The 59,856-nt window shown below is 44.6% G+C and overlaps 1 protein-coding gene across 1 annotated transcript; it reads right to left on the reverse strand.

The window, feature by feature from the left end:
• Positions 1–874: 874 nt before the first annotated feature.
• On the reverse strand, positions 875–53,477 carry CAPN13 (calpain 13). Its single transcript, XM_074820517.1, is given in 24 exon segments — positions 875–923; positions 2,806–2,858; positions 3,882–3,937; positions 6,914–7,030; positions 9,909–9,987; positions 11,086–11,154; positions 12,843–12,910; positions 13,962–14,019; positions 15,064–15,126; positions 16,823–16,859; positions 18,404–18,561; positions 21,646–21,794; positions 23,216–23,379; positions 24,202–24,276; positions 26,075–26,160; positions 27,905–27,976; positions 28,832–29,006; positions 30,828–30,961; positions 35,103–35,221; positions 36,072–36,141; positions 47,310–47,558; positions 52,192–52,251; positions 53,204–53,260; positions 53,406–53,477. Coding segments are annotated over 23 exon segments (2,214 nt in total). The 3' UTR covers positions 875–923; positions 2,806–2,831.
• Positions 53,478–59,856: the final 6,379 nt, after the last annotated feature.

The raw sequence follows: 59,856 nt of genomic DNA on the forward strand, positions 1-59,856 counted from the left end.
ATAGATCACTAGATTTGCTTTTATCACCATGATAAAACAGTAGGAAAGCAGAGTTTGTGTGTGGGTTACAGAAAGGTTACAGTTATTTAGCAGATTCAAGTTTAACTTTTGAGCAGGAATTATATCTGAATAAGCCTTATATTTTTAAAGACATCAGGACAAAGAAAGAGAATGCAGTTCAGATAAACTTGTCTCTTCCCAGACAGTCCTGATATAGATGCTGGAAATCAGAAAAAACACTGAACAATCTGTTCTACATCTCTAATATGCCCCTTCATCGCAGCAGCAAATAAAATGGAATCCCTACAGCTGATTAACTCAAATATGCACAAGACTTTTTTTCTTTTTTTATTTTATTTATTTATTAATAAGAGGTTTTTAAAAATATCACAAAGCTTCTGGTGTTATTTATGAATTATTACTAATTTCTTCAACCTTTTCCTGGCATTTAGAAATGGCACATAAGCAAATTAAGAAATAATTCAAATAAAACTGTGTCTTAAATTTTTTTGTTACCTACATGATAGACACTCTTTCCACACAAAAGGCCTGATTCTATTGTTATATGCAGTGAAGTTAATGGAACTGTTCCTGACTTCTGTGCATTAACCAGGAGAACCAGCCGTATTATTTACAGGAAGATGAGAGGAGATTACAGTCAGCACTTCCAGCTTGCCCAGACCATTAAGTACTACCGGCTTGCTCATGGATATCTCTCATTATCTCCTCTTCTCTCTCCAAAGCAACTCCAGTTGGCCTGAAAAGGACTCTTCATCCCAATATCTGAGTACCATCAAGCATAATCAAAAGTCCATAGGAAATCTGGCTTCGCTCCTGCACAGTGGTTTTTCAAGAACCCCATGGATGGCTCTTGTGTGGGATGGCCTTGGGCTGTGTGGCCTACTGAGGAGCAGAAAAGCCACCTAAAACAGAGATAAAGAGACTCACACGGACAGCTGGAGGTCAGTCTTTAGAAATCACTAATGATATTTTTCCAACAGAATTTTTTCAACAAACATCATGTGTGTTTTCCCACATGGCTCATGGATTGTTAGGCTCTAGTTTAAAGAGTTTCAGTCCTCTGAGGGGCCGTGCTATGACTACCCAGTCTCTGGCTGCAAGTGGCTGCTAAATTGTTCAAGCGAACTGCTTACGAACACCCTACAGGCAGAATTTCATCCAAAACTGGTAAGTGAAAATTATGATTAATTATATATTTGCAGAAGTTATGATCAGTTTATGAATGATTCATGAAAGGAAAAAAGAAGACTAAACAGACTATGAATATAATTTGCAAGCAGTAATTCAAGCAACTTTATCCCCCAAAGTGAGGTCCTCCTAGTCTCATATTTACCTAACGATAGTCTGCAGTGCATGGGGTGGGTGCTGTGCTGTGAATAATCTGCTTCAACACATCAACACATCAAAAAACAGCTGTGCTGTGACAAAAGGAAGGTGCATTGTCCAAAGGACTCTGAATGCAAAGGGCAGACTTTCAAACAAATAACTGTATGCAAACAGAGCTCAGAGGGGTGAAGGCCTCACAGTGTTGAGTGATGAAACCCAGCTCCTGATGCAGATGGACTCACTGGATGCAATTAGGAGCCAAGATGGAGGAGCATCTGGGCATGACCACTGTCCTGGAGCCAAGGGTGAAAGACATGGAGCCGTCCCTGCCTTCGGTCTGAGTCTCCCTGGGAGAGTGTAATTTACACCCTGATTATATATTTCCCTTTTCAACTTCTCACCAAAGCTGCCATCCAGTGTCAATTGCCTTAAGAAACAGGATGAGAGACACCAGAGATGCTGTTCATGTATTATTTACTATTGTAATTCCTGTCTATAGGAAGGCTCATCTGGATGCAGTCCCAGGTTTTCAATGAAGGTCTTGCTTTTTGTTTTTTCACTCCATTTTTGAACTGGGCTGATAACGAAAATGTGTGACTTTGCCCAAGGGTGCTCTGTGAGGTCCTGTGGTCAACCACAATACAAAGGCAGGAATGTGCTGGCTCTCCACTGCACATTTTCTCTAAGGATTGTGCTTCCTCCCTGTTTTCTCCTCAGTGCCAAATGTCTGGGACCAGCACTAACGCTTTACCATTGCAACTGGGAACAGCCGTGTCCCAGTGTGTTAGTAGAAGCACAATGGCCAACACAGTTTATGGATGTATAAACAGGACAAATTCTGCAGGAAAAAGTCCTTCATGAGGACCAAGTAGCAAAATTGGAAAGTCCAGGTAAACTTCAGGGCAAAAAAGCCCTGCTCCAGGCCTGCCATGGAGGGAGCAAACATCAGATGAAGCACAAAGCAGGAACTGTTGTTCAAAAATAAACTAAATCATACAATTCAGTTAAAAATGTGAAATCAGACTGACCAACAAATCTAAATGACCACTTATCCCCACCCTCTACTTGGCTTTACATCTGCTGCACCTATGTAAGATATACAGGAGTAACTGCATCCCTCAGAAGAAGACAAAAAAGACAAGTTCTGCTAGTTGATCTATTGAAAATGTATTACCTCAGGTGGGACCAGGGGGCAAGTGGCTAACTGAGCCACTGGGGATCTGAGCAACTGGTAAGACTATCAGCAATTCCTCAGAAAAACAGCCCAAAGTCCAATTCCCTTTGCAGCCCCTCTCCAGCCTCCCTCATGCTGCAGCTTTCACTTTTCTCTCTCTCTCAAAACCCACCATAACCCCAGGGTGAGCTTTCTATAAGGTCCCCACTCATATTCACTGTGGCCACTGTAAGGGCACCCAACCCTTTCTTCTCAGTTTGTATAATATTAAGGAGATTTCTTACCAGACGCATTGAGCTCTGACATCTCTTTAGGTGTACATGACAAGAGTCAGCCACTGGAAAAAGGAGAAGAAAAGGTGCATTTAGATAGTGATGTTACACTAAGTCTTCAGACATGTGTCTTCGTACCTTGAGGCTGTGACCCAATGTCCTGCACAGGATAGTTAAGGCCTTTTTCCCTTATTACAATTCAGACCCAGAAACACTTTCCATCTGTTGCTTTCCATGATAAATTATTGCAGCAGCTGCAGCAGGGAAAGGGCAGCACCTGCATGATTGCAAGTGGAAGGGATAGCAGGCTCTGGGAATGTGGTTGTCCTACAGACTACCCCAAAAAGAGGTTCAGGGCCTCTGCTTGGAAACTCTGCTCAGCTCTTAGTGCAAAACAGATTTAATGAACTGTTAGCCACTGAACTAACCACAGAGTGTAAACAGGAGCCAGCAAGATTGTAAAAGGTTTTTTAAAAAAATCTTTTTAACACTGTGTTGTCAAATAACAGTCCCCAGACTGATAAAATGCAGCACTCAGGCATATCACTATGGAGCACAGCAGGATTTTTGCTTCAGACTAGCTGATAAAAAGCTTGATGTATCCCTGTTCAGCTAGCTATCCTTCAGGCTGTGCTTTTAAGACGAACAGCAGCAGCAAGCATTTGTCTGCTATTTCTTTCTTAAAACCAAGATGTTTTGCAATTCAGAATTAACAGATGGGGCAATAAGAAATGAGGGCATGCTTTTTTATTTTTTTTTTGTCACTTCCTCAAAGTCACTTTGAGCAATGTTTCCAGCAACGGCAGGCTGGCATCAGTAAGGGAAGACTCCGTGCTTTGGATGTGGTTGGCCACCACTGAGCTGTGCTCACCCTAGTGAGGCTGAGTGACTGGGGCCAGGGAACCCCAGGGAAATACCTCCCACCCATGACATACATCCAGCCAGGACAAACCCTCACCACTGTTGGGGTCAGAGGCAAAACCTCAAGCAATATACATCACACATCATCTTCAACTGCACCCTCCTGCTAACATATGCACTGGTCCCACTTCAGACCTGTACAGAAGAGAAGGAAGGAGCATTCTTACCTCCACTGCTGTCATCAAAACTTGTGATCCGCCCTCTGCTAAGTTTTGAAAGGCATCTAGGGGTAGAACAAAGAAAATCTTATTTGATGAGGATGAAGCAAGAATGCAACGCAGACATAAGGCTGTGGCAGCTGAGGAGCAGAGCTGCAATCCTTGTGCCGGGATGCTCTGTCTGGCTCAGGTGTCCGCCCGCACTGTCCTGCCCAGCCACATCCCATTCCTGTGCTGGGCACCCCCTCTGCCTTGGCCCTTGGATCGAAGCCTGGGAAGGCATTCCAATTTCAGGGCCAGAATTTGGCAAAAGTGTAGGGACAGGGAGTGCTCGTTGTGACTGCTTTCATGTCCTCTCATAATTTGTTTCAGTTGTACCTCCCACCTGAAGACTGGCAGGAGAACAGTGAACTAATGAAACACATCTTCCCACAGGGAAACTTTCTGTTGGTCCTTTTCCACCCTCCCTGGCAGTGAGTGATCACAACATGCCCTAAAGAAAGTGGTTCTCTTGAAGTCATTAGTATGCCTTGCAAGATTTTTCCAGGGAATATAAATGCAGATGCTGCTGTTATTCAGCTAGCGTTTGAAATTAACATTGCTGAAAGTTTTCTGACAGAACACTTTGCCATCAGAAAATTTAAATTCATTCAAATATTGCTATTCTATGTGCACATCTATAATGCAGTTTGACTAGGAGAAATGTTCAAATTCAAGTGTTTGGATAAAGTCAAAACACAGTATTTTGAGTTCTTTTTATTTATTTTGAAATTACTTTTCTCCTAGAAATGAGCTGTTATAAACAGTAATAAAAAGTTGAAACAAATTTAAGTCTGTCTATCCTTGAATGACACATTTCTCCAGGAGCATGTTTCCCACCCTGAATGGAAAAGGCATTGTAAGGTCATGAATGTTTTGAAACCTGCTGGGCTTTAGACAAAAGTGCAAGGCTGCTGGGATAGTGTAAGAACAGGGCACAAGGGTGCATTGCTCATCTATCCCTTGGGAGTCAACCAGAGCTACCCATATAATGCAGAGCAGAGAGAAAGCAGAGAGGAAAGCCAACATGATGAAGCACATCCAGCCTATGCTTCTCTGAAGAAAGGCATAGAATAAGGAAATCCCCATGTTGCACACAGCCCCTTGACAAGGTTGTCTTTGCAGGGCTGGGCTTGCGCCCAGCAGTCTTTTTAGGAGCAAATGGCAGCGCTGGAATTCCCTCCTCTGGGCAGAGGTAAGTGCCCCTTTACTACTTCGTTAACTCCGGTTAAACAGACTTTGCAAAGAAGCTACGGCTTTTGGTTTGGGTCTCATCTCTTGCTATCTTGAAAGGATGAGTAATGATTTAATGGGACAGATTTTATCTCCCCTGCTGCATTCATATCATCATAAAGGTGGACTGCCTTTTATTCCCACTTGACACCCTTATCCTCTTCTGTAACAATCTTATTCACAATGATTTGAAAAGTTTGAGAAATGTATTCCACATTAAACCCTCTCTAAAGTGATAACTGAAAGAGTTGAGAGCATTTTAATATACTCATTACAGACAGCAATGAAACTTTTAGAGATTCCTTTCCCCATGGTTGTAAAGGAGTTGTCTTTACATTGGCACTTAAAATGTACGAGGATCTTTCTTAAGATGAAAGAAAATGCCATGGTACTGATTTAGGCATAAGAATTTTCATCTACAGCAAGTGACATGTATAATCACAAAAAGTGGGTGTTTACAAGTTATCTGGTTTTTAATGAAAGCATTAAGATCAGGACACGCTCTGACTTTCTGAGCTGCTTCTGCTGTGCTCCCTTGAAATGGGATTCTAGGCAGTGGCATCCAGGCAGATCTGCTGACCACTACTGGCCCATAAAACGTCAGTGATAACAACACATGAGAAAAAATGAACATTCATTTCCATGTGCTGTTGAAACACAGCTCATTCTAAAGATGAACTAAATTGCTGTAGCACTGTTCTAGCACACGGGTCACAATTGCTGGGTTTGTTTAACTACCAGTATTTCCAGTCAAAATACTTATTATTAGAGTAGAAAAAATGATGCTTTTGTAAAACAGAATTCCATTTACTTTCAGGCAAAGGCTTATTTACAGACACTCCCTCCTTGCAACTGCCAGACAATAGCTGGGTGCAACACAGGGTGTGGGTTTGTTTATCCACTGAGAAGGAGCTCAGACCTCCTTACCAAAAAAATGAGAGAACTTTACTGAAGTTGGTGGGAAAAAAAATCTCTCCAGGTCAAAAAAAAAAAAAAAAAAAAGAGGCAGCAGCAAAAGCACCTCCCTTGCTGTGATTCAGACTTTTCTGACTTTCAAGCAAAAGAGAAAGCCTTCGACTTCAGATGTGTTGCCTCATTCCTCTTCACTGGGCATGAATGCATGCAGTCTCTCCTCAGTGGTACGGGCAATGCTCCACACCACCCTGGAGGAAGCTCTGCTGTGGACCAGGATGCTCAAGTTTGTGTGGAAGGGCACCAGCACAAGGACACATCTTGTTTTTTAGAAAATGAGTCTTAGTGCATAGGGGCTCTAAGGACAAGCCTGCAGAGGCCAGCCTAAATCCATGCAGCAAAAAAGGATTGGCAGCTGAAGAAGCTCTGGATATAAATTACCACCGTTCCTCAGGAGGGAAAAACACAGGTCAGCGTGGTGCCGCTGCAGCCCACTGGCACTCTGATGAGCTCTGATGGGAAACGGGGGACTGACCTTCCTTATGGTCCCTTTCAGCAAGGACATCACCGTATTCCCAGCTGCTGCTTTCTCTCAGCACTAAACCGCTCTCTACCAGCCAGTTGCTCCTGTGGACATGAGATAAATCTGGTTTCTGGCAAACAGGCTGCCAGAAGCAATGCCTGGACCATGCCTGGACTTTGGGTAGGTTTGTTATTTCCAAGCTACGCTGTTAGACGTGTATTATCATGTCTAGCATTGTGTCCCTTGCCTCCTGACACTGCCCTCAGTCTGGCTTTGCAAGCTCCCCTGCTGCTACATCCCCTGCCTGACAACAGGTCCCGGCGCTGAGACTCACTGGTCATGGTTTCAAGGCGCAGCATGCAGCACACAAAGTCAGAGAAGCCAATTCTCCTGGCAGCATCGCCATATCGCAAGGCCATCAGGCACAGGAGCTGCTCGTTAGCGGCCAGACCTGCGGAGGGAAGAGGAACGTCAACACTGGGGACACACTGTGGGATGATGGACCAGCTCTGATGACCCTGTGCACGCTGAAGAGAAGCAGGGGCCCTCCCTCAGCCCCCCACCCTGTCATGATGGGTCTCTGCATCCCTGGACAGCAACCTGCCTTGCCCCAGGTTTGTGCATAAGAGTTGGGGTAGAGTGATGGAAAATCAAAGTCCTTCTAGTCACTTACTTGAATTATGGCTTGGGTCAGCAAGCAGGAAACACTGAGCTAACTAATCTAGTGTTATATTGCTTTGCCTTTTTAGCTTTTATTTTCTATAAGAAAGGGGTGATTTTCTTTGGCTCATAACTGTTAAAGTCTGAGCATAGCATTTACAATACCACTGGCGCTTTCTGCTAAACAGGGAGATACCACACACTCATGCTATTACGCAGTATAGCATGCCTAGGATTCTTAATTTTTACATTTTCTCTTTTATTAGAAAATGGTGGAGGGTGCATTTCTGTTTTATTAGGTGATTATTCAGTATTTGTGTCACAGTCTGTTTGGATGGAAATTGGTATTCAATTGAATGAACAAAAATTGCCTTTTAGAATGATTCTTTTATTAGTTAAATAAAACTACCCTAAATGTGCTGGCTATATAAGAGGAATGATTTAAATATATTTTGCACTAAAAGCTGATTTGCTAAACAAAAGAGAATTTTTCTGCAGAGAGCTGGACTGATAGCTTCGGTTTAATGCATTCTTTGAGACTTCAGAAAAGTCTCATTTGCTCACCCCTAGTTTTCAGTCTCAGCTGGAAGAGAAGTAACGTTCCTGCTTTTTCAAACAGCTCTATACTTTTCAGTTTTAAATAAACTCATCATGGAGCTAAATTAGTTGAACAAGCGGAAAAGAAGGAAACGGTTTCTCTACACCTGTGTAGGGGAAAATACAGCCAATGGAGGTGGGTACATCAACAAACTCTGGTTGCATAAGCCTAGTTGGAGAAGGTCTCCAGCAGGAAGCAGACACACAATGCTGAATATTTAAATAATGGAAATACATTTGGGCTTAAGATACATTTCAAATGAAGATAATCCTGATTTTAGATTTTTTTCCTAGGAGGAAAAGTTAGTAATTAAAAAAATCCAATTAATGAAATTTGTTCTTTGATTCTGGTTTTAAACCACTGCCAAGAACCATTGTAGTAGTGAGCAATGAATTCTATCTCATTTTTAACCTTTTGAAGGCAATGGGAATTTAATCCAGCTCTCTCTGGAGAGCAGATTCCAGCAAGCATTGCAGTGCTGCTTACAAAACGCTACAAGCATGTCTTACACTAGTAAAACACTGACAATTTGGCATGGTCTGTCTGGGATATACTTGTTCTGAAATCTGCTCACCTGGCAATGTCTCCCAATTAACCTCATCAACAAGACTGAAATGTCAGTCCTCGCTCTTCCCAAGACATTTCAGTTATATGCTGATGCTTATTTGTAAGGTTACTCCCCACACCTTTTGTCTGCTGGATTCCTCACTCTGGTTTTAGTTGAGTTTTAAAACACAGACTTTATATTTACCTACTTTTTTTTTATTTATTTTGATGCATTTAATACGGTCAGTGAGGAGTTTGCAAATACTCCAGACCAATGCTCCTCCATTTCGGGGCAGCACTGCTGTTAATGCTTTACTCTGGCAGAAAATTTGACCCATAATTATTACGCTTTGAAGCATTAGGACAACAGTGAAAATTAAGCACACACTTCTGTGTTTTGCTGGGGAAAGCACTGAACACTTTGGGGAACAGCTGGCTAGGAGCTGTGTCTAGATACCTTAGTGTCATTCCCAGAGGTAGTGCCAACCTCCCAAAGCTTTCTGGGGCTACCTGCTTCTTCCTGCTTAAAAGCCAGGGCAGGGATCATCCTAATGCAAAGACGGACTCAAACGCAGCTGTCTGGCTCAGAAGGCAGCAAGAATGAGCTTATAATTTTCTTCCCCCACCCCCCTCAGAACTTCTTCTAGCCTAACATATATTAAATTTGCCATGTAACAGTGCCTTTTTATCCCTTCAAATAGCTGCACTGTTTTGGCTGTCAGGACTTCTCAATGTACAATTTTCCTCCCAGTTTTACACTTTAGCGCCTCTCTTATAGAATGGACCTGGCAGCTTCTCCTGCCCACCTCTCAGCCACAAAAAGATTACATATACATCACCTGAGCTGATGGCTTCCACAGAGAGCAATTCTGCACCGGGTTCCTCCTGGGCACAACACCCTCCAAGCTCCAGGCAGCCAAATGGGAGCTTCTCTACTGTACCATTATAAGAGGATTGCTGTCTCAGAGCTGTATTTCATGCACAAAGTCTCCAGAGAGATGACCCAGCTAAAATGCTCCACTCAACATGAAGGGGTCCCATGCACTCACTGCAAGTTTCAGCATTCGTGTAGCCAACAGAGGTCAGTGCAAACTCAATAAACGTCTGTCACTGTGGCTTACAGTCCCTTACAGACTTGTCACTGCCCTGGAGAGAAACTGCAGGAATCGGGGCAAGTGCAAGCATCGACTGTTCCTTACTCCTTTCCTCTGCTGGATGTTTTGTCCATGACCTGGAGACACTATGGATAAGCTAGTCTGCAGGCTCTGGTTAGTGCTGTGCTTCCCTGCATCTCCCTGCTGGCTCCCTAGCTGCAGTGCAAAGGGTTTCTCCCTGAAACGAGATTTCTGTCTCAATGCCCTAAAACAATGCAGACCTCTGAGCAGAGCTGTGATCTAACTGGCACCTCTGCACAATCCAAACTGCTTTCTCCCTGAAGCTCTTTTTTCTTTCCTCTCTCTTTTTCATCCTTTCCTTCACTGCCACAGGGACAAGAAAGGGAGCTGCTCAGCACCTATGGACGTACCTGCTGTCTGTATTGCACTCTTCAGTTCAGACACATCAAGAAATCCAGAATGATTTCTGTCTTCCTTGCAGAAGATATCCTAAAAACCAGTGTAAAGACAGATTTCAAGCCCATCTCAGCATTCCCCAAATTTACTGCTACATCTAATTATGTAGGATGCTTTGCCTCCTTAATAAATAGGCTGCAAGGAAGTTCAACAGATGAGATGGGGTGACCGTGACAAGGAAGACCCATTTCCAGAAGGCTCAGACAGTATGTTACTGTCTAAGAAATTCCACAGTTTTGGGTGGGTGGAAGCCTTTTTCTCACTCTCCCTGGTCTACGAGTGCAGGCAGCAATGGGAATACTCACACCTCCACTGACAAAAAGACATTGTCTAGACACGTGAAATAAGCCATGAGTCCCTGAGTCCCGGAACGGTGTTGGGGTCATCTTTCCCAATACACCGTTGAAACCTCACAAGACATACCTGCAGTGCTGTCAGTGGGAAGAGCACCATTGCCAGATGGGGAACTGGCACCCCATGTCCTAGGTGGCCTCAGACCATCTCAAGAGGGATGAAACAAAGTAGAGCCCACCCAACCCTGAAGTTTCAGGAAACCTTCCCACCCTGCAACAAGACTGAGGAGGAAGGACATGACACAGAAGCTGCCATGCATGCCCTGGCTCTGAATTCAGGTGGGACCCTAGCTACAAAGCTACTGTCCTCCCTGCTTCCAGATGTAACATTTATCCTGGAGCGGAGACATTTCCCCCAGATGAACTTTCATCTGATCCTACATGTTTCCACTACAAACTGCAGCAATGAGGAAGTGACATTTTTCAGACAACTGTTCAAGAATTCATTTCAGCTTAGAAAGCTTTTTAAAAAATTGCCAGTGGTGGCACACAAACAGAGACTTCCATCAAATTCTGAGCCTAATTGGCCTTCCTACCTTTTCCCTCAATATTCTCTGCTCTAGAAAAGCCTCGGCTCCTCATTTGGAGCACTTTACACACACCACTGCTTCCTGAGCTGTCAACCTTTGCATGAGAGGACAAAAATCTGACCCCCTAAGCAAGCAACCTTTGCAATGTTTTTCCCCCCAGTGCGTTGATATCACAGACATCTGCACTCTGCTGATGAAAAGCCCAAGAGTACAGCATCGACAGAGAAGAGAGAGCAGCCCCTGTGTACCATGTACTTAGTGAGGCTTCGCCAGAGGCGCCCAAACTCCTGCAGTGTGAGACGTCCATTCGAGTTGAGCTGTGCATTTAGTTAAGAATTGAACAGTTAATGAGAGCTAAACCTGGCTGTCTTAATCCCCAAGGATGTTGCCTTCACATACAGACAGACATAAGATTCAGTCTCTTCCGTTTGTTACTTTGTGTTGAAAAAGCCATGGTGCTCTCAATTATACTTAAATTCACCTTCTTTGGCACATTGTGCAGCTGCTCATATCTGTGCTCACAAACAACAAAAGATTACTATTTATATGGTGCCTTTAACCACAAGGGAACCTGCAGTGATCGCTTCAGCTGACATTTAGCCACGGAGCACAGAGGCCCCTGTGGATGAACGTGACCCCATGCTTCAGGCCACGCGTGCACATTGCCTTGCCTCTGAGCATGAGGCAGCACAGTATTAGCTCTGGCTGGATCCTCCTGGAGGAACAGGCACTGAAGGAGCCAAGAGCACGAGGAGCCGATCCTGATGCCTGCTGTCAGAAGGCAGCAGCAGCCTTTGAGCCATTCATATGGCACATGTGAGAAAACACTTCCCCACCCTGAGCTGCAGGAGCCCAGGGGTGTCAGTAGACATCCCCCAGGGATCCTCGAAGGACCAGGTCTGAAGGATCTGCTCCCCTCCATACATCATCTAGGAGTCCTGGGCAGACATGCAACACCTCACCTAATGCAGCTAGGATGGTGAAAACTCCCTGAAAACAAAACTCATTGCCAGTGAAACATAAGCAGACAAATGCCACTGCCATGAAACCTGAGTGAAAAAAGCTGATCCTGTCTTTGCAGGCCAGGATATGTCACGCTGCACATGGGTTGTATGCAGCCCAGAGAGTGAAAAATCCAACCTGAATTAGAGCAGAGCAGTGGCTTTGTCAATTCTTTGCATGTGCCATGCATTCACAGTGCCCACTTAGCCCAGGAGGGGCTTTGGAAAGGGGGAAAAGTCTCTTTCACTGTCTAGATGCAGAAAGCTGGAAGGAGAGAGGGACTTCTGGTCATCTTTATTCATTACCTGTGAGTTTGTAAAGGGCTGAAAATGTCTCAAAGTTGTTTCAAGGCATGGAAGAAAGAGACAGCAAGCAAGCCATGGGGAGAAAACACACAGGGGAGAATTTATGTTTTCATCAAGGAGCCTTCTTGTTCTACAATGGCCAGAAATGTATTTCCAGTGCTGTCTTGTTAACAGTAAAAAGACTGCGTGATCCATCTAAATATGGAAGGTACACTGGAAAGGATGAATGGCCTGCCAGGCAAGTGCCTGTGATTCAGCAGTGACAGTGCTTCTCCCACAAACACCAGCTTTGCTGGCAGTGCTAGCAGCCTGCTCGAGCTGCCATCACAGACCAGTGTGGTTGCAGCCGTGATGGAAGTGCCGAGCTATGCCTGAGCTCTGTGCTGCCTCCTCTCCTTGGCTTCTGCTTGGGACCTGCACCGAAGGGTGAAGCTTAGCCAAGCCCTGGGCCTTGCAGAGGGGAAAAATGAGAGCAAAGAGTTAGCTGGTAGCAGAAGGTTGACCCTCACCTTTCAGCAGGCACACCAGAGCCAGGGCATGCATGGCAAAGTCCTGCATAGACTCTGGGACAGTTATTTATTGAGGACTGTGGCTAATATTTACTTGCAGGTTCTCACACTGGGATGCTCAGCTCAGCCATAACTCAAAGCAAGGATGGGCAGAGCTGGGGAAGTTTATTGCTTCTGCTGAAAGGATACATCCATCAGAGCTAAAATGCCTCTGCATGAATCGAAGCTGAATCTTCCTCCCAGGCTGGTCATTTCATCTGCAAGGAATGACAAAACAGAAGGAATTAGCGAGAGCAAGGGGAGTGACAGAGGCATTAGGTCACCATTCAGAGGGAAGAAGGATACCACTCTGAAGGCTCACATAGCTAAAAACCCCCAGATCTGTCTCAGGTTCTCAAACATCAGCAAGGGCTACATGGCAGGCTGAGGTCCACTGAGGGAGTCTGACATGTCTCAGACATCTCTACCGCTCCCTTCCCCAAGGACACGTGCCCTGTTTGGGATCACAGTTTGCTGCTCTGCAGAGTATCTGCCCACCTACCTGCCCTGATGGAAATTCTTCCTTTCTGAAATAAGGATAAGGGAAATTACAGTGACAAGAAAGGCCATTTATGCTGAATTAGCGAATCCTAAGAGCACTCTGAGCCTCGTGCATGACTGAGTTGGTTTGAGCCCTCTGGCTGTGCCCCTGTCTCAGGCTCTTTTCTAGGTGGGCAAGTTAGGAAGTCTGCGAAATGCTGAAAGCCAGCTCAAGGCCTCTGCAGAGGAGTGATGCAGGCCAGGGCTGAACTGGGAGGAACTGGTTGACAGTGAGGAGAGTGAGAGGCACAGTTCCCAGGGGCACTCACTGGTGCAGCACAGCCAGGGACTGAATTCCTGCTGCAATTGGTGGGGTGCCAAGCAGGAAGGGGTGCTCATGGGGGCTGCAGGGACATCCAGGAGAAGGGCAGAGGCTGTCCCTTGGCAGAACTGGGAAGGGGAGAAGAGGGTGAAATTTGAATGTCAAGCAGATGCACAGCCTTGCTGAGGCCATGCATTAAAGAGTCTGTCAGCAGCTGGTCTGGATTGCATTGCCTTCTTCATGCGAATATTTCTTTGATTTTCTTTAAGAAAATAAAACCAAACTGTTGTGTATGTAAAAGAACCCTGGTGGAGGCACTTCTCATTCTTCCAAGATCCAACAGTGCAGTAAGCCACGCTGAGGATTTTTTGAGGACCATCAGGACACCACTAAATCCTCTGTCTAATTTACACTAGCCTAATGATAGGGAAGCACCAAAGACATTAGCTGGGTTGTAAAACCTTTACCTTGCAGGATCACATCATTAAGGAGTTGTTGCAGCTGCGAGGCATCAATAGCTGAGTCCTAATGCAGAATAAAATGCAGAGAGGTCTGTGAGCATAAAGTTTTCTTCTGTGTCACTTTTGCCTGAAACTTCTTTACTCACGCGCTGTGGCAACCAGGAAGGAGCTCTGCTTATTATCAGAGCAGCAGCAGCAGCATCCCCTCGAGAGCATAACAAAACCCTCCATGCTGCTGGGCCACTCTTTGTCCTTCCCTACAAGAGTCTTCAGGGGAGTTACAGGCAGTCCCATCACCATGGGGTACTCAGCAGTGACGGGAACACTTGCCGACTTCATCAGCCCCTAGCTGGGGAGCTGCCGATGGGCAGGCGCAGCAGGCAGTTGGGTGAGTGGACTGGGAGCAGAGGCACTGCTGCCCACTTCCCTCTGAGCCACCCATGGGTGAACCTGACTGCTCCCTCCCCCAGGGCATTCAGCGTGGCAGACAGTGTTCATTTTCACCTTCATGCACTGATATAACTATTAACTGCAAGAGGCCCATTGTGCGAAGACTTTTGGCAGTAATTTTTTTTTTCCTCTTGACTAAGTCGAGGAGTTCTTTGTAACAGTTTATTAAACCATTGAAAGCATCTCCTGTGAACACACAGAGTTTGGCTCTGAAAGAGCAGGAATCAATTACTCAAATGCTGACTGATGTTTGGTTTCCAAATGCCGTGAAGGCAAGTGGAAAATGATGCTGATGAGAGGAGGGAATACCCAAGGCTTTCTAATTGCTTTCAGTAAATAAACAAACTAAATCCAAAAACCCAGAAAAGTACACATGCAAGCCCACCACCAGCACAGCCACAAATCTCCAATCCTCTGCTGATATATGGGGGTAGCCAATCCATCCCAGCTGAACGTCCTATTTTTCTGGGGGTTTTGGCAGGTCGATCAATACTGTTTTCAAGGTATCCACTTGAGGATGGAGCTACATTTCCAAAAAACATTTTTCTAAATGGATTTGTATCAACATCATAGATCAGTTTTTCTTCTTGCAAGCCCACATGCCTTTTTTATTTTTTTTTTTTTTTTATTTTTCAGCAAGATGCTTTAGATAGGATACCTGCTTAGTGTATCTTAGGAAGACAGCCTTATAGGATCTGTCCTGGTTCTGTCTTGGTACATCCTGGATCAAAGACAAAGTATGCACATAAATAATTCTGTTACAAAACAGCTGGAGGCATAAGTCTGCAGATCCAAACAACACTTTAGAGAGGGCAGGGAATGTACAGTACAGGCTGCAGTTTTAACACCCCAAGAGTAAAGTGGACTAGGAATGAGGAACAGCTACTGCAATGAAGGAAGAAGCATAGTTTGGATGTTATCACTTAGTATAACCAGGAAGGAGCACCTCAGGGCCTGAGGAAGACAAAAGAACACATCCAGGGTGGAGTTCAGCATGTCAATACATGAGTATAGAGATACAAAGCCTGATCCTTATTGATGGCCCTCGGTGGAAACCACTGGCTTAGGGCATGTGAAGATTCATGTGAACCAAGAAAATAGAGCAGGAGTTGACTTTTCCTTTCTCTTGTACCTTCTCAACCCCAAAGCAGGCTTGACTGTACCTGAGCAATTGCAATTCAATGGTTAAGTGACTTTTTTCAACCCTTCAGTGAGGAGATCCACCAGGGACTAGGGGGAACTACCCTTACTATTATAAAGTTTCCCAAAGACTAAGCCTAAGCCCCAGTGCCTTCAGATCTGTGCAAGATAATTCACACCAGTGAAGCCCAAATACCTAAACAAGAATAGAAAGTGTGATGTGGGTACCATAATTCAAAGTCAAAACATTGGTTAACATGACAGCTGAGTAAACTGACAGCTTGTCAGTGGAAAGAGATAATAAGCCACCATTTACACTACCCCTCTAATGGGGCTTAATTGCAGGCTGGAAAGTGAATCACAAGGAAAGGACTCTGTTTTCTGTTCTCCTGAAGCAGCTTTACACCTTTGGCTTCAAAGACCTGCACTGAGTTTACACTGCTATAAATAACAGCCTCTCTCAGCAGCAGGGTTTTGCAAGCAACCGGTGAGACAGCAGCATGGACTGGAACAGCTCTGGCAACTTGCACAGTTCACGACGAGGAAGTCCAGCAACAGATGGTTGCTGAACAGGCTGAAATGTGGGTTGAACTAGAGGCACAGCCAGTTTTGAAGTGCAAATCCCCTTACGTCTCTGTAGATACTCTGATGATCAGAAGATATCTGCTTTGGGCCTCACTTTTATGGACTCCTGTGCTTTATAGGGTTCAGGTACTTAAATGAAACCATTCCCATGGGGAAGGCATGCATGACCTGCTCTCAGGTATGAGGTCTTTTAAAAAGAGGTCAAACTCAAGCCATGACATTTTCATCAAAGTTTCCCCCTCTCTCCTCCTTGGATACATACCCATTTTACAGACATTGCAAGAATTGAGTCTCTTTGAAATGCTCTCACCCCTGCTGTATTTGGTTGGTCAAAGTGTTAAAGGTGGCAAGGTGAAAAGGATAGATGGACAGGATGACAGAGGGACCATATAAGATTTGTTTCCTTCAAAAATCTGAAGAGACATGTGTGAAGAGGAAGCGCTTTGTTGTCACTCCTGTCTCTCCAGAGAGGTACCCCCAGCTGGTCACCTGCTCTCCCAGCAAGGTTTCAGGGTGCCAGAGTCAAACTCTGGAACAGGTGCTGGGCGGTGAAGGGAGGGAAGAGCAGAGTGGTGTCTGTCTGGTGTGTGGGAAGGAAGAAGAGGAGTCAGTATAGGTGGCTACTGAATGGTCAGCTCTCTAGGAAACATCCACCACCACCAGTATCTACATCAGTTTTCAGAGTTTCTTACCATTGGCAGCACTGGGCTGGGCGGGAAGTTTGAGTTCCTAGAAAAGAGTTACAAGAGTCAAACTGGGAGAGAAGCTGCCTTTCCAGAGCACTGATTTGCAGATGTGGCAGAAGGCAGGCACTAACAGGAGAACTCACCCAGCCCAGGGCCCCACAAGGTGCTCAGCACCCACACCGCCCAGCCTGTCCCAGTTCAGTCAAGCCTGTTGCACCAGTCCTGGGTTTCTCTGTGCTGGCAGACATGAGCAAGCCTGAGTCTCTGGCTGCTCTGGGGCCACTGCCTTCCTCGAGCTGACCCTGCTGGCACCAGCAGCAGAGAAAGGGTAACTTGTCTCACTCTGAGCATGCCAGGACTAACCTCACCACACAGAAGACAGGGCTGCCCTGCCTTGAGACACATGAAATTTTCACCTGCTTTCTCTTTGCCTAGTTTAATAGGAATAAAAAACAGCATCTGGGTTATTAAAAGGCAACATCTTTTAAATGTCTGCAGACTACCTGAAATTGAAATGGGGCCACCATTCCTTCTGAGACTCACTTAGCAACACTCAATACTTGAGTTTTGCTTTCGGTAGAGAAATTAGGTAAGCCAGATGCTATTTTTATAGCATCTGCGCTATTATACAGGTTAGTGCTGCACAGACCCACAGGAAGAGGATGCCCACGCTTGATCTAGCTCAGGAAGGTCTGTGAGGGTCAGAATCTCTCCTGGAAAGTGCTACCTTCCAAGGCTGAGCAGTCTTGTGCATGACTCATCATGCTGAAGGCAGTCCAGCCCAAAACACAGACTTCTCATATTTGTTTTCCATAACTAAGGAGTTGCCTTAGTTTGTTCTGGGCTATTTTTGTCAGGGGCCAAAGCCTAGAAAACAATCTCATTATTAAGATATGGGCCTGTGAGTTAAGATCTGCAATCACTTCTACTATAAAGTTTCCTGAAAGAAAGCCGCTGCACATCTGATGCTTGAAGGTCGTTTGGTAAGGCTGAATGCTGGGCCTTGCTCTTTACTTAAAGCACACCCAGATATTTATGTGAAAATGTGATAATAACTGCCTTTACATGAACTAAGATACCATTTTTCCACTAAACTTATCTTCAAGGCCCCTCTTGTACTCACAGGGAGCCCTACCAGCCTGTCTGTGAGATGGGCTTTTTGCTTCTCTAGGTCCCCCTCTGAATAGAATGGGACCCGATCTGTCTGGCATCTAGCTGGCATAACATAAGAAACTACATAGCAGCTGTTAAGAAAAACAAGCTCTCAGTCCTCCTTTCAGTAAAGAGAGATGTCCCCACAGTTGGGGCAGAGGGGGCATATCTCACAATTATTGTTCACTTTTGTGGCTCTTCGTACCAAAGCTGAGACTCTTGGTGGCTGCAGATGAGCTATTGCCCTGTTCAGCAGTGACCACCCCTATGCATCTGACTATACATCTGATCCCTGCTTAACTCTCGGCTGTGTCTTCCCAACATGCTTCTAGAGTATGTTAAAAGCAAATTGCCACATTAGTTATCTTGACATTAAATTGTTAAATCTTTGTACGCTGTGAGTCTGGGGCATTTAAGGAGTACTTGTCATCTTACTCATTGTAGTCTTGATTCTTCATGAAAATTCGTAAGAGAAATTCAAATTCGTGGTCCTCTGTAGTAGCAGGAACAACAGCATAAGTTCCTGGGCTCAAGGTAAAGTATCTGGTTACATCTCGAGTCCGGGAAAATTGTTCCAGAACTTTGGAGTTCTCCTGAAAGAAAAACGTAGCTGGTTATTTCTCCTCCATGTCAGGAATCAAAGTAAATCAGGAAGTGCATCCACTGCAGCCTTACATTCCCACAGTTCTCTAAATACACACTGCATCTAAAATGCCTTAACCTCCCCAGTGGCACGAAAAGCCCATCCAGGTGACAGACTTTGTTCAAGGACACATCAAAGATGCACACAAGTGGAAAAACTGAAAGAAACAGAAGGCAAAATGAATGTGAGTGGATTTGAAGAGAACTTCAATTAACATTAAGCAGACTGGAGTTCATGAAGGAATCAAGGATGAATACTCTTACTAAAACTTCCCTGACATCTAGCGTGACTCAGAATGGTCAGAGAGCTCACTAAGCATCCCACCCAGATGACAATGCTTCAAGAGTCACAACACAAACTTTCCAGCAAGTGTCAAAAGAAAACAAATATTCTGATCTTTCTTCTGTTATTCCAGTATTTTTGCTGAGATGAAACAAATATAATGCAACCGCTATTACTATGATGACATGTAAAGATAGCATAATAAAAAACCCTTACTAAACATATTCCCCAAAATACATCAGCATGTATAAATTCCATTTAGAATGGTTATACAGCGTGGCAGAGTTATTTATGAGCCATGCCTTTGGGAGAAAATAACATAAAACTGCTATTTTGGGAGAAAAAAAAAAAAAAGATGACTACTGTTACAGACGGCTGGGAGGTACGTAGACTGCCAAGTATTATGGGTCGGATCTTGAGCAGATAGAAATGGGCAGTGCTGCAAAGAAATAAATTGTGTAATCCTTCTTTTACTTTTGGGTCTCATTCCACATTCCTTCCGGTAAAAAGCAGAAGCAGATTAATATCTCAGTGGAGTCAAAACCAGTGTGAGATAAGAATCAGCCTCTATACCTTGCTCAGCTCTATCACACAACATTAAACTTCCCTCACAGCCATGTATTAGTGTTCGACATCTATATTTAATCAAAGGCTTCCTAGAGCTATCAGATATGTCCATTCTGGTTTGCATCCTTGCCTGCACTGTATTCCCCTCTCATCCTGCCAAGGTATAATACTCTTTTTACTTCACAGCAACAATTTGATTCATCTCAAAAGGTAGAGAACAATGAATGATGCTGCTAATGAATAATGGCAGTGAAAGCAGTTCAGGGAGGAAGAGTGAAGTCACACAAACCTTAACAATTGTACTCTGCTTGTGCAAAGAAAACCCCTTGTAAACTTGTGTGCAAAGATGCCACCTCTGACTGCCCTCAGGCACTGAGGCTAGACACTGGGAAATAAACCGAGGGAATAGCACTGCACCTACCCTGGTTTTAGCTCCTAGACTTAGCTTTTGCTGCTACCAGGCCAGCACACTGGGCTGGCTGTGAGGAGCTGGTAGACCAGCTCTCATGTTAAAATACTTAAGCTGTGTCCATGGAGGAATACTTTTTGTATAATCTGCTCTGTGGATTTGTACCGGTTTTGTTACATTACTAAAAACTATGGTGTGACAGAGCAGCATAACTGTCCCCTTTCCCTCACTGACCAGGTGCTCCACAGTAATCCTGGTGTCTCTAGTAATGGTCTGTTCTGACCTTGCCCTTCAACTCCTGCAGAGGAGATCATCTAGGATCAGAAGCCCAAACTGAGCCCAAGGTGAGCTATGGGCTGACAGCCCACAGAGGCCATGTCATACAGACTTGAGATACTCATCGAATTTCATACATCCTTGGGAAGATACCAAGAGAGAAAAACTAAATGAACACCCCTGAGCATCAGCTGGAGGAGAAGAAAGAAATTTTAACTATAAAGCAAGAATAGAGCAAATCTGTCCCCTGGTCTGCTTCCTAATTAAAGAACCTTTTTTCAAAGGACCCAAGACCTATGCCATCACCTCCCAGTGAGGGTCATTTCTGTTAAAATGAGTAACTAAGTAAGGCAGATACGCACCATGCAAGAGCATGTAGGGACCTCCACGTCTGGTAACTGTTGGGGGACAGCTGAGGAGGATGCTGGAAGGAGTGAGTTCCCCATTTACCACGAGCAGCAGATCTTTCTGAGTGGCACAGCTGGCCCCATGGAGTCCTGCAGGCCTGATATCTGCACAGGGCAGAGGATCTCCTTGCATAGGGATAGTGAGTTCCACTTGCTGGAGGGATGCTCTTTTTATGACACTTTTATTTCTCAGACACTGTTTTTTACGAGCTACAAAGCCATGCTCTTCATTTATGAGGAGCTGTTAGACTTATGGCATCAATTATTCAAAGTCTGAGACTAGGGCAAACCTCTCCAGTGATCAGGAGAATGTGAAGTTAGGGTCATAGCAGTCTCTACTTCCTTTTACTCTTCAGGTTAAGAACAACGCCCTCCCACCCTCCTCAGCCAACAACAAAAACACTTTGGAAAAGGCTAGCATCCATCTGCACTAGCAATTGCACTTTCAGTAAGTCTGGTAATGCTCTGACAACAACTGCCCTTGAAATGGCACCTCCCTGGTCAGTCACCAAGAAAAAAAACCAGGGAAATTGTAGTGGAGGTCCCAGATATCTGAGTGGATTACCTCCACACCAGTCTTGAGCAAAGCCTTGCATGTATTTTTTAAATGGGTTTTGCATGGCATTTCTGTCATACAAAAGAGGGGATGAGCAAGACAGACCCATTTTGGGGAACAAGAGGCCACTCACTTCCCTACTAGACCTGGAGTACTGCTTAAGTGCTGTGGTTAGTGCTGGCTATCATGCCTTGTGCCAGGCAAGCAAGGCAAGTCACCGGTACCACTGGGCACAGAGAATATTGCCCTGGCACATCTTGTAATCTGGGGACTCCCTGAGTTTCCCCGGGGCTATTTTGGGATGCTACAGAACTAAAAGTTCAACCTTTCCTCTCTTAAGACATAAATAAAGGAAACTGAGCCTGCCTAACTCTACTTTTCCTATGATGTTCTACAGTAGAAGGCATCCAGAAATTTACTCCAAATACTGACTGCTCTCTTTTTACAGCCCAAAAGGAAATTCAGTCTTTCACTTCCATGTACAGGTATACCCACACAGAAGACAACAGTGCCTACGTGATACCTGAGTGTGCTTACCATGGTGATCAAAAAGCCAATCTTCAGGGTTTTTGCATTGTGCATATCCTCAGCATGTTTTTGCATAAGTGAAACGACTACATTATAGGGTTTTGGGTCATAATCTGGCACTTTGAAAAAATACTGAGGGTTCGTTGAAACTGCACCTGCTGAGAAAGTGTTAATAGATTAATAGTAGCCACATAGATGTCCCTGCAGTAGCCTATTGTGTAAGATCTTGCTTATAATAGACCCAGAGGAATAGGTAGTTACTGCTCCAAGATCCTTTCAATACCACAGAGCACTGTAGTCTCTACATTACCAGCAGGACTTGAGGCATCTGGAGTTAAACTAATTGCACATTAATCATTCTAGAAATCTCTGGCAAAGTCATAAGTCATGCAGATTTCTCAGCCCCGCTACATCTGCTTCACCTCTGTGGAGCACTTTCCCTGAGGCAGAAAAGCAGTGATTCTTAATCAGCCTAGTGCCTGAGCTGAAAAGGACTGTGGCTTGGAGATCATGAACACATAAAAGAAAAAGACGAAATGGTCCAAAGCTATCCTCTCCTTCCTTCCTGTTAGTGTTTGTGATGGACAAGACAGACTGTTGAGCACCAGAGGGAAAGGCTTCTTGGCCAAGGTTTTGGTTAACAGGAAGCATCCCTGATAAGAAAGCAGTAAAATGCCCAACCTGGGGAAAAGGGACTGAGAAGGCAGCATCTGCTTCAACCAGTCCAGACTTTAAGCCATGTAGGTGTGTCGGGTGGCCTTGAAATCTGCAATTTAGCCCGATTGTACTTGGACAGGAACTTTACTAGAGGCTTGGTGGAAAACGCAGTTCCAAGGAAAATGGCTCTGCCCACATGCTCTCAGTTCAGCCCCTGCACCTCCTCGCTCAATCCCAGTGCCCGTGGTGTGCAGCAGCAGAGGCACTGCATTGTTACCACCCTGTGAGACATGACAATCAAGGTTATGAGGAGGAGGCTGAAACCTGTAAACAAAAACCTGTTTGCTGCTAAGTCAGGGATCAGCATTGCAGAAAAAAAAAGCTGCTTCACTGACCACATGCTACCATCTTAGATTAAAAACACAGAGTCGAAATAATGATGCAGCTGTAAAAAAAGTAAGATATGCTGAGAAGATAAAAATTTTAAAAAATACCACTGATAATTGGAGCTTGCAATGACAGAAGAGTCCTTGCACAGGCAGTAAAACCAGTGGTCTTATCTGCTCAGAGGCCTTTCTACCTTCAAAAATAGAGCTTTGTAGCACAATTCTTTCATTTCATATCCATTTAATTTCAGAGGTACCCAAAAACACCCCAGCAACTGCCTGAAAGAAGACAGACAAACACATTTTGATTTAAAGAGTTCAGTGTCTCTAAATCACAAGTCTCCTGTTTTAACTCAGCAGCCACTGCTGCTGCTTTGTTTCTGCCTCTTTAGCTGATAGGTGCTGTAATGGGAAAGGGCAGGCATTAACAACCAGCAATCAATATTTCTGCAATTCGGTGCTCAGAGTGAATGTTTCACTGTAAGCACCAGTGGAGAGGAGGAGAGGACTGGGTGACTGCAGTGAGCGTTCATTACCTGGGGAATAGTTCCTGCCTGTGGCAAGGACTGGACTCCACAGGTTGATGTGGCTGTCCACGGACCATTTTGTGCAGTGCTGATCTCCAAAGTCCAGAAAGGTTGGGGTGTTGTTACATATATAGAGCCAGGAAAACTGCTCCTGGAAGTTTTCACAGGACATCCTGCAGAGAAGGAGAAAATCTCACCTTTCAGTTTGAGGCACGGGTCAGGCACTCATGTTCACCCCCATGTCTTTAAAAGGGGATTACAGAGAGCACTGCAGGCTGTAGCTGAGCTGGCTGATACCTTGCAGAAAGAGGTCAGCTCTCAATGCATTTGGACTGCTTTAACCGCACCTAAAGCCCCAGGGAAATTACAGGGCATGTTCAGTAGTACCTAGGTGGAGCCCTGCTGTCTCCAGCACACCTTTGCCACTGCATCTTACTTTGTCCTTCTGCAGTGTCCTGCCCCAAACTCAAGTCTGCAGTGTCTATCTCAGACCAGCCTGCTGTTCCCCTTCTTTCCTCAGAGCCTCATGGGGCAAGGGTGCACTTCCTGAATAATAATAGCTTTTCTAAAGGATGGCTTATACATGATGAAACTGGATCTGAGAGTAACCAAGAGGCAGTGAAACACCACAAGCACCTGCAGAGCAGTCAAGTGCCCAAGCTCTACAACCTGCTCAGCCACCGGTAACCCCGAGCACCAGTCAGTCCAAGGTTCAAGATAGGCTTGTTATGGGGAAGGGCAGTGTGACCAAATGACTAGATCTCAGGGAGTTGGATTTTTACTTCTCTCACTTTTCATTTTTTTCACCAGCTTGTTACTTAATCTTGGCCAGCTCCACTTCTCCAGGTCTTGTTCCCTCTGATTTGCTGTTTACACACAGCTAACACAGGGTGCCTTGAGCCATCACTAAGAGCATAGAACTGCCTAAATGACCCTTTTTTAATAACAAATGAAAACAGAAAACCTGGTAGACAGAAGGATTGATAGGGAAATACCAGAATTCTCCATCATCCTTATTTCTGAGGAGGGCTTCTCTGCATTTAGGCTCAACATGGTCCCACTGAGGAGAGCTGCAAACAGGAACAAATCAACAAGCAGATGTGAGGCACAATTTTCCATCTCTTTGGCCAGCCCATTTCTCTAACCAGTCCATCAAGTCACAGAATCACAGAATCATTCAGGTTGGAAAAGACCCTTGGGATCAAGTCCAACCATCAGCCCTACTCTATCTACAAAGTTCTCCCCTACACCATATCCCCCAACATCTCATCTAAGCGACCCTTAAACACATCCAGGGATGGTGACTCCACCTCCCTGGGCAGCTTATTCCACTGTCTAACCACTCTTTCTGTGAAAATTTTTTTCCTAATGTCCAGTCTAAACCTCCCCTGTTGCAGTTTAAAGCCATTCCCTCTTGTTCTATCGCTAATTACCTGTGAGAAGAGACCAGCACCAACCTCTCTACAAAGTCCTTTCAGGTAGCTGTAGAGAGTGATGAGGTCTCCCCTTAGCCTTCTCTTCCTCAAACTAAACAGTCCCAGCCATGAGGGAGCAGGACGGGTGAGCAAACTGCATGTTGGGAACAGGACTGTGCTCGATACCTTCATAGCCAAGGCCAGCGTACAAGCTCTTCACCTTTGCTGTGCCTGAGTTGCCCACCATGGGATGGGGAATTCTGCCTCTGCCCTCCAAGCCCTGGTCACCTGTCCCCATGCTGGAGAGGTTACTGAGGTACCAAGGCATAGCACTCTGAAGTGCTGATATTACACTGACATGTAGAGGGCACATTAGCCAGTCAAATGTGTTGTTCCCAAGCAGCATGTTTATAATTAAGTGATAATTGTACTTTCTGCAGAGTTTAAGATAAATAAACAGAGCATGAATCAATAATTTACTGATTTATGCAGCTTACCTGTGAATGCGCTCTACTGACATTTCAATTACAGTTAGGATTATAGTTCAGTCTTCCAAAAAATGGGAGGATGCTGTCTGAGCAGATAGCTGTTATCCCAGCCTTAAACATGTCTGCACCACCCACCAACCCATCCAGACACAACACGCTAGCCTGACTTTTCTCAGCAGAGAAGTTGTGAGTGTTCCTAGCAACAGGGAGAGGTGGGATGCTATTAAATCACGTAAGAGTGACACATGAACATATCTCTAGTCAGGAAAATAGTGATGCGATTCCACCAGGAAAACTAACATCTATTTATTTACAAAACACTGTTCCTCTGTTTCATTCCTTTCCTCAGGAAAGAGAAGTTAGCTTATACAGACAGCAGCAAAGCGGCCCTTGCATCTCCAAAGCTGCATGCAGGATCCAAAGAATCAGTTCAAGCCATCCAGCAGCATTTTGCCTTTGCAATAACTAAGGACCCTTTTTGTCTCTCTGTGTTCAATACTGCATAAAAATACTGCCCTACTCTCAAGGATTCTGCTAACCATCCTCTTCCCAGAATCAGACTCATGGGAGGGGAAGAAGGAGCAGGAAGGTGGATGTACAATTGCTGCAGGAGAATTCAATGGAAGCAGTCAGCCACCATCTAGGGGTACAGCCAGAGTTTACTTCAGGTAATAACAACTCCTTCATCTATGACTTATCTAGAATTACCTACTGGGAAAAATGTACACATAGACAAAAAGGGATACCTGAGCTAGGCCTAGTGAGCAGCACATATAAAACCACTGCTGCATTAGTTTTCCCTGGATTGGATTTCTTTAGACAGTTGCTTTACAGATGGAAATAACACTTGTAATGAATTGATTTAGAAATGTCTGCTTCATTATTATGGTGCAAGGCAGACATCCTTTACAATAAGCCTATAAAAGGGTGATTTTCCTTATGAGATTAAAGCTTGAAGACCATACTCATCACACCAGGGCCCCTTCCACTCCCCATGGCCCCACGGATTCCAGATTCTGATGATATGTTTCCAGCCATTCTTGTAGCGTATCTGTAAAGAGAAAAGAAATATAAACTCAGTCACAGCTTTTCACAATTGCGATATTCAGTGAAGAGACTGGTAATAAAATGGATCTTCTTCTATACCTTGGAGACCTGGTTTAACTTCTGATCTCATTTGGCTGCAGCTAAAATCAATGCCTTTTGCTACATCATAAAGGAATGACGTGTGGGAGAAAACTGAGCCCACTTTGCTTTCCTGAGGACAGTGAATAGCTGACACAGAGGGAAGCAGTGGCATTCCTGCCACACCACATGACTTCAACGGCCTTGGGAAATACTGGTGCCTAATACTGCACATCTGATCCTGTGAGTCAGCAAAGGCAGAGACTTTGAGGAACGAGGTCACCAGACTGCCTGGAGTTAATGTCGACAGTCAGCAGGAGAGATGATGATAAACAGAATCTGTAGCTCTATATCTACAGTACTGTGGTTTCTAACAGCTGGAGTTTCTGGTGCTTTTCTCCTCTTGCTGCCATTGGTTTAAGCCAGAAGCAACTCACCTTCACCAGTGAAGCCAAAATGGTGGAAGTGGAAAGGAGAAGCAAACCTTTTGTTTCCACCTCTCCATACGCACACAGGCAGTGTTGGAAACAAATTCTATGGCAGTCTCTTCTCAGGCAAAGGCCCAGGCCCTGGCCAACCTCAGATCATTTCCCCACAGGACACCCCCCTGGATGCCTTGGCACTCCTATAAGGTGGGACAAAGACTGTTTCTCCTCTCTGCCCACATCATGAGCAGCAGGAAACTGGAACAGCCTGCTTCCTCTCCTTTCTTGCGGATAGCCAGCTGGGGCCTTCTCTGGAGCCTGGCAAACCCCATCCTTCCATTTTGGAGCCTCCTGGCTACGAGCAAGTGTCCTCCTAGAAGAAGCACACCAACTGATGATGGCACAAAGCATGCCATGACATGAGGGTCTATGGACTAAAGCCAAGCTCATACAGGAAACCATTGAAGAGAAGGGGAGAAGGGAGAAAATAGCTTAGGGAAAACAACGTCGCCTTTGCAAAATACTTTAGGTTCTGAGATTAAAATGTGTTGTAGCTATCTTGCTTGATAGCATAGCCACTGTTTGGTTTCTTTCTTGGCCTTGCTCACTGTTAACTCTCCCTGTGTGCACTACAGCTTACTGGGGTAAGCCATGTTTTGACTTCTGGTTGTAAAAAAATCCTTCATTTCTTTTGATCTGTGTGATAAATTGGTCCTGTTTTCAGATCAGCAATATTAATATCTAGCCAGGAGAATTTCTGCATGAGTAGAACAGCTTTGAAAGATGGAGAAATGCTGTTCTTGAAGCAGCGAGCTATTTACTTTTCACACAGTGATTTCTGGCAGCTTGTGATTGAGCTGAACATATGTAGATTTGCATCATATGACAAATCCCACAATTTCAGCCAGTGCTTCTATTCCCATTTGAAACAGAAAAGTGAATTTTTTAAGAGTCAGCATGGAATGAAAATCCCCAGAAATGCTGTATTTGCTGTTGAAGTGTCCCAAAACAAAAGTGAATTTAAGTTGCATTTTTCCATCAGAAAAAATTATAGGATTCAGCTATCCTCCCTCTTCCCATTGTACCAGAATTCTTCCAATTCCTGGAATTTGAACTATGTGCTTTTAACAATCCCTCCTAAGCATGAAGCTAATTAAAATTACTCTGAATGGAACAGCAGTGTGACTGCCCTGTAGTAGATCACCAGGTCAAGACCACCAGGCAGGAACAAGTCCTTGATCTTACCTTCACAGCTCCTGTGACAGTGTAGGCATGACCCTGTACAATCCCATTCCTCACCTCTATGTTCCTCCTCAGCTGCAGAAGGGAGAAAGCACAACTTTTAGCTCTCTGCCGCACAGCAAAGGTACAACCATCAGCTCCCAGAACAGTCATTTGGCATGGCAGAAAAAGAGATTTGGGTTTGACCACAGCAGTATCTCAGATACACTGGCTCCAGAGGAATGTGTCTGTTGTTCCCACTGCAGCCATAAGCAGGCCAGTAAATTTAACAAAACTACAGGTCTTTACATATTTGCAAGTCAATGGTCCAGAACTGCTGCAACTGCAGAATGACCTGGACTGGGTCACTGGCAGAATTTCCCTGCCACTCACAACCCAGCGTCAGTCACCTGAGCTGAGGGGCTACTCCTTGACTTGTTTGCAATAGCTGAGCTTCATGTCCTGATAAACCAGGCACTACAGGAGCAATGTCACATACTTTGCACTCTTCCCTTGCATGCTGTAAGGGAAGCATCATAAAGCCTTTTACAACTTCCCAGCATTAATACCAGTAGCTTGCAAATCACAATGTGATAATAGCATCCTCTCACAGAAGAAAGGTGTTTTTTGGCCTTGCTAGAATCAATCACAAAGCTATGAGGCCAAAATCAGCCCTGCTGCAAGAGAATACCACTCTATCACAGTAGAATTAGCCAGGAGAGAAGCCACAGACCCCTCTCTGACAGATCAATCCATCTACATCTACCCAAAAGCCTTTACATTCCTTACTGCATAACCTCATGTACTTTCTGCTGCAAAAGATCTCTTCTGGTATCCAAAAACTGTCGCTGTTGCACGGAGTGATTATGGACTTCCTTTTTCACTCAAAAGAGCAATCTTTATGCAAATATGGTAAACCAAAAAAGGCATGTTACTGGCCCTGTGACTCACCGGGCCTGAGGTACTACACCCCATCAGACACTGAGATTTATCAGCTGCTTTCAGTATCTCCTCCAGATCAGGAGGGGGATTCTTCAATGAAAACGCCATTTGGACTCCACCTGTGAGGTCTACTAAAGCATCAGAAAGGTAGCCTCCATGCAAGTTCTGGTAGGAGCCCCTTAACCTGGGAAAAAAAAAAAAAAAAGTTAATTAGTCCTTACACTGTGTTTTAATAAACAATACATAGTGATGGTTTCCAAAATGGACACGCACATTGAGGTGATGAGCATGGGGTGATCCCGGGGTGTGTAGACATTGGGGCCAGGTAATGAAAGGAAACGTGACTAAAATACATGGCCAGACACAACACATGTCCTGTGGAATGAATGAGGCAAAGAGGGACTTTTTCCTATGTATTCACGCATACCTGAGGCAGCTGCCTAGAGTCATACGCAGACACTGGAAAATAATAAGGTGCATCTCATGCCAAAGCAGACATTTTAGGGGGATGAGCTGCATTTCAAAGTATTCAGTTTCCTTCTTCTGAACAGGAAGGAAGTCAAGGGTGACTAGTTCAAATGGATGTTTCGTATCAAATGGAGCTGAACTGTTAGTTTCTAGATCGTATTTTGTCATGACTCATCACAAAAATGGCAAAAATCCCTTTTGCAAATGAGAAATAGGAAGAAGAGAGAGGTGAAGGTATCTGCACATGCTCCCAAGGCAAGACAGAAACAAGTTTTCAGCACTGTTCCCAATTCACTCTGCTAGAGTGCAGTAATAGGATAATAATTTAATATTGCCAACACAGTCCTTGTTGTTTTTATCGTGTGCTTTTTATTGAGACAGCAAATAAGCTGGAACATGCTGTACTTAGAGCAGGTAGAGCATGCTGTTAAACCCCACCATACACACTGTATTTAATGAATGTAATCAAATGAAGTCTGCAGCTAATTGTATTTTGAAGGGTTGTCCTTGTCCTACACTGATGAAAAGAATTTGTCATGGGCACTGGGGAAAAACTTCTCAAATGGGAATCTCATAAACAGCATCGCTTGCAACTTTAATTTAATAGAGGTTTGGTTTGCTTTGTAATTAAAATCTTATGCAGCAAATTGATACTGAATCCTGAGTCAACTTTTCCGAGATATCTCAGGGCAAAATGTATCCTATTCCTGAGTTGCTCAGATGCTGCTTTAACATTTGCTCATTCCTGACCAAATCTGCCAAAACAATTAGCTCTCTTCTTCAGCTCCTCTTTACTGAATTGCAAATGTTACACGAGCTTGATGTAGGGCATGTGTACCAAGTTCCAGTCCTTCATACTACCCCTAGCACAGGAATTTCTCTTCAGTGTATTTAATAATGGGCAATGTTACAGATGCTAAGGGACCACACTCTGATCCCTTTACTCCTCAGAGAATTTTTTAAAATTATAATCTCTTTATTAATCATTATTAACCTTTCCGTACTCTGGGGACCTCAGCCAAGAATCAGAGCTCTCTGCATGAAGTGAGAGCTGACCAGAGTCTCACAGGAGTGCATGTGTTGTGCCTGGGCACGTTCTTCAGTCACGTTTCCTTTCATTGCCTGCTTCAAATATCTACATGATGTCTGATTAGTGACTGTAAACAGAGGTAATCCCTGCTCAGACTCTGCAGTTTTAAACAGAGAAAAATATGGAGAAGAAAACAGAGGCAAAGAAGTTTGCTTAAAGTAAGAAGGAGATGCCCAGCCCCTTTTGTGTCACCAGCCATTATCCGGTTCAATTTAATTCTCATTTTAATTCTCAGGCGTTAATGTCCCTGAGTTGGACTGGGTACATTGAGGTCTTCAGCCTGAGACCAACATCTCCAGGTTGTGTTGGCCCTATGTTTGCAAGCAGACGCTGTTCCTTGCATAAGCACAGCACAACATACACAGCTGTTAGCCTGAACTCCTCCCTGTGCGTAAAGCCATAGAAAGCATTCAGCACTAGGTGGAAGAATAGACTGGGTATATTTACTTGGCATATGCTTTTTCCAGCAAGGATGGCCAGAATTCATTTGATGTTCGAGGCTGTACGGACAGGTATCTTCCATTTAGGAATGGTAGCCGGTCATCTATCACTACATCCACCCAGTCTCCATATTGCCAGAACTGGAAATTGGAAAAAAAAAAAAAAAAAAAAAAAAAAGAGGAAGAAAGAGAAAAGAATGAACCTCTCTTAAGAGCTAATATTCATGCCAAGCAACAGCCACCTGAAATAGCACAGGAATTGATCTAAAGCACTCATATGTGCAAGTTCTCTCCCGAACTGCTTCAGGCCAATGGTCCACATTGTTAAACAAGCTACCAAGCAGCTGGATTTCCCAGTGGCAGGAGAAGTCATTTGAGAATATAAATAGTCCTGCAATCAGTGGGAGGAAAGATTCAACATGGGAAATATGCTAATATTCTTGGGCGATAGCAAGCATTCAAGATGATAAAAACAATCACGCAGATGGTTCAGTGAGCCTCACTCCTCAGCTGCACTTGGATTTTCCCCTGCAGTACAGCTCTTGGCCAGAGAGCCTCTGTCAAGATCCAGTCTCTAGATTTTCCTTCCTCTGTGTTTCAATTAAGACTCTGACATGCTGTCACGGACAGGGACAGTGTAGTGACTAAAGACTGTTTTGAGGTGTTATCCATCTCCTTGATAGATGAGGAGGACACAGGAGGTCTCTCCAGCATGTGGACAGAGCAGGTGTTTCTCCAGCTGATCCAGCTGATGAAACCTTTCAAGGGAGAAGAAAGGGAAAGAGATCTGTGGGGATGAACTAAAGGAGCCATTTCCAGAGTCATTAGCAGATTAATGTAGCTTAGCATGAGTTGCAATCATAAGAGGCCAAGCTCTTATTTGCGGTAATGCTAAGGACTCCAGTGGAAGTATGCCAGCAATAGATTTAGTCTAGCATGATTTTATTTCAACAGCTTTGGTCAATGAAAAACCCCAAAATGAGCTGTTCTGTTAGAAAAGCACAAGACCAGATCTTCCCAGCAGCAAAGCAGCTTACAGTCTGCTAAGCCAAAAGCAGGTTTGATCCTACTTACATTTTGCCTCACCCCAGCCTCTCACTTCCTACACTAGTGGCAGCAGGAGGTGGCAGGGTTGGACTGTCCGAACTTGAGCTCCAGGAGTGGTTTGAGGCTTCTGATTAATTTCAGCAGGATGGGGTTTGAGGAAAAGCCTGCCACTGGCTGTCCTCTGCCCAAAAGAGAGACAGGCAAAAGGACAGTCCAAAAGGAGATGTCCTTTTGGTCATCTAACGTGCCCTCCTGTCACCAGTCAACACCTGGCAGCAGGTCTGTATGGAGAAAAGGTGTGACATCCAGCCACATCTCCCCATGCTGCTTCATGTGCAAACACAACAGGCAAACAGAACAATACAGAACTGGCTCTGGGGCTTAATGCAGTTCAAACCCACTGAGTGACATTTTTCCAAAAGCCAAGTTCCTTGCCCATCTTTGGTAGGGAGCTCAAGCTTGGAGGCCTTCTGAATGCAGCACTATAATTTTCTTCAGCTGGATAAAGAGAGCTGCTTTGTCCTGACTGCTGCAGACTTTCAGATCTCGGTCTTACCTGAGCTCAGAAGGACAGGAAAAGCCACGATAGGGATGAGAAACCTCATGGAAAGTCCTAGGATGCTCTGAGAGTGCAAGAGTGGTACAGGAGAAGCCATTCCCCCCCATATGCCTTCAGAGAGGGCCAATGGCCCCAGTTTTTGGCTTGAGAGTCTGGCATCATGAAATTTCTTTATACTCTCAGGATTTAAAGTACTGCAGCTGGGAACATGGTAGTAAATGAAACAAAGAATCCCTATTTAGGCAGGCTGCAAAGAGGGAAGTTCTTCGCTTCCACATTTGTGGTGAGCCTTTTAAATTAGGACTTTATTTTTCTGTGCTTAGAAGAGGAGGAAAAAGAAATGGACAGCTGCAAGATGACAACACGCCTAGGGTGCTGCTGGTCAGATGGGGAATACTGTGTGGTTATTTTTCCTCCTTTTTCCCTTCCCTTGGCAGGAATCTTAGAGATATCCAGTTCTAGAATTGAGCAAGGTGAAAATCCCATGCCTTTCAACCACTCTCTTTTGCATGGTGCTAGAAGGCACCTTTAGGATGTGTCCTGAAACTGGGGTCTTGACCACTTACGGCCTTTAAAGATTTCATCAATTTCTTCCTAAGAGCAGAGACACTAATGCGCAGGGCAGACCCCCCCCTGTTTTGAGTTGATGCACTGTGCCATAACCTCCTGTGGTCCTTGCAGAATATTTGGTTTTTTCCCAGACTGAGCTGCTGCCGCTCAATGTCACAACGCGTGGCACACCCTGCCTCACAGGCGTCAGAGCTTCTGTGGCAGAGAAAGTGATTCCTATATAAACATGCAACTAACTTAATTTCTGATGAAATAATGTCACTGTAATTATTCCCTAGATAAAAAACGTCACCCATCGTAACTGCAGCTGATTAAGTGTTCAACAACCTTAACTCTTGCAGCCGAACAGCCAGGGTTGTGTAGGAAGGCTGGAGCAGCCCTTTGTATTCCTGAGAGGCAACGTGCTCCAGATCCAAAAAGGTGAAAAGTTATAAGCTAAAATTTTTGTATTAGCATGTGATATGCCTTGTTTGCGATTCTTCACTGAACTGAGGACTGGTGGCTTAGCCTGTGGATGGCAGTAAAATATCTTTGATGGAATAACTGAAAGGCATTGCCGAGAAGCATTTCCATTCAGAGTAGCTTTCTCAGGGGTCTATTGTTCAAGGAAAGCCAGAAACAGTAGCATTGTTTTGCAGATGAGATGATAGGGGAAACATTTCAAATACTGTAAGGTATTTGAAGGAATCCTTAAGATTTAAGGATTGCTCCTAACTAATTTTTTTAAAGCTCTCATGAAAGACAATCTAGCTTGCATCCTTTTAATGTGTTTTAAGCAGACTGGTGTCCCTTCAGCTGGTTTATCTCATACGGTGCACCTCTGCATGCTGGAAATGGGCCAAGACAGAAACATCTGGTATTCTGAGGAACAAAGGAACAGTGCAAAATTTAGACTGCCTGAAAGATAATCCTCCTGGTGCTGCTCCATGAGAGCTCTAGGGGGTCAAAGAAGTCTCACTGTCACAGAATCACAGAATCAACTAGGTTGGAAAGGACCCTGAAGATCATCTAGTCCAACCATTAACCTAGCACTGTCAGTTCCCATCTACACCATGTCTCTCAGCGCTATGTCGACCCTACTCTTGAACACCTCCAGGGATGGGGACTCCACCACCTCCCTGGGCAATCCATTCCACTGCCTAATAACCTGTTCTGTAAAGAAATACTTCCTGACATCTAGTCTAAACCTTCCCTGGCACAACTTGAGGCCATTCCCTCTTGTCCTATCACTTGTTACTTGGTTAAAGAGACTCATCCCCAGCTCTCTGCAACCTCCTTGCAGGTAGCTGTAGAGGGCGATGAGGTCTCCCCTCAGCCTCCTCTTCTCCAGGCTAAACAACCCCCGTTTAGCTGTCAGAGCTCTCTGCTTGATACTGAACTGTGTATAACAAAACAGATTTGTGAAAAAAGAGGGATGATGAATGGCTGAGTATATATTTATTCCCACTACATCCAGTTTAGCTTCTGGAGCTTAATGGGACTGCAAGGGCTTCTAATCCCACAAGATATTTGGTCAACTCAGATACAAGCAAGTAGGGCCTGCTAGTTACAATCCCAATCACCCTCCTGGGAGATTCTTGGTAGAAAGTGAGATTTACTAAAAAGCCTTGCTCCTCTCTCTGAAACAAATCTCTTTGCAAACTATCAAAAGCCTGTTCCTCTGATCTGTCTCCAAGGGTTTGTAATTTCAAGCCTTTTTCATGAGCTAAAAGGGCAAGGTGAAGTGTATGGGGAAACAGAAAACCAGTCCAAACAGATAAAGAACACAGGTGTGCTGACAGTCATAACGAACTGTCCAAATCAAAGCAGACACCAGAATGCCATCTGAAACATGTATGTACTCAAGTCTATCTGAACAGCTGGTATCTGTACCTCTGGAGTCATAGCTTTCAGAAAAGGGCTGCAAATTCCCTGAAGTGTGATTACACCACCTGGAACACAAGGAATCATTAGAAAATTTGGGATTTTCTGCAAAATTCTGAACTGGGAGTCAGTCCTGAAGAACCAAACCATCAAAGGATGTCGAGATCCGGGACTAGAGTTTGGACCCCTATATAATCCAACCAGCCAAGCCTGAACAGTAGCAATACAGCAGAGAATACATACCCGGAAATGAAAAATCCCAGCATAACCATCCTGGAATCCTTGGCCTTTTGGTAAAACATTTTCCAAAAATTTCTTCTGCAGTGTCAGGGAGCCCACGGCAGCCAGCAGCCAGCAGTCACCTCAAGGGAGGGAAGAATCCCATGCATTTAGTCAGTTGCTCACTGTTTGGGACCATGACTTTAGGAGAGTGGACTTCAACATCTAAGACGTCTAAGACCCAGCTTGTTAAAAGAAACCAACATCCTTCTGTCTCCCTTTCCTCCCCAAAAATGCTGAGCCACTACCTGGTATTCACCATCAATGTCCTTTAGGAACCCTGATGCCACCCAGCCATCCTTTTCTACTTTCATGTTCCTCTTATCTTTTGCAGTCATGTTGAGAATTGCAGTCTAGAACATTGTTTAGGAAATCTTCAAGCCCCTGAGGGGGGTGAGAAAGGGGAAGACATTTCTGTATGGGAGCAGAGCTGCTCCCAAAGACAAACATGGTTACGGGCCAGGAGAAAAAGATGGAGCCGATATAGCGTGCAGACACATGTCTGGGTAAGTATGAGAGAAGATGGACAGAAATATCCACAGGAAAGAAAACACTGAGCGTCAGATGAAGACATTAGGATGAAAAGAAAATTCAGTCCTACACATGCTGGAGCTGTGCCTACTTACCCCAGAACTGTGGTTGTACTTGAAGCATCTGCCTGATCTCAGTTGGACCTCCCTTTCTATGCTTGTCCCTATATATACATAGAGGGCAGGTGCCATATATAAGTAACAGAGATTATAGCTGTTGCGTCTGGGAATCCTGTTAGCAATAAATTGTGTGTGGACTTGTGTGAGTCTGGATTGACCTGCACTAATTGTTTACTGCAACTACCACGGTCCATGTCTTCCCACCGAGCACTCAGAACATAACAAAGCAATCACAGGTTATCGCTTTGTGCCAATCTTTTCCAAAACAGGAATATGACCTTACCTATTTCTCCTTGCATGATATCAAATCTGCTAACTCCATCCATGATCAAATAAGGATTTCTCTGAAGTTCCTGGAAGAAAGAAAATGCAAAGAGCAGTGTGAGTACCCAGCCTTTGCCAGCAGTGTCTTCCTGTTCCTTGAAGACCCTTGCCTGCCTAGCTTTTCCACAGCTGAAAACTATTTCTCTTGAGCCCTGATGTTTTGTTGTCTGCCACCAACAAACCAGAGGAGATACTCACACATCCCTTCTTTAGTCTGCTCAGCTATTCCTAGGAAAGGGGACTTGTGACTCGGTGCTCACTGAGTTTTCATTTGGGTTTCTCTAATGCTACCAACACCTTTCAGAGAGAGCTTTGAGCCTAGCTGCAAAATCATGCAGTTTCCTGGGGGACAGTAAGGCAGAGACACAGAGGTTTCCAAGCAAAGTGGAGCAGGGTCTGTACTTCAGCTCAGCACTGGGTCTGGGAATGTTTTACTCTCTGAGACTTTTGTGTTTCCATGCAGGACTAATACAGATCAGCCTGGGATACTTTTTGTTACTCTGGTGAGGAAGCTATAGAAAGAGATCTTAATCTCTGGCTGCAAAATCCCATAGGCCTGGCTGACTTATATTTAATTCAGGCAGAATTCTCCTTGCATTCCTTGAGAGTCTTGCTTGGGCAGTGAAGGGGGAAATGCTTCAGAGCTTAGCTTTGCACACAGAAATGTGAACCATTCTCCCACATGCATCTGCTATTGGGATATCTGAGCGCTCAGGTAGGAATGGCCCGAGCATTCCCTGTCAGTAACCTTTGGTACGCTCCAACTGAGTAAGGCTCTGTTTTGAAAGAGCAATCAGCCTTAAATAGGAAAGTCACCATGCACCTAAGAAAATGAAGAGATAAAAGGGAGAAAAAATGTCTGAGTAAGAAAAATAATACAGCATAATAATGCCCTGGCATTTCTTCTCCCCAATTGATTTGACATGCTGCACAAAAACGAGACCAGCGCACAACGTGACTCACACGGTTGCATGAACTCAGCATTAGCAAACGCTGTCAGTTTTCTGAAATGGCTTCATGGTGATCAAACCCCTCTAAGAAGTTTTCCTGTCAGGAGAAGATGCAAAGCAACGTCACTGCTCCAGGCTGGCAGACAGATCATGGTCTCACAGCACTGCTGACACTCGGGAAAGAAGTCTGGGCAGGCATCTTCCTCAACAGATGCTTTCACACAGCCATCCACACCTATCCCAGGACTTCAGGGATTTGCGATAAGAGATTTACCCATAGCGCAGGGGCAGGCTTAAGAAGCGGTGGTCACCAGCAGCAGTGGCTGTTCATTGTACAGGGAAGCAGGAGCGCTCAGTCCTTCTTCTTTCACTTCTACATATGCCCTATCTTTATCTTCTCCCTGCTTCTATTTCCCTGACAGCAGTTTGCCTCCCTGACCTGAGTGAATTCAAAATCTCCCACAAGCAGGAAAGAGTAACTTGCATGACAAGGCTCTGAACTTGACCTGTGCCTTTGTCTGTGTCTGACTTGCCAATAGTCATCCCAGAAAACCAACAGCATAAAGGAATGGGTATTTTTGTTCCCCACCATTTCTGAGGCTGTTGAAGTCCTAGTTACCCCAGGCAGGGTGGCTGGGGTCTAATGGATGTGCTACAGTGCAGAGCTGCCATGGGGGTAACCACCATATAGAAACACGAGCCTGAAACTAATGGGAAGGCAGCTGCATCTGATGAGATTCCCGAGGAAAGGGCTGATGCTCTGCTCTGTGTTGGGATGATAAAGCTCTTAAGTCTACTGTGGATCCTGATAGCCTGTTATGGAGACCGGCTGAAAAGTCAGCCCATTAGATGCCTCAGCAGATACCCTATTGCCCACATGGATGTTTGACTCCCCAGTAAGCAAACAGGGATGAGTTGAGTCATTAAGCAGGTTCGCTGAGAGAAACCAGTCATTTTGTCTAAAACCAGAAAAGACATGATCTGAAGTCAGCCCCAGCAACATGGCTTGAGTGTGCATACAGACAATTTTGTGGCTATCAGAGAGAACAAAAGATAAACTCAAACACTCTCCCTGTCATCCCCACCCACAACACACTAAACTCTGCTTCCAGTGGGGTGTGTTCCTCACAGACTTCGGAGGCAATAACTGAAAAGCAACACAGAGTGCTTGACTAGCCATGGAAAAGAGGCTGCTCAGCAGCTGTCCCTCTGCAGAAACCATGCGGCAAATGCAAGGTGAATTTCCACTAAACTGACACCACTGCTGCTGGCTGAAATGGCAGCAGTCCTCCTCATTGCATGCACTGTGGTCAGAAATGGCGGGGCAGGTTTTAACAAGAGGTTTGTGATTCTCAGTGTAGCCACCTCTCTGCAGGCTTGAGAGAAAGAGGCAGCATGGGCACGCTTCAAAAGGATGCACTGCACAGAGCATGGGCTCTTTGCGGAGCGTTGGGTGTGAGCCAAGGAGGGGCACGAGACAAACAGAAGCTGAAGCAAAGGCAGGAGGGGGCAGTGGCAGGGAATTGCAAGACCGGCTACTCAGAAGAGCTCTGGAAGAGTACAACCCCTGAAGTCAATGGTGGAACAGCTGTTCCCTTGAAGGATGCTGTGTGGAGCCTGAACTAAATGCAGAGGGTTTCTGAAAGAGCTTAGAGAGGACATAACTGTGATGGGTGCAGTGCTTTGGAAATCTGGGCCTTCTCAACCAGAGGAGAGGGAGGCAAGGAAGTCTTCAATTAGCTCCTCTTCCTTCAAAGGTAAGAATACAGCAGTCATAAACCACCAGAAACTATCATCCATTATTGCAAAACATGGCTAAGCACATAGTTACCACTAGACAAAATGTGCAAGCCTCACTATTCACTAGGGCTCAAACTGCATGACAAATAGAGAAACCACAGATTTAACTGCCTGTCCAGAAGCAGTGCCCTGTTTCACTAAGAAATGATGGTGAGGCTTTGTGGCATCTTCCCCAAGACTTTTCAGTTTTAGCTGGAGGGGGAAAGAAGAGGGAGCTCAAGGAGGCACGTGGTCTCTCTCAGAGTATCTATGAGTCCAGCAGTGAAGGCAACCATAGGGGCTGCAAGTCAAGTGCTCTGCCTGAACTCATCCCCCCAGGACAAAGCTATCATCACACATTTTCCCTGGCCCACTGAAGATTTCATTATGCATTCAGAATAAAAAAGAAGTTCAAGTTCAAAACAGTTCATCCTCTAGAGAATGGTCTTATCACACAAGTACTGTTTATCCAAAGGGCAAGATGGAGAATTAATTTGAGAGGTGGAAGGACAGCGCCGTGTACATGCACTTGTCTCTAAATTTCTTTTTATAATTGCTTGAAATTTTGAAGGAAGAACAAGTCCCCAGACAAAGCTGTAGGCGAGTAGTGTAGATGTAGGCCACATGCAGACATACAAAGGACACAGTCAGACATTTTTGTGGAAAATCGGAAGCCTGAGGTGGGATTTCATAGGCAGCATAAGCCAATCTGACTGCAGGCTGCTGCTCAGTGTGGGGGTCTGGCCATGGACACTTTCCCACAGACCTCTCCACTGGCCCAGCATGATCCTGAGCGCAGGCACAAGGCCACCAAGGGTTAAGAGGTAGGAGATGATTCTTTGCAGAGGCACCTCCTGATCAGTTCACCTTAACCCTACAGTAAAATCCCAGCCCCGCTTCCGTTCCTGCCACAGCTCCACATCTTTCCCTTCAGCTGCAGTTGTGTTGCTACCCCCTGCTCCAGCTCCACCTTCCTGACACGTCCTGCCATCGTGAGCCATGGTGTTCCCTGTTCAACACACACTAAGAAAAATAAAAAGGCTGGTACTGATTGAAAGCCAAACTGTTCTCAGTTGGACAAATCTTAATTCAGCATCACTGCTGTGCCTGTAATAGTGTTGCTTTGAATTAGGAAGCAAACATGATATTGCAGTTCCCTGGGCTGAGGGCACTGCCTAGCATTGCACTGAAGAGGGGTCAGGCACACCACTGTCACACATCCCCTAACCACAGGAAACCTCACAGAATACCTAACACAGAAATAAGCCAGCTGGAGCAATGAGGGAGGGCAGAACAATGGATAAGCTGCGCTTGGTCACACCGAAGGTCTGCCTGTTGAAATGACTTGTCTCCAACAGCTTGGAGAGGGAGAGGATAACCGAGCAAGCCGAAACTAATGCTCCTCCCACATACATCCTCCCACTCTCCATCACTTGGGGGCTAAAGGACTTCCCAGGCTGGAGGCTCCATCCACAGTTTTGTGTTTATTAGAGCTTGAGGGACTTGTGAATCCACTTCCTTGAATCTGCTTAATCTTTTTTTTTTTTTTTTTTAAACTCATATTCTGCTTTTCTTTTACATTCTCTTAGACAGGGAAAAAACAGCCTAATCTCAAGGGGTTTACTTGCACCAGCAGAACTCAATTCCCGCTTTACAGCAGAATAGCTCAATTCCTAATTACCTGTTTTCAATACAAATGCCTGAGTTGCTTAAAAACCTCTGCTCTGCTCCAGCTCTCTCTCACAACGGAGGAATGAGGTCCTCAGACTCTGCACAGGTGGGGAGGCCACAAACGTGAGAGCAAAGTCCTGTTAAAGGACAGACTGGTGTCCAATAACGAGCAGAAACAGAAACCAGCTCAGATTTTACCTGCAATCCATTTTTCTGTGTGGCTTAGCACTAAAAAACAATGATAATTGCAAACAAAGGAGGTATATACAAAGGAGGTAAACAATGCGGCTAATCCTGTCTACCCAAGCCTTTGAGAGGCAGTTTCCTCAGAGGTCTTGAAACCTCCCACTTGGACCGTACAGTACAGGCTGAAGTTTACAAAGTGGCACAGTGTTACCAACTAATCCCCTGTGGCCACCACAGTCATATAATCCTGCTAGCTGACTCCCCAGCCTGAGAAAAAGGGAAGCAGGTGAGTCAATAGACCACCATAGGAGCACTGCTTTCCCCTCAACCGGGGATGTGTTAACTCCCCCCGCAACAACCAGCCCTTTCCAAAAGCAACAGAGCCCAGAGATACTATGCAAATAAGCCCTCCTCATCTAAAGCCTGTGCAGAAAGACAGATGTAATAAATGGTGACGCACTGCAGCTTCCTCAGCCCAGAGATATGAACTCTGAAGTCGAGGTCAGATGCAATCAGCTGAGTAGGCAAGGGCTGGGACAATGGCAGCCTGGAAATGCTGCTTCTGTTCAATTATACTGATTGCACACGCACACTCAAAAATAAAATGAATTGGTTTTGCTTTTCGTCAGGGAGAAACACTGAACAGGATCCAAGGGCCTTGTGGCCCCTGGGAAACACTGAAGCTGTGAACTCCGCCATGAACAGCTGGCAAGTGGCTTTGGCTCATGCCAGAGAACAGCCCCATGGTGACAGCCCTGCAGGTAGTGCAGGACAGCACTACCCCTCATTGCCACACATTTCTCATAATTTGCTTTATTTAAGCAGTTTATGTGACAATCCACATTTCTTTTTCCCTTTTTTTTTTTTTCTTGGTAGATTTTTCTTCATTTTTCCTCTGTGCTATTAGAGCTAAGTTTTTGGGTTAACTTTAAACTGTTGTTTGATTTCTTGCCTGAATAAAATCTGTCTTTTTCTCCCCTCTAGCTACAGACAGGCCAAGGCTGATGCAGTAGGAACTCCTGCTGAGCTTATTTCTCTGTAAAGATCCTAACTCCAAAAATATTTTTTTAAAGGGTCCATTTTGGTTTAGTCAGTTCCTGGGTTCAAAGTTCCTTCATGTTGATGTTAATTCCTGGAAATCTCTGGGAATCAAATAAAATGCCAATAAAGAAATAATCATCAAAACCAGTGCAGAATCATGATGGGTACTCTGTTCCTGGAAGAAGGTTACATTTGCTTTGGGAAGGGAGAGAGGAAGGTGGGGAAAATGTGAGCAAGCCCTTTTGCAAAATTACTGAATCAAATGTCAAATCACTTTTCCCAGCAAACAAGCATTGGCTCAAAGTGTATAATTTTCCCCAATGCTTTTTAGATGTTAAGTGCAGTAGCACAGTTCTCTGAGTCTCTGCTAAGGGGACAAGGTGTATCCCTTGCTCAAGTTCACACTAAAGCAGTCTCTTCTTGTGACTTCTATCCAAGGACTTATACACCCTACTCTTCCCTTGCCCTGACACTAGACACAAGACAAATACCCAGGGAGTCCGTGCCCTGATCCTACAGACTGTGGTGATGCAGAGGAAACCCATGTCAGCTATTTCAGTCCTTTCACCATGTACTTTTCCTACGAGTCACATCAGAGGCACTCAGGAATTGCTCTCATGCTGATCCTCAAACCTCCCTTGGCTACCCTGCAGCTTTTTCCTCTCTTCTGGTTGCCCCACTGTGGTGGTGCAATTCTTACCCCTCCCCGCACCTCCTTGTTGGGATGCTTGGTGCTAGGTGTGATTCCACCCACATCCCCAGAGCTATACACCAATCTGTGGAGATAAGGACTGCTAACGTTAACGAGCCTGGCTCCTGCCCCTCCTGATTGCTCAGAAAGGGTTAAAACAGCCCATCATCTCCTAAGGGCTTGGCACACCTGTGCCTGGGATGTGGTCAAATGGGAACAATAATAGAGTTGCACATTCATCAAGTTCTTGTGCAACTGCTGGAAGGCACCAGAAGGTATTTGACAAAAGTCAGTTATCTTGGACCCTATAAATTGCGACTACAAGGGAGACCCTTTGAGTTCTCCTGTTGCAGCGGGCCTGTGACCAGCATCTCCCCTGAGCTGGGACGCCTCTCAGGTACCAAAACCCTTAAGGTGTCATCTGCTGCCAGAGCTGACGGAAGGCCAGGGTGAAGTCCACCCGCTCGAGTCTCAATTATTGCCCGTTGAGAATGCCAAGGCATTGTAAGTATTTACTCTAAATACGAGAGGGAAATTTCCCTTTGAGCTAGCTTCTCTTTCACCCGCTCTTTCTCTGTTTATTGGTGTGTGGGTACATACTTCATTCTACTGGATCCAAGATACTTTTGTCTCTGCGTGTGTGTTTGTACGTTTTGTGTATGTGTATGTATATATGTATAAATTAAGGTACCGTTAAGTAAGTTAGTGTGAATCTTGTCATTTTAGAATCTGTAAATAAGTCGCTTTTCTTTCTTTCAACATTTCTGAATTATTTTGTAATGATAAATTGCTGTTAGTTATTAATAAATCTAGATTTCCTGCTAAACCATCACCGTGTTAATACTTTCATCCACGACACTCACACACGTCACAGTCTATGTTAAACAGGGGACTGACCCTCCTATGTCAGCTCTTGCTCAGCAATCCCTCACTCTGTAAGGGAGCTACCGGGTCCCCAAGAGACAAAGGGTGAGCAGTGCAGGAGCAGTAGTCTGTGACCTTGAAGACCCTTCAGAAAAATCTTCAGCAACTTCACCCTCTGCCCATCTTAGCCTTTTTTTAAAGCATAAGCAACTGAAGATCTGAGACTATCCTTAACGCTTGTAATGGGCACCATATTGAGCACAATGGTGGGCTATCCCTGGTGCAGGGCCAAAGCATTGCTGAATACATGGTAATCTCTCTCCCTTCACACATACATGTTTGAAAATATAACTAATGTAAGCAAAAGTAAAGCATTCCACATTCAGCACCACCACAGTCCACATCATCTGGATCGTCCTAATCCTGTTTCTTTTGCATCTGTGTAGTATTACACATTATGATCAGAACAGAGTGAAATCTTTAGCCTAAACATTAATTGATTAAAAACACATATTCAGCAACAGCAAATCATTTCATATCTTCCTCTGTTCCACTCAATTGCTTGTGTGAAGGAAAAGCACCAAACAATGAAAAAATTTGTTCTGAACATTTTTAAAGGAGCATCTCAGTTTTTTTTAAATCTGACATAACTCTTCAAGGAGAATTTCCCTTTGACTGATCTTTAGAAAAGTGCAGCTATAGAAAATACTTTGTTCAGTCTAAAATAGAACTTATCTTCCATTTCTCAAATCTGTGTGTGAACCAAAAGGTCAGTTAATTGCAGAGCTCCCGCTGTAACTGGCACCTCCAGCCCCACCTCTAGTAATGCTTGAAGTACCACATGAAAAATCTCTGTCACAAATTGCACACGTTTCAATGGATGTAAAATGAGGGCCCGTGGATGAAAACACAGCCTGGAGCCATCCCCATCTGATGGCAAACTGCAACTACTGCAGAGTTAGGAAAAGTGACGTTTCAAATGTTGTCTTGGTGCACCTAATCCACCTCCTCCTGCAGGGACTCCCATATAAAATCAGCTCACTTTACAAGTCAAAATAAGTTGTTTCTGACTGTCACCACTGACTATTGCTGTCTAAGAATCAAGCTGTTTTCTTTCTACTTTATCCATTATCCCCAGATATGAAGTCTCCAAACTCTGAAAGTAATTGGCAATTCTCTTGACAATGCACAAGGTAAAATAGAAGCAGCATGTTGCTCAACTGCTCAATTGGATCTGGAACAATGACAGCAGTTATAATTGCTATTACCACTTAAATAACCAGACACTATATGACTCAGAAAATGGAGGCTAAGAGAATATTAGAACCAAGATGCCAGTTTTGTCACAGGTACATTTTCAGCCAAATTTTTTTAATGTGAGAGGGAGATAATGGTGGAGGCTGAGAAAAATACAGACATAGGTTAAATTAGCCATGCTCTGTCAGCATGATGCAACTACGCTCACTCTGGGAGATGTATTCAGGTAGGAAACAGTCTCCCTTGGGAAAATTATAGGTCTCTCTTTGCTGAGTAGTTTAGGTAACTTAAACACCTGGGATTGCGTATCCTTACAGTCAGCACTGCAATGACCTAAGAGCAAAGAGTTTATGAACACTTCTGCACAGGTGGAAAAGTGCACAACTGAAAAACTTCAGGAATGGGGCAGTTTGACTCCTAATGTTGCAGCCTTCCTTCTTCCTCCCCAGGGACCCACTCCCAGAGGCAACTGGACTCTGGGATGTCCTTTCAGGACATTTGAAATGCAAATACAGTTTTATTTACTTCCTGACCCTTGGCTCAAAACCTCTACATCTCTATAAATGAAAAGCAACCACTGCTATTTAGCAACTTCTTCTGCCCCTGCTTCATTCTGTCAGGAGACAGAGACCACGTTTTGATGTCACCGTGACACAGGTTGGGTGTTGTGGTGACATTTGAGAACTTCTGGTTGGGCTCCCCAGGCAGTTGACACCATTGCCTGTTATCTTGCATCTTGTCTAGCAGGACAAAGCCTGGCTGGTGGGGAAACAGCTACAGGTAGACATTTTGGTCAAAGAGAGGAAAAAAAAAATTAAAATGGAGCCTTCTTCAGCACTGACATCCTCGATTTCTGTTCCAGACGAGCCATTTGGGTCAGCAGTCTCAGCTTTTGTCCCTTGAGTACATTGTAGAAGAGCAACTGGTGATGTTGACTTAACCTCTATAATAGGAGAAAAGGCTTTTCAGTGTTCTTGTTGTGAACCCTGGGACATGAGCATATAATTTAATTTTTTGGAGGAGAGGTCTGTCAAAGCCAGTGACTTTTCATCCTGCTCCTTCCTGAAAAATCTCTGGAAAATTGTTGGAAACAATTGGTTTCAGTCAATTTGTTGGGGTGATGCCAGAAACTCAGTCAATTTGTTGGGGTGATGCCAAAAACTCTGTAGTGATTGCTGAAAAAAATCTTCAAAAGGGAAGTGCTGGTAAGGAGAGGACCTCTGCAAATTTTTGAAAAAAATTCCATGAAAACTTTCATTCATCACCTTAATCTTCATGGATTCAGAAAAAGGGAAGGTGATTCTCCAACACTTGCCTCACCTGACAAACTTCAAGCACCAACAGCAGGTTCTGCTTTTGGCAAGGTACATCAGTCCCTCTGCACATGAAATAACTGTCAGGATATTTAAGTAGGATAGATGTTCATCCTACACTGCAGTGCCTCAAAACTAGTGGTATTTGGGTTTTTAAGTCAGTTTGTATGCTTTTGAAATCCTATGCTTCTCTTCTGCTCCCAAATGACAAAAACACTACGGTAGTTAGTACTTAACAGAACTGTATCATAACATTTTATTCCAGTTTATTCATCTTTAAAATGCCCCTGAGAGTTCTTTCTAAAATCCATGGTTGTCTTTTGTGAGTCTAATGCTTAGTTATCATATCTTTGTCTTTCTCAGTCTGGAAATGGTGGCAACTAACTCCTCTCCTTTGCATTTTTTAGTTACTCTTCTACTATACCCTTATTTCAAGAGAGATTATTCCCACCTGCTACAAACCTGTAAGCGGAGTGCTAGCGTAGAAAACACAGCACCAGCTGCATTCTCACTGGACCCAGATTTGAAGAAAGGCTGCCTGAGGAGAAGCCCAGATGTTCAGTCAGCAGTAAGGAGCTGCTTCTGCGGAGGAGAATGATTCCTTCATAGCAGCTCCACAGAGACACCCAGACATCTGCACCCAGCCACTGCTGCTGCTATGCCAAGGCCACCGTGCTGCCAAGCTCCACCATACCCTCATTCCCTGCTTGCATCTGTCCTCCAAATAAATCTTTTCCAGTTGTCTTGTCCTGTCTCTACAGTCTCACAGTTACTGTCTCTACACCCTGAGGGTTTGCTTTTAGGGAGATGAACTGGTTTGCTCCAGCCCAGGGAAGACAAAGGCCCCAGGCACTAGTGGTGGGCTCAGCAAAACCTAGCAAAAGGGCAACATGTGGCAAATACAGAAGCTGCACCAGCAGCAAATGGTACACAGCAGTGCTACGTGGTGCAGTCTGACCATGGAAAGATTCCCTAAACTAGGTCCTAGGATACAAGAGCTGAGTATGTGATTCTACCTCCCAATTTAAACATCCATATGCCACATGAACTGCCTATTAAACTGCAACTGCGAATCAGCAGACAACATACTTCATCTCATGCCTTGTCCCAATTACTTTAAAACAGGTATTGCTTTTCAGGTTTGCACAAAGTCCTCTAGAAGCAGATCAAAGTGGGAACACTAGTTCTAGTCAGGTTCAGAGGTGGAGACAAACTTCCTGCAAAAAGGCACCCAATGAAATCATTAATGTTACAGAGGTTATCTTCCCTCCACACATCCCAGAGCAAGGAATCCTCCTTGCAGTGTTGCTCTTCCAGTGTCCCCCCTGGGGTCTACTTCCATGCTTAGCACAGATCTTCTTCCCCAAGGTAAAGGCCTTTAGCCTCTGGCTCAGTGCCCCCGTTCAGCAGCAGGGCTATGAAACACCCCAGCTGGTGTAACTCACAGTTGGCCTCTTCCATTGTATTCGCCGCAGCTTATCCTCTGGGAGCAGGTTGGGACCGATGGAGCTGACATGAGCAGGGAAGGTGGCATCCTCAAAAAGCACTCCTTGGCTCAGACATGAGGTTCGCAGGTGGTTGAAGTCCTGATTATTAAATTTCTTCAGTTTCTGGAGGCTTCCTGTTGTCCCTGTTGTTTGCCAGCCCTGCTCCAATGTCAGAGCAGAGCCGGGGGTGAACATTGTGCCCCTTTCCTATGAAGGAGAGACATGGACTGCCATTAGTTTCCCGATCTGAAGTGGTGCCTTAGGAGCGTGTGGGAAAGCAGACACCTCCGCTCATCCACCCCCCACCCCCAAGAGGACTGTGGAGCAGCAGCTTGCAAAGATGAGGGCATTCACAGTGACAAAATCCTTATTAGCTGGAAATGCCTGGGGAAAGAGTAGTCGTCAAATCCCAACTGGTTTATCTTAAACCAGTGCTGTCACTGCTACAAATTCAATTTTGAGTCTTCCCTGAGGACAGAGAGCAAAGCTGTTAGTGAGCCACTGTGTTAGCACTGAGGTACATCTGTAACATAAGCGAGCATAGGGGATGGAGCAGGAGCTGCAGACACAGGACAGGAGGGAGGTGGTGTGAGCAGGGAGGTTGCTCAGAGGTACCCAGGACTCTTATGGCCATGAATCACACCTGTGCCCAGCGCATTTTTTGAGTTATTTCGTTTCCACAAGTGAGAGCTTGGAAGTCACTCCCTGTGAGACCTAAAGGCAGAGACTTGACTTTCCTTGGGATCTGCTCCAAAGACCCCAGACAGATTAGGGGGTGGCTTCCTACCAGTTTACACAGATGCTCCACCAGACTCCCTAAAGCTTCAGTGCTGTGATGGGACCAAGCTGCAACATCCAGACCTGGATTCCACCTGCACTACTTGCTCATATGAGTGTGCACCAAGGTCTGGGGTTTTTGGACTCAGTAGTTCATTTGGAGGCCAGTGTTTAAACAGATCTGAGTTGTAGATTCATATTTAAACTGGGCAGTCACCATGTGGCATCTTGTAGCTATTTCAGACTGGAGCATGTTCGAACCCCTTTTTGTTAGGGAAAAAAAAAAAAAAAGGAAACAGGCAATTTGCTTAGGAACATTTCACACATGTAGTGAAACCCTAGCATGGATAGGCCTGCTAATACATCTGCTGGCTCAACTAGGGACTGATGCAGAAGATAAAATCTCCCCTTGTGGACTTTGTCCCCTTTACAGTCATCAAAGAGCACAGCAGAACTCTTGCCATCAAAGATCTACTTTTGCTCCAAAGGGAGGCAGTGCATCATCGATGGAGATGCTGGACAGCGGGGTGGGAGGGCTTTTGGGACATGAGTGGGAAAAGGGCACAGGAAGGCGAAAAACTTGCATGTTTGGATGAGCAGTGGTGCCAGAGATTTAAGAGCAATTTGTTCTGTCTAACCAGAGTAGGAGCTTTCAGGTGCACTCTCCAGAGCTGTGTGGATGTACACGTGCGCACCATCTCCTGGGGATCTTCCTTCAGCTAAAAAGCTCTGTTGTGGATTTCAGAGTTCAGAGAAGTAGCAGGAAGGTTGTGCGGCCTGCCTTGCCTCCTGGTTCCTCCAGATCTTTTGTCATGCAGAATTACATGTTGCTGGATCAAAACATAACTCATGGTCCATGCTAGTTTTCACCGTTCATTCACACTTGCCCACACAAAACCAACATTTTAACTGTCCTGAGCTGTAATTCCACTTTTGCCCCTTTCCTTATGAAAAGAGAAGCCCCTGGTGAAGTCCTGTATTAGCAGACTTTTAAGGGCAAGAAGGATCATTGTGATCACCTCCTCTGGCTTCTTGCATGACAGATACCACTGCACTTGATCCAGCGATTCCTGCCTCTAGTTTCTGGCTTCCACTTAAGATGTACCTTCTCATAGAATAGCACTGGAAAATCTACTACAAGCCCTGGGCAAGCCACTCCTACAGTTAATTAACTTCACTGTGCTAATTTCTAGCCTGAAGTCACTCAGTTTCACTTTCAAGCCACTGGATGCTATAGCTTTTTTTTAAAATTTATTTTTTATTTTTAGTAGAAGAAAGGGCTCTTTCCTACCAAACATACTTATCTGTATATCTGATATGTTCCTGGTGCGGTACAAAGAGAGCAGATGGCTCCAGTAAGAGCAAAGCCTCAGATTTTTATTTTGAATCATTCACACATGTGAAAAACACAGGCCAGTCACACTGAAGGTGTGATACAGTACCCCCCCCTCCAACACATTTACTTAGTGTCATCACCTTTCTCAGTGCTTCAAGTCATTTGGCCTTCTGGCATTTGTAACAACAGCTTAGAAAAATAAGGATTTTTGCATCTCATTGTTTTAATTAAAAGCCCCACAAAAAAATCAGATGGAATTCAGAAATCACCCTCAGCCAACAAGAAGAGAAAACATTCCCCTTGGGCTTGCATTTTTTAATACAATGGAAATAAATCTCATGTAATGTACCATAACATGACAAGGGAATGGCTTCTTCTTAACAAATACTCATTTGAAACTGTGCCCAGGCCCCATGCATGCTAAGATCTATTTCTTGCAACAGTGTTCCAGCAAAACTGATTACTAATTCTAAAACTCGAATTAAAACTAACAGAGCTTGAAGGCTGGGTCTGACATGCGTTCCCTCTCTTCTGACAGAGAACAAGAGTTTTTAGCGTGTGTGTGTGTGTGTTTAATTGTGTTGTTTAACATATCCGGAATAAATTAGCAACCAGACTGAAGAAAATAATACACTTAACTACTTTTCCCTTGTAGGAATGACTTCATCAGCATTGTGTCTGGGGGCATACATGCACAGATGCCTGAGCGCTGTATCTGTGCCTCTATGCAGGCAGGCCACGGGATCAGGCACACCTCGCTAGCACTGTGCTGTCTGCACCAGCATGCTCTGCCAGCCACCTCTTTTGAAGCAACATCCTGAACCCCGGCCACAGCTCTCTCCCGCTTGGCTCTCATGGGTGCATCAGCAACAGCAAAGAACACAACAGTTTTTAAAGCAAAATACTGCCTGCCTGGTTGGGGAGCTTCTTACTGTTACTGAACTCCGAGGCAGAAAGACTTTAAAGGGGACAAAGTTATAATGCAGTGGGTCTCAGAGGCGTTGGCCTTGGACTGCTCCCTGCCAAGTGACATGGGGAGAGAGGGAGGGATTTCAAACATTCACAAGAGCTGGTTCAGACATACTGTGAAACACTGGCGAAAAAGAGACTCTGACTCTCAACTAAGGAAGGAAATTATTATTCAGAAGGGGTTAAACGTACATTTACTTAGTCCTGGGATCTCTTCCAACACATTTACTTACCTGAAATGGAGAAAGAAATCACACTGAACTTTGAATCTACTGCTCTTCTTTGATCCCTCTTCCTTCTCAGCAGAGAGAGATCCTTCTTCTTGCTGTCTGTCTCAGAGGGAGGGTCAGATGACAAAGGGTGAGAGAGGGAAGGGGAACAGTGGAAAAGCTACAGAGAGAAGGAGGAAAGGAGATCAGGTGTGACAGCTGGAAGAGATGGGGTGGAAAGGGGAACCCCTGAGGATATCAGAGGAAAAGGGTTGGTGACCTCCACAGAAACAAACCTGGGAACCCCAAGCAACCACCATATTCTGCATTAAAAATCTTAAAAGCCAGAGGCAAAGGGTGTGTCTCATCTCCCTCCAGCACTCATTCAAGGAAGATGTCAAGCAACTATTATAATCAGGTGCTCAATGGTGGCAAATGATACTGACAGCTAATTACACTTTGCATAAAGATTTATGTCAGAGTACAGGCATAATTTCCTTCAGTGGCTCCTGATATTTTTCACTAAGTAGAAGGTGGAAATAGGCAATTAGAAACATGCATCTACTTCATAGATGAACTACCCACCTTCTCCTCTTCACCAATTTTCTCAACACATTTCCACTACATGTTGGCTCAGCTGGGTTTCTGTACTTCAGGAAGAGCAGCTGAATTTTCTCAAACACTATAAAGAATACCAGAAGAGCCAAAAAGCCAGCAGCCCTTCTTCCCCCGTTTCCTCTCAAACACTCCAAACTATCAATGTACACTTCATCTTACCCATAATATTCAGCATATGCTGCAGTAATGTAAGCACACTTTCCCTCTAAGACCCTGTCATTCATGTATTTGGAGCACTGTAAAAACTTCAGGGAGTCAGTTCCAGAATTGTCTTATAATGAAGGAAAGTGTGAGTTTATTAGCTCTCCTTGCATTCAGAGAAAAAACAAATGAGAGAGTGCTGCTTTTCACCAGCTAGCCTGCAAACTGCAGAGGCAGAGCAGAGATTGGGCATCCCAAACCCCAGGTGGACAACAGCTCCTTGTACATACAATGTGTGAAAGCCTTGAGTATCTCAGAAAATCAAAACCAAAGCCAGACACTTTAGCAACCCTCCAGGAGATTACTTTCCCAGTGGCATCTTACATGACCTTCTGCCCCAAACAGTCTGTGAAATACTCCCTTCCAGCTATTTATTAAGTCAATTTTCTCCTTGCTTTGCATCCATAGCATAGGACAGCTCCAGATACCTTTTTTCTACCTCATTTAACAGCAGCCTACAGTAACTACAGAGTCCTCCTCGTCTTAGGATCTCCACTCCCACTTGATCCAATTACTTCTGACAACTTACCGTTTTACTATGAAGCTCTTTCTAGGATGGCAAATTCATCTTTTCTTTCACTCCAGGTAACATTAAGGACGGGAACTCTAATTTATTCTGTCTCTCCAAGACAAATCCCTCTCAATGTGTCTGTGGTGCTTTTCTAGCACTATTACTTGTATTTCACCTGCTTCATCCTGTACTAAGTAAAACAGCAAAGTGATGTTTTACCTGCAGTGCCTCCGGTGTAACTCTCCAGCCAACACCAACAGAGTGTCAGACTGGCTGGCACTGTCCCCATTCTCATTTACAGGGCAGGTTTTGCCACGCCTTAAGGAAACATAACCAAGTTGAAGTCAAGTTCAAGGCCAAAAGCAAGCCGTCTGAGTTGGGTGTAATAGTTTCATGCAGATACCACACCATGGAGATATATATATATATATACACACACTTCTATCAGCCATCCACAATGAATTGTCTATCGACCTATGTCAGTTGATAGTATCCCATGACTAACTGTGGCTTCAGTCACAGTTATTCATATAAGTAAACAGGAACTGTCTGCACGTCCCACACTTTCACATTATCTGTTTTCCTCCTCACATCAAGAGGAAATGCAGCAATAATCCTGGATCCAGGCACAGACTGGCAGGAGTCACCACAAAACAAGTTATCAGTGCTGTGTGGCATTCTTTCTGCAGCAGTAAAAGCAAGCAGATACTTTTAGGCCAACGCCTGTTAGCATTTACACTGGGCTCTTACTAAAATTCCACATCAGTTCACTCACTCATTCCTCCAGGAGTAAGAGTTATCCATATATTTAGGAGACGTAGGGGATGGCCTCAGTTATCCTAAAGCCCAAAGCCAAAGAATGAAAGAGTATCTAGCAGAAATATGGGAAGGAGGAGTTTATTTCATTTTTGGAAGGCCAAACTGAGATAACTTTAAGCCCAAAACTCAAGGGAATGGGAACAGCACATTCTCAGGGACACACTCCCTGGCAGCAATCCTAAGTGTATTCCTATAGCCTGTAAATGTGTTTTTGAAAAAAAAAGCCCTTGATGTCCTGGCGGACAGCAAGCTGAACAAGAGCCAACTATGTGCCCTTTTAATATAGCAAACCATCCAGATCCTTCCCCTTTGCACAGCGCTTTCGAGACTATATCTGCAGTACTATGTCCAGTCCTGGGCTGCCCAGTGTAAGCAGGGCACTGAAAGGGCAGCAAGTCTAGCAGAAACTCACCAGGATGGTCAGGGGGCTGGAGTACACGGCGTGAGAGAAGAGGCAGAGAGAACTTGTCTGCTCAACCAGGAGAAGGAGACCTAATTGGAGTCTCCCACTATCCAAAAGGCAGTTACAGAGAAGGTGGAGCCAGACTCCTCTTGAAGGTGCACTGCACACAGGCAGAGGCAATAGGCACAAGCAGCAGCAAGAGAAATTACACATGGTTGGAGAGAAAAAAAAGTTCTTCAGGGTGGTTCAGCCCAGGAACAGGTGCCCAGAGAGACTGGAGCATCTCCACCCTTGGAGGCATTAGCTGGACAAGGCCATAAGCAACATCACCTAACTTGGAAGTCAACCGTGCTGTGAGCTGGCGTGGGACTCCAAGACCTCCTGGGGTACCTTCTCAGAGAACTATCTCTCTGCTTCACTGTTTCTGGAGCTGCAGCTCATGCAGCAGCATCCAGGCTAGCTTCAGGCTGGCTGGGCTGCATGCAAGTGGGACACGGCAGTGGCAGCACAGAAGTCCACAGTGGTTGCAAAGGTCACCTGAAGACCTGCATAGTTAGTGCACTTAAAGCACTGTGCTAAGGCCCCAATGCTATCAATAACCAAGCTAGTACATGGAAAACCAGCTCAGGTTATGGCTGCATGTACGCAGCAGGTTAGGTACTTAGCCCAAGAAAGTACCCTCTCTTTTTCAAGCTACCACAGCTTATTCATCAAAAGAAAAGTTACTCTGCAGTGAATGTTCATGCAGTTTAGCTTGGGGATTAATAGAAGAACTTACCAATGCGTAATTCTTTCCTTACCTGAAGTAACAGAATCACCTGGGCTCAGAATTTTCTTCAGAACAAGACTATCTACTTGGACTGCAGTCTCTTTGAGGTGGGATGCTAGCAGTTCCCATAGTGGCTAGTCCCTAGGAGCTGGGGAGATGAGAACATAAAAGTGCTCATGAAAAAGGCAGTTCAGCTTCTTCATCAATGTTTAGTTTAGTTCTGTGGGTCTTAAAGCTGTGTACTTCATCCTGTCTACTCACATTTTAGGGCTTTCATTTCCTTGTGAGATCTCAACATTTAGCAAACTCTAATAGGAAATGCATCCATGTAAATTAGAGCAAAACCTGCCCCAGAGAGCAGAACAGGTGCAGTTTTCCTTTAAGAGTCATTTTCCACAAGCACTACATAAATAAAAGCTGATTGCACCAGAAGCAGGGAGCGAAGATTTCCTTCATTGCAGGAAAGGAGCTCTGGGGTGATAAATGCCAGTGCTGCTAGCTCATCTGACAGCACGCGTGCTGTTAATCGCCTCCTCTCTGGGGAAACGGCAGGTATATTCCCCTCCAGGTATGGTGATTCATTGTCTGGAACTGATATCTCTGCTTAAATGGTGGATTAACATGATTTAAGAAATATTCATTGCAAAGTTGATTAGAAAGCACCATCACCAACCTGGCAGGAGATTTCAGTTATTGCAGCATGACACCATTTTGAGATTGTCAGCTTTTCTGCAGAAGGCTGTATTGATGTGTCCATTTTCACAGTGGCTCTAGAGAAGGAAACCCAGAAGGCTGAAGGATTTATGTGTGGTAATGAGCCTTTGGATTATTTGCTCTCCTAAGTATTTGTGGAATCCTGCAAGGGAAAAAAAAAAAAAAAAAAAAAAAGCAGCATCTGACTGAAAAGCACAGGGCTGTGCACTGGGAGAGCAGGAGTGTTTTCTCCTAGTGGCACCCTGTGAGATTGTGGCAGATGTAGCATGGCCCAGACTTGAGGTTTGCTTTTGCAGAGCAGGGACATTAATCCACCTCAGGGTACCTGTGCAGTTTAATGCACTCATGAGTAAAAGATGCTGAGGGATCACTGGAAACTCAAAACTGCTTCTCTGCGGTCATCTACCACCTCAGGGCTGTTTAAAAGTACAAATAAAGGACTGGCCCTACGCTTAGGACCAACAGCTGTGGTGTGTTCCTTCCTCTGGTCCAGCGGCACTGGCAGCAAAGGACAAATATCAGGAAGCGCTGTTGAACCCGTGTTTTCTGTGAAGTTAGCATGGCTTGCGAGGTCTCAGCTGGCACCACAGAATTTCACATATTTTGGGATTTAATGAACCTTTATTCCTCTCTGCCCTGAAATGAAAACACACAAAAAATGCATAAAGCCATGCCTTCTTTTAAAAGAGATTTTAAACTAAATATATTTACCTCCTCTCCACTTTGCCCAGCTTTCCTGAGGGCAGACTGCTGTTCTGTGTAGCCAGCCACCTCTCTGAAGCAGCAAATTTTGTATCATCTTTTGGGGTTGGGGGGGTGGGGAGAACAGCATAATTTTGCCCAAGTACTGATGGAAGCTTTGGCATTAAGAAAGGCAACTCTCTTCACTCCACCCACAGAGCTTATGTGCTGAAGTATTAAGACTGCTATCTTTTGCAACATTTCAGACATATGTCTTCATTTCTTACTTCTGCTGCTTTTACCCCTGTGAAGATCACACTCTTTTTAGCAGAAATACTCCCAATTTACACCATTGTAAATAAAAGAAACAGGCTGGGAATTTTTCCAGGGTAGTGAACACAGCTATGTTTTGTGTAAAGGAGGAATCTTCCTTCAATCACCTTCACATTTGCTGCAGTGATTGGGTGTCCCACTGCTTTTGCATTACAAGACTAATGGAAGAACACTATCAAGCCGTTTCATTTCCTCGTTCATAAGGTCAAGTGTTACCATTTATTTGCTTCTCTTAGACCAGATGCACGGAGGCTATGAATAATATTATTCATAGACAATCTCCTTTGCTGTGTGTTCGTGAACTCATATTTCTGGCAGGACCTGCCCTTCTAAAGCACAAACTTTTATGACTGTATAAACTGTCAGGCAAATAGCAAAGTCCTACTTCAACATCTGTTTTTACCCAGTCCTCACCCACGAGCTGCCCCTCAGTGAGAATTCACCATGAGCTGCAGCACTTTGCCATATTCACATATGAATCATTTTGCTCGTAAATGAAGTACAACTGCTGCTGGAGTGAAATGTGGCAGCTGCTTAACAGTACATAATGAATCTGCACAGCTAGATGCTACTGCCACTTGAGGGAGGGGGGATTTGGTGTGAAAAATATATCTCTCTGGAGCCTTATTTTCAGAAGAAATATCCACCGACTTCAGAACTACAGCAGGAATTCTTCAAGAATAAAAATAAAAGAATAAAAAAAAACAGGCAGCCTGCTACCAACACCCATATTAGCACTAGAATTTCCCAGCGGAATATTTTCCTTCAGTAAAATGCCAATCTGTCAAACATGAAAGCCACTAGCAATGAATTTTTACCATGAGAAAGACACAATACTTTTGAATAATGCCACTAGGCTCCATTTTGATTTTGGAATAGGCTCATTTTTTGCTTATGAAAAAACATATCACTTCAGGATCCTCTCTGTGTTATCCAAAAGGTTTAGCACTGCAATGTAAAAAAGATTCCAAGTGTTATTGCAACAGCTCACTACATTCAGTCTGATGTTATTTTTCAGAACGTGGTTTCCCAGGAAATTTCGGACTTTGTTTTTCATTTGAATAAGGAATAGAATATGAAAGCTCTTTGAATGTACTGAACCCTCTACAAAACTGAAAGACCAGTTTAGCCCCACAGCAGCTATCACTGAAACTCTCCATGAGAATGAGTCTATCCCATCACCATGAGTAACATCAAAGCGTTTTTTAAACCGAGCTCTCATGACGTTATCCTTGCGAGTGACACAGGTACCCTTTCATCTGGCCATAGCACTGCTGTTTTGCTTTACCAAACTTTGCTAGTAACGGCTCAGAAATTTCAGTAAGTGGACTAAGTAAGTGAATGAGCACTTCTGCTCTTCTCACCATGGTGTCTCTTATCTACCTCTTCATAATTGGGGTACTGGGTTCCATGAAACAGCAGGGACTCCATTAGAGCCAGACTTTTGTGGAGGGTGCGTCAAAATGAAGTTCTTGTTTTCATCGGCATATGAGCCCTTGTTTGGCATTTCTGCGTCCAGCCCTTGTTGAAGCCCTGTAGGCATGAGATAATTTATTTCACGCTTTTTTGTTTTGTTTTTGTCTTGGTGTGAACAGATTGCAACAGTCTCACATTTGTTTGTTTTTCAGAAACGTTCCTGCCATCCTCTAATGAAGAATCCTTGGCCTGCAGATCATTCACAGACAGTTTACTAGAAACATTAGCAGTTCAGAGTCCTCCCCTCAGTCTTTGCTGATTAGTGGCATATATTGCACAACTCAGCTTCTTCTTCCTTACATCTTGTCATTTGTAAGGTGCCAATAAGGATGCACTGCTGGTGTTCCAGTCAGATAGGCAACTTGCTGTCTATTTTTCCACCTTGCTCCCACAAAACAACCAACACCTAGAGATACTAAAGGCTGCAATTTGAGACAAGCCAGATAGATGCTCTGGGTTCCATGTTCTTCAGTATACACTCAAAACCTGAAAATGGGGTTACTATCCAAATCAGGGCAGGGGGAGAAGAGGGATCTGAAGCTGATTATGGCAAACCCTAATACTGTCACAGTGGAATTAAGACCATGAGGTAGCTGGAAGTCACAGACATAACATCCTAGCCTTGGCCTGTAAGAAGCCCTTGTGGAGCTTCTCCACCACAGAGTGTGTTGCATGCTGACAGTATTGGTCATTGTTTGACTATATTGGATCCATGAAATACAAATAATGAGAGAGAAGGAGAAACTGAATTAATTTCTCAGACTAACACTTCCATCAGCAAACTCCTAGAAATGTAAGAGATAAAAAACCATCAGGCAGATAGTTTTGATGACTCTGGCTTCATCTTCTCTTCATCCAACAGAAGGGACCTCATCTGAAGCAATAATACCCAATAATACATACTTGCAAGGTACCTAGCAATTTAAAAAGCAAGTCTGTCTTGAAAATGGATGGAGAACATGCCAAAACACAGAAACTTGCTCGTAATGTCTGAAAAAAGCATGTTCATCTCAGTTACCACATTAAATATAATAGGCACGGGTCTTTCTGCCTCCAGAACAGGGCAGCAGGTAGTTCTCCTTGCTGCCCCAGTGAGCACAGGCATGAGGCTCCCAGGATCATGTTGTGTTTCCATGGAATATGCAGGGTGCCTAAACCAGGTGGTTTTAGCATTTAGATAAATTCTGCATGTGCCCCACTGCAACCAGGAGTTACCATCCATTGCTCTTGATAACTGACACTCCACAGTTCCTCTCACATACACTGAGCCCAAAATCACTCCCATCCCAGAGCATCTCCTGCTCAACAGAAGATGAATCTCAGCACAAGGTGGAGTGTGGCTTCTGTCATTGCCCTGCATTCAGCTGCTTCTAGAGCTTTCTGTGAAAAAAGGAGTCTACACAAGTAAAAAACAAAACACCACTCATAAAGAAGGCAGGCCAGTTTATAGCTCTTGAGGCTATACCTGTGCAACACTGTTCAGTGGTGTTGCTTCAGCTCAAACCAAATGTGAATATGACCCCTTATTTGAAAGGCTCCAGTCAGGAGTGGGCTTCTCCAATAATCAAGACAGTTTTGCTGCTGAGGGCTCCAGTCAAGGGAGGAGGAGAAAAACAACAAGGTTTTATATAGAAAGAGCTTAGTGATTTACCTGGATGAACTTTTAATACCAGCACAGAGCTGGAAGGAAAGAGTATTTGTTCTTTTGCAGTATGCTCTGGTGGGTGCTCTAGTGCCTAGGACTCATGAGACTCAAGCCTATCTGAGCTCAAAGACAAGCAAAGACCATCTGGTGGTGAAGGTCTAGATAAGAAGTGGAGAATTTAAGGCACAGACCCAGTGGTGCCCTCCCAGGGGCAGTCACCTTGAGCAGCACGGCATCAGGGCTCAGCCTGGATTCAGACATAGAAATGGCTAAATGCCTGATGGAGAAAACCATCCTCCTCAAATTCAGTTTTCCAGGAACTGCGAGGGGCCAGCTGTGACCTGCGTGAAGAAAATATATCAGCACATGCCACTGCAGCACCCTTGAAAAGAAAGAATCTATGTGTTTGCTCTCAATTTCCAGCCTGTTGCCACATGCCTGTGGTGCACTGGGCATGCTGACTGGCACGCTGTTTCCCACGCTGGCCCTTTACTATAACCTCTTTCTCCTCGCTGTGCTGGCAGCAGGCTCCCATTACGTGGATGAGCAGCTTCAGAGCAGCTCCAGCCCTGAGCTCTTTTGTCAGGATAACAGTCTCCTCTCAGAGCTGCACAACATGCATTGATAATGCAGGTCTGCTCTCTTGGCTCTGCTCTATCAGTATGCAGAACAATGAGGATTGGTACTGTATCTGAGGTATTAATTACATACCTTAAATAGATAGATTTAGCTAGGGCTCAGTGCAAGTAGGGAGAGCAAGATACCAGTACAGAGAACAGCATATGGTCCCTAGTGAACATTTCTGACACTTTTCGTTGACATTTCAACTAATATTCTTCCCTGTATTGAGGAATGTATGTATTAAGGAAGTGCATTATAGATTGCATTTAACATTTCCAGCCAAACTACACTATATTTCTGAACACACTCTTCTTCCTGGGGGAGGAGGAAGGGGAAGACTGAACCCTAGAAAACTTCTGTGGTCAAACACAGGAGGCTATGGGTAACAGTCACAAACAGGGATAGAAACAGGGCCAAAATACA

Source organism: Strix aluco, chromosome 3 (genome assembly GCF_031877795.1).
Source record: "Strix aluco isolate bStrAlu1 chromosome 3, bStrAlu1.hap1, whole genome shotgun sequence".
Taxonomy (NCBI): domain Eukaryota; kingdom Metazoa; phylum Chordata; class Aves; order Strigiformes; family Strigidae; genus Strix; species Strix aluco.